A 72,089-nucleotide genomic window follows, 5' to 3' on the forward strand; every position below is an offset into this window, starting at 1 on the left:
TCCGGACATCTTCAAGTTGCCAAGGTTGAGAAACACTGCCCTAGGGCATTGCAACCATCATAAATATGAATCAGTTGCCAAGCAAATTTATCATGTGACCAGGGGGATGCTGTAATGGTCGTATGTGTGAAAAACATCCATAGGTCACTTTTTTCAGTGCCATTGTAACATCAAACGGTCATTAATTAAACTATTGTAAGCCAGGGAGTACTTGTGTACAAAATCAAACACATTATAAATAATAATATAATAAAAGCAGGAAAACTGTCAGCAATAAAAAACAATCATGGTGCAAATCTCCTGGCTGCTTAACTAGTATGTCATATCTTCTCCTAGCGAGTACCTGGATTGGATGAGCAGAATTTACTTGCAATAGCCAGTTTCTAAGATATCAGGGACGCGAGTCTTATATTAAACTGGTTGTTCTTTGACAACAGTTTTCCAATCATCTAATCAGAAAAGTAATTTTCAAAAAATTTCTTTTCAGGGAGCATATGCTCATTGCTCCCTGTTTATTCATTCTACTCGGAGCAGTTGTGACATTATTTAAGTGTTGCATTTCCAAAAGTTCATGAATCTTTCCCAGCAAGACTCATCATGCATCACTCATGCCTTCTTTTTAGAGACGAAGGGGATAATTAGCATCTTCCACAATGAGATGAACATTCTTTGCTTTGTTAATTTAATTCTTTCAAAAAGGCAATAGGTTTGCATAAAGTTGTGATGTGCTACTCAAATTAGTGAGCTCCATCACTTGTAGACAGGAATTATATATTTTGTTTTTATGGAACTGGAAGAACAGGGAGCTCCAATTAAAAGAAATTGTATTTTGGAAAGTGATGTTTCTGGGACTAAATGCAGTCAGGGCAAGTCAGGCTGTCTTAGCTGTCATGAATCTTGATTTATGTAATTTTAAATATGAGTCTTACATAATACAAAGTTGATAACCAAGTAGCATTTCAAGAGCTAAATCTGAATACTGAAGGAAAAGGGGCTGTGGTCCATTCTTCTGATGGTAATAACTACCCCTGATATTTAAGTTATGGTTTATGAGCTTGGCCTTCAAGTTGCACAGCTAAACCTGGTGTGTGTATAACAGTGGTGGGTTTCGGAAATTTTTGGAACCTACTCTGTGGGTGTGGCCTCCTTTGTGGGAGTGGCTTGTCGGCCATGTGTTCTCTCTCTCTCTCCCTCTCCCTCTCCCTCTCTCTCTCTCTCTCTCTCTCTCTCTCTCTCTCTCTCTCCTTCCTTTTGTCTCTCTGTCCCTTTTTTCTTTTTTTCTTTCATCTCTCTCACACTTTTTCTTTCTTTTTTCTTTCTTTCTTTCTTTCTTCCTTCCTTTCTTTCTTTCTTTCTCTTTCTCTCTCTCTCTCTGGGTCAGTCTGTGTGTGTGTGTGTGTGTGTGTGTGTGTGTGTGTTTGTGTGTGTTTGTGTTTGTGGCAGTGGTGGGTTCCTCTTCCAACTCTTCTGTAGGTGTGGCCTGCTTTCCAGGTCCACTGGTAGAACCTCTTCTAACCGGTTCGGTAGATTTGATGAACCGGTTCTACCAAATAGGTGCGAACTGGTAGGAACCCACCTCTGGTGTATAATAGGCTGTCTCCCGACAATTATCTATACTCTGTCTTAATCTAAAGGCCTGATTCTTAGAACATACTAAAATAATGTCTGGATTTTCACAATGTATCAAACTTTAGTATTTTATCAAACTTTAGTATTTTATTTCACCTCACCTCACCCTACCTTACTTTACTTTACTTTGCTAAGATGAAGCCTTGCTTACCAAAACCAATTCCAGCTAACAGGTTCAATTGAATTACTAAGCCACATAGCCTTGTGCCTGTGTTTCCTCCCCTGGTCAAGACTGCAGGATAATGTGCAACTTTCATATTTGGCTGCCTACACATGGAGTCCACAATGTGGTGCTGTTGTTTAGCATACATTACTGCAAAGATAGCAAGTTGTTGTTCCCAACAGCATCACCCTGCTATTCCATCAAATAACTTCTCCAGATTTGAGTGCCATTTTTCCTTGTTCAATCAAGTATTTACAGTGTTTCTCAACCCTGGCACATTGAAGATGGGTGGACTTCAACTCCCAGAATTCCACAGCCAGAAATTCCACAGCCGGCAAAGCCAGCAAAGATGGGTGGATTAGCTGGCTGTGGAATTCTAGGAGTTGAAATCCAACCATCTTCAACTTGACAAGGTTGAGAAACACTGAAGCATTAAGTTGGGAGAGGGTTCCATAATGTTAGTTGGGCTGGCCAAGTTGTTAGCCAGCTGGCCCAAAGCAAGCATTCTAAATTTCACACTGAAACAGATGCTGTCTTTAAAAGAGGGGAACCACTTTAAGCAATCAAAAAACGGATTAAGTAGTTCCATTTTATATGAAAATTCCAGACATATTTGAGTAGTAAAGAGAACTGTTTGTTCACTGTGACAAGTCAGATTGTTAAAAAAAAACTACAAGAATTGTGAACGTGAATAATCCAGTCTGTGTGGCAACCAGAAGAAAACTGCAAAGTGGACAAGGTCAGGATGGATAAAAGGGGGCATCTTCACAGGAAACCTCCAATGCTAATTGAAGGTGCAGGATTCTTGGTGCAGTGTGTCATTTTACTCACCTCTGTGGAATGTATCTATATGGCCTGCATTTTCCTGCATTTGAAGATAGCACTTTTAGAATGAAACAACCTAACTTGTTGTCAGGAATGCCTCGGCTATAAGCAGCTGATGAGAAAGAGACTGACATGAAGGCATGCCTTCTAGAACTGTTTAGTTAGCTATTGACACTCTGAGGTAAGATAGTTGTGAGAATGTCCCCTTAGCCTAGCCATATTTAATTTCAGGTGATCTAGAAAGAGAGGATTAATACATTCTTAGAACTTTCTTCCAGCTATATACACGGGGATGGGAATTTGTGGGAGAATGGGATGTCTTCAACCACTCCAATTCTTTGTTTGTCCCATCCATAGGGGTTCAACAGTGAGTAAATGGGTCATGAGTTTCAGAGGCAGTGTGGCGGCAGCAGAGCCAGCGGTATAGCTGAACAAATTCAGATCAAGAACAAATAGGCTTTATTTATTGAAGACTATGTGAGGTCAGAATGGCATTTTTAGGAACCTCACTTTAAAATGTTAGAAGGCAAAGCAGTGGGTTGTATTGTATTGTATTGTATTTGGTTTATTTGTATGCCGCCCTTCTCCAGGAGGGACTCAGGGCGGCGAACAACTCAAAGGGGAAAGGGAACATAAACAACAGTACACATAATTAAAATACACGAAAATCACACAGCCATACCAGTCGAGAGGGGAGGGGAACTCGTCAACCCCAGGCCTGCTGGCACAGCCAGGTTTTGACGGCTTTCCGGAAGGCCTGGAGAGAGGTGAGGGTCCGTATCTCCGCGGGGAGTTCATTCCAAAGGGCCGGAGCTGCTACAGAGAAGGCCCTCCCCCGGGTAGTAGCCAGATGGCATTGGCTGGTGGACGGAACCCGGAGGAGGCCGACCCTGTGAGATCTGACGGGTCTTTGGGAGGTAATTGGCAGCAGGCGGTCTCTCAAGTACCCAGGTCCAATACCATGAAGGGCTTTATAAGTTACGAGTAGCACTTTGAAGCGTATCCGGAGACCGATCGGTAGCCAGTGCAGCTCGCGGAGGATAGGTGTAACGTGGGTGTACCGAGGTGCACCCACAATCGCTTGCGCGGCTGCATTCTGGACGAGTTGAAGTCTCCGAATACTCTTCAAAGGCTGCCCCATGTAGAGCGCGTTGACCTAGAAGAATATGAAATGTAATTAAATACAAATAAGACAAATATTAACATATTATTTTCCAGGTAAGCCATATTAAACTTTCCAGTTGCACTCAAGGTTTTGCAGGATTTCACACTATGAAGCTGAAATTGAGGAAATGCTGTCTTGCTAAAAGAGAGAGAAATTTTACCTGCGATGAGACTTGAACTGGAAGTTTTATGACATGTAAGGCAGTACCTGAACCACATCACTTTTAATTCTTAACTGTACTCTGTACATAAAGGTAATGTATCCTGAAATGTCTTAACAAAATGAACAGCTCCTTTTACTTCAAGTGCCTGAAAATCAAAGAAAAGCCACCAGATGGCAGCCCATCACTTCTTTTATTTCTCTAGGAAGAAAAGTTAAGAGTTCCACATGGTTTTATAAAGCTGTGAGAAGACCAGAATTTGGATAACTGATCTACATATATTTATGAAGTCATGTTCTCTTTAAGTTAGCCTTTAGTGAATCTGTGAATAATTTTCTAATAAGGTAAATAAAGAGATGTGAGGAGGAGGAGTACTGTAAAAAATGTTGTTTCCAATGGAAGATAATTGGGTGTCTGTGTCAGAACAAATTCCACCTGGTAGTGTCAGCAGGGAATAGATTCCCAAGGATCCATCATTTCCTCCTCAAAAATTACATTTAAAAAGTGCCTATTTGGGAAATACGATTCCCAAAAGGACTATATAAAAAGAGTTTGAAAAAGGTACACGTAAAAAAAGTGGAGATTTACTGTATTTCAGAGCAGGAAACACATTTGGATTTCCTTGAGTGTAGATACAGTGTGTGTGTGTAACATATATATTGTTATTCTCTTTTGAAGTCAGCAACATTTTGCAAAGCAAATACAATAAAAAGTAATAATACAGTCCTTGACTCACAACAATTGAATCCAAAATTTAAGTTGCTAAGCAAGACATTTTTAAGGGAGTTTTGCACCATTTTACAATCTTTCTTGCCACAGTTGTTAAGTGAATCATTGCAGTTGTTAACTTAGTAGCACAGTTGTTAAGTGAATCTGGTTTATCCTTTGACTTTGCTCGTCAGAAGGTCACAAAAGGTGATCACATGATCCCGGGACACTGCAACTGTCATAAATGGGAGAAAGTTGCCAAGAGTCTGAATTTTGAACACGTGACCATGGGGATGCTGCAATGGACATACGTGTGAAAAATGATTATGTCACTTTTTTAGTGATGTTGTAACTTTAAATGGTCACTAAATGAAATGTTGTAAGTTGGGGACTAACAGAAATAGTAAGCAAAAACCATTAAAATCGTGGCATAATAACAAGGAAAGAAAATATAAGTAAATGTAATTGACACCAACAACTTTCACTGTTTCTCCATAGCATTTTATCTGTGTAAGTCAACTCCTAGATCCATGCATAATCCATTTTTACCTTTTCCCAGCTTTCCATCCCTCAATTATCTCAACCCATTTATTTTATATATTCCCTTTGCAATTTGAATCTTAGTCATTCTGTCTATATCGAAATCACTTCAGCATATTTCTTTCATAAAAGTTACTCATTTTTTATTCAATCTACATTTATTCAATATCCATAATTTTTGAGCGTACCCTCCTGCTTTATTACATGTCCTTCTGTGTAGTCAACTTACTTTTGGGTTTCTCATGTCTATATAATAAAGAAGCATATTGCTTGTACATATTGCAGCTATTTGTGCTTCTTTCACAAAAATCCATTCCTTACAAAGGATTATACGCTACCTACTCCTTTCTACTAGCATTTGCATGTCATAAAGTTTCTCTATCCATATCTTTAATAAACATTCTGTCAAAATGTACAATTTTTCTCCCTCCGGAAAAGAGAGTCCCAAAAGAATATAAAGTCTTTCATATACACCTAGCACAACTGACATAACAAGTCGTGTGTGCTTAAAATGTTATTTATTTACTTCATTTATATCCTGCTCCATTTCCCCAGGCTTCCATAGAAGTAACCATATAGAATTAACCATATAAACTCAAAAACAAGACAGCAATGCCATCTATCAGGCGGGTTTCATAGGACCAGACTCCAAATAATCCATTAAAAAGCCATGCTTTAAAAGCCTTGAAAAAAACTCATCAGGGAGGTGGCAATCTGAATGTGTGAAGGCAAACTGTGGGGGCCACCACTGAGAAGGCTCAGTTAAAGAATCTTTGCAGAAAGTCCTCAGGGACTTAAATTTGTCCCTATCTTCCTGGTTTGCAGATTCACTTTGGAGAAGGCAGTTTTGACTATGTTAGTCCTTTCATTTATAGCGAAATCCATACCATTAATCCATTCCAGAGGATTCGTTATAGCTTTTTCTTTAATTTCATAATATATTTTTCTTTACTTTGTCTATATGTCATGCTCTTTACCATTTATTTATCCTATATTCCATTTTCTAAATGCTATGGATATAATTAGTTGACCCATAGAAATTGATCTCCATGACCCATCATGACTTATATCAATCAAGACTTTCACATAGTATAATGTGAAAGAGATATGATGTGTTTATGAGATAGAAAAAGTGTAAACTATCCTTCTGAAGTTGATAAAATGAGGACCCAGGTTGTTGGGGGCAATATGCTAATATTGTAAACTGCTCAGACAGTCCTTAAAGCACTATGGGGTAGTATATAAGTCTACATGTTATTGCAGGTCTTAGTTTTACTCATGTCACCTATAGCATTAATTGATAATCCCAATGATAGTACCTATCAGTTTTGACGAGTTTTATCCAGTAGGTCACAAATGCAACTCAAGCCCAATTTGGCCTCAAGCATGGTCATGTTATTTTATTAGGATTTCTAACTTAGAGCCTGCCTGTGTGATATTTTGGCACATAATTAGAATGCTAATGAATGCACAACTGTGAAAGGGCCCTATGCTAGCATTCAGCAAGATACCAGTTTTGAAAATGTATTGTGATCAGTTTTTGTACAGTACAAGATAGAAATCAGCTCAGAGTTATGCAATATTCTCTGCCATTTGCCATACCTTCCTTGGGAGAACCTCTTTTACTAATATTAATTCCTTGGTTTGTACAATTTCTCCACATTTTATAGTACCTTAAACAGAGAGGGGGAAAGTACTGCCTTAAGCAATTTAATTTTATGTCATGCAAATTGTTAAATTATTCATTTTGAGCATTCAATTCAACTGTGTATAGATACATAATTTATATTCAGTAATCCAGAAAGGAAAAAAAAGACCAGTGCAGCATACAATTGATTTTAAAAGCTTCAGTCAGCTGGAATTGAATACATCCAGGCACAGTCTTGAGAGTAAGACTCTGAGTTCTAGTCCCACCTTGGGTACCAAGCCAGCTGGGTGACCTTGGGCCAGTCACATTTTCTAAGTCCTAAGAAAGATGCAATGGCAAATCAGTCTGAAAAACCTTGCCCCGAAATTGCAGAGATTTCTCCAGATAAGTCTTTGAGAATCAGAGACAATTGAACAGGAGAAACTAAAAAAAAATTCTTCGTGGTTTATGTGGACAGAATAAATCTGCATAAAAAGTATGATTGCATATTTAAAATATTTATTTATCATCATTGGAACCATAGCAAAATAGTCTTTCTCACTATGTGCATGTGGAAATTAATATCTGTATGTGGTGTCTGATTTGATTATAGACTCTATGTGGACCTAAAAATTACCACTAGACTGCTGGCATTCATAGGCAGAGAAAGAGACTTTTTCCATCATATACTGGAGCATGCAAAATACATTTGCTGCTCTGACTTTTACATCATTTTATTTTATTGTTACAGTTCAAAACTGTTAATATTTTTGATAACTTGCTTTTCCAAAAATCCAGCTCTCATTTTCGTAGAACGTCACAGGAAATATCATTACCGGCATGATTGTAACTGTTGATAGTTGATCTGAAAAAGAGAAGCTATTTATCATTCAGTACTTTCAATGCCAATTCTAAGGATAGTTACTGTACCTGTTATCATTAACTTGGTCCTTCTTTATATTTAATCTTAATCCATTGTTATTCTCTGCTCCTTACATTCATTTACAGATCACTTACATTTCCAGTTTCACCATAACACAGGTTGTATAGATGGTTCTTCCTCCAATTTTACAGCCACATTCATCTTCTTCCATCCCTGACTCCCTGAATTTATATTCCACATGTAGGTTGAATAAACAAGAGGACAATTCATAATGAGAAAAATAAAGTGATCCTAAAAAAAATAAGAGATACATGGCCCATGTATCTGGTATTTAATGCCCACGAAATTGTCAAAGATATATTAATGAGTTTCAGATGCATGCTGGAAATGCCAAGAGTAAAGAGGATAAGAAATTTTGGGGTCAGATTTCTATCTTAATTCAGAAGAAAGAATGGATAGTAAAGGTGGTGGAGTTGGCTGAGATCGCAAAATTTACTGTTTTAATTAAAGAGCAGAATTTATCTAGTTTTGCCTCTGCTTGGAACTTTGATTTTAGATTTTTAAGACTAGAATGACTTTATTGTAATAGAAAGGGTTTGAAAATACTCAGAAATGTGAAGCAAAAGGTTGAGGCTAAAACTCATTTTTTTACTGTATTGCTGTATATACTGTATTTTTCTTTTCTATTTTTTCCTCTATAACCTCTTTCCTCTTTAGTGTTTCTAATTTTCATTTTTATTTCTATAACAAACTTTAATAAAATATTAAACAAGAAAAGTACATTTCCCTCCTTGCTGACAATGTATAGTAATTACTCATGTTTTCATTGCCCTGAAATTTTCAAAAACAGTATAAAAAGCTTAAAGGATATAATTTCCTACTTATTCTTCAAATGTTTTGTATCAGAGTACACATAACAGGACATAGTTAATCCTAAGTAGCTTTACATGAACTCTTACATTTATTTAATTTAGAATGGGGAATAAAAGCTCAACTGTAAATCTGGCATGAACTCAACCTTGGAAACAGGATATGAATCCAAATTAGATTGAAGCCTTGCATTTTCAGACCCCTTGATGGATCAAGGGGAAAGACCTTGTGCCCACCTGCTGCAGCTCTTAAACATCACATGGCATCACATTGCCAGATTTTTGGGAATCTTTATTGTGAGAAAACAGGGAAGTTCACTTTCAGCTTCTCCTTTTCATCTCATTTTGTTAATTTTGACTAAACACTAAAATATTAATTCACAAAATGATAATGTCACAGTAACAAGGTCATGCTCAGTTTTGAGAGATAACCCTAGACCTCAAGTAAAAGCAATTAAGAAAGATTCATACCACTATTGTCTGCTACAAAGCTAGTTTTGAATTTCTGCAAACCTAGAAATTAAACTAAGAATTAAATATTAAAGGAAATTATGAATTCTAGCATCTTTTATCTTCACTATGGAAGGTAGGAAATAGCTTCAAGAGGAAGTTGAATAGAGACTTTTAGGTAGTCAAAAGAAAGGAAAAGGAGCAGAATAGATATTCAGATGGAATGACACATCCAAAAGAAGCTGATGGTCACAAAAGAACCACATAAGGAAGAAGTCACCAAATGTTTACATCCTAACATGGTACATTTTCAGGCCAAAAGAAGAATTCAGCTTTGATCAATATATCTAAAAGGTAAAAGTTCTCCTCGCACATATGTGCCAGTGGTTCCCAACTCTAGGGGGAAGTGTTCAACTCCATTTCAAACCCAAAGAGCCACACTGTCCAAAAACATTTCCATGGTCATGTGGCCGGCATGACTAAATGCTGGGACAAGTAATGGGAGCTCACTCCATTACATGGCGCTAGGAATTCGAACCACCAAACTATCGACCTTTCTGATAGACAAACTCAGTGTCTTAGCCAAAAGACAGAGGTCTTCTAATCCATCCCCCTGCTCAAGCAGGAGAACTAATACCATTTCAGACAAGTAACTGTCTAGTCTCTTTTTAAAAACCTCCAGTGATGGAGCGCCCATGATTTCTGAAAGCAAGCTGTTCCACTGGTTAATTGTCCTCACTGTTAAGAAATTTACAAGTTTGTCAAGATCTTTTTGGATCCTGAGCTTGTCTTCACAGATGTTGGCTGTTCCTGCCAGTTTAGTGTCACCTGCAAATTTGATGAGATCCCCTTCTAATCCCTCATCTAAGTCATTTATGAAGATATTGAAGAGTACTAGGACTAAGGTGGAGCCTTGTGGTACCCCACTGCTGCCTTCTGTCTATGTGAATGTAGTATCATTAAGTACTCATTGAGTACAGTTTGTCAACCAGCTACAAATACATCTGGTGGTGATGTTGTCCATTCCACATTTTTCATCTGCATTTAATAGCATATAAAGACCATAAATGATCTAGTCACATTTTACTGGTGAATAGAATTCATGTGAAATAAAGTTTTTTTTAACTCTATCACCTTTATCAAATGCATGAAATGTAATCCACAACTGATAGAGATACAATGGATTCAGGCAGGATTATATAGTTATTTAATGCTAATGCCATTTCTATACAAAGCTCAAGTGTACAGAACAGATTCAATGACCCATGAATACTTGGCTATAAAACTGTTTTCTGCTGACAATTAATAATATTTCAACATGAAACAATGATGTAGAAATTTAATAAATTACCCTAACATCATAAACAATTAAATTATTATAGTAAATCTAAGAAGTTCAGTGAATGGTTACTGGATTTCTTTTAGTGTACTTCTGAACTTGAGAAATTTCAGGCCCTATATTTATTGGGTTTATAATGTTTCTCAGCTGTGATAAAGGTTGTTTTGAAACAAACTAGAATCAAATATTAATACAATAATGTAAGATTATGTACATTTTTTCATAAAGCAAACATCAAATGTAAATATTAATTTATGATTAAGGGCTACAGATTAATTCAAGAAAAACTTTACTAGAGTGATGGTCTCAGTTCCTGACCAACGACTAGGAAAATACTAATCTATGCAATTCACTATTTTCCTCTAAGATGGGAGCAATACACTTTGTCTAAAATTTAAAACTGAATTGATTTAACCCAGCGCTGTTATGCTACATCTATTCAATTCTTTTGAATGATTTTCTAAGCAAGTGTTGAACATAATGCAATATTTACTTCATATTAGAGCTGATGTTTTGCTATTCAGATTGATGCACACATACACACACACACATGCTTATGACTTAAGGTGCCGAGGTGGCGCAGTGGTTAGGGTGTAGTACTGAAGGCCACTACAGCTGACTGTTATCTGCAGTTCAGCGGTTCTAATCTCACCGGCTCAAGGTTAACTCAGACTTCCATCCTTCCGAGGTGGGTAAAATGAGGACCCGGATTGTTGGGGGCGATATGCTGACTCTGTAAACCGCTTAGAGAGGGCTGAAAGCCCTATGAAGCGGTATATAAGTCTAACTGCTATTGCTATTGCTAAGGTGTAAAGAACTGTAGGTCAATATAAATTCGATCAGCATCACCAATGACATTACTATTAAATATTTTCTTCACACCTTATGAGAGGAATTTCTTTAAAAGACAGCTTTGTAAAAAAATTAAACTTTTTAAATGTTATCAGATTGAAGACTGAGTAATGTTTTCTAAATAATAGATCTATACTTTTAAATAGAGGAGGAGAACCAATTTTGGCACAAGATGTTTGGGTAGTTACCATATATATAAAAGAGATTTAAAAAATAAAAAATAAAAGGTGGAATGGGTGCACATATCTTTCAAGATGGTCTTTTTAGTCTTATAAGTTCTTGAAGAAAAGAAAAGAAAAGAAAAGAAAAGAAAAAAAAAGAAAAGAAAAGAAAAGAAGAAATCCCTTCATTGCTTAAAAAAGATTTCCATTGACACTATATATTTCTGAAGATCAAAAATAATCAACTTTTTTGTATTGAAATTTGCTAACATTCCGGTATGTCCTTTAATACATCCACAGATACTTTACAGCAGGGTTTTCCAATGTGGTCAATACAGACCAAGGATTGATGGTATTATCTTATTGTTATTACTGTTGTTATTTGTTGTACTGTTAGCTGAAATAATATTAAATTATGTCCATTTAATAACTGTTTTGGGCTCAATGAATAACCTGTAACTTCATGAAAGAGTTGAGGAGCTGAATATTTGTGTATTCCATATTTTGAAGGTTCCTACTCAGGTTTCGGGTAATTATGACACTGGGTATCTCTCCCATGTTAATGAGACATCTGACAAAATTTTGGTTAGTGAGACATCTGACAAAATCCTAGAAATAGGGACTCAGGCCTTTTTATGGTGAGATCTTGAAATAAATTTTTCCAGGTTTTTACATAATAAGAGTGAAAAAAGACAATAAGAGCAACATTGATAAACAAGCATTCTCATTTTTCTCTTATAACCAGAACACCACTAATTTGAGTTGCATTATAAAACTAACAAGAAGACTAATAAACCTCACTGAAGGGTAGCAATGACTTTTGTCATAATATCATTAAATTGCACACCTCTTAAAATGTCTATTTTAATAGGACGGTAATATGTCACCCATTAAACTTGAAATTTCAGCCATGGGACTGTTTTGCACCTAAACAGCATGAATATTAACTGATAATCCCCAGCTTTTCTCTGTTTGCTGTGGGAGGACAGAGATACATTAAATGCTATTACAGGTAGCCCTCGACTTACAACAGTTCATTTAGCGACCCTTCAGTTACAACTGCACTGAAAAAAGTGAGTTATGACCGTTTTTTCACAGTTACAACCTTTGCAGAATTCCCATGGTCAGGTGATCAAAATTCAGACCCTTGGCAACTAACTCATATTTATGACAGTTACAATGTCCCTGGGTCATGTCATCCCCTTTTGCAAACTTCTGACAAGCAAACTCAATGGGGAAGCCAGATTCACTTAACAACTAGGTGACTAACTTAACAACTGCAGTGATTCACTTAACAACTGAGGCAAGGAAAGTTGTAAAATGGGGTAAAACTCACCTAATAACAGAAATTTTGACTCAGTTGTGGTTGTAAATCAAGGACAACCTGTACTGCAAATCAGTTTTAACCATAGTTGCTTCTAACAGGTTCTCAGCCAATGACAATTGCCCCAGCTTATACTTTTCTATGAATCTAGGATCTGGGTTAAATCATGTCAGCCTCCTGAATAGATCTGAGGGAACCAGATTGATTTGTGTACTGGGCTTTTCTTGAACTATATTAATAAATAATAATGTTTGAGATGGATAGGATAGGGTAGGGTAGGGTAGGGTAGGGTAGGATAGGATAGGATAGGATAGGACAGGACTGGACTGGACTGGACAGGACAGACTTATTTAAAAGGGACCCCCTACAGGGCAAGGCTGAGGACTATGCCCAGTTCTTAGCGGACAAAGTTGCTCGGTTTCGGTCGGACTTGGACTCCACCTCTGCAGATCCAGCCGAGACACAGGGTGATAGCTTGGCAGACCATCTCTGGGTTGAGTTTCAGGATGTTACCTCTGGGGATGTGGACAAGGCCATACGAGCTGTGAGCACCTCCACCTGTATACTGGACCCGTGTCCCTCCTGGCTGGTTGCCAACAGCAGTGAGGTGACACTCGGCTGGATCCAGGCGGTCGTGACCGCCTCCCTTCGGGAGGGGCACTTCCCCGCCATACTTAAAACGGCGGTGGTGAGACCCCTCCTGAAGAAACCATCCTTGGATCCAGCCGTTTTAAACAATTATCGTCCTGTCTCCAACCTCCCCTTTGTTGGGAAGGTTGTTGAGAAGGTGGTGGCCTTCCAGCTCCAACGGTCCTTGGAGGAAGCTAGTTACCTTGACCCCTTCCAGTCCGGCTTCAGACCTGGTTACAGCACAGAAACCGCTTTGGTCGCATTGACCGATGATCTCTGGAGAGCCAGAGATGGAGGCCATGCGTCCATCCTGGTTCTCCTTGACCTCTCGGCAGCTTTCGATACCATCGACCATGGTATCCTTCTGCGACGACTGCGGGAGGTGGGGGTGGGAGGCACTGTTTTGCAGTGGTTCTCCTCCTACCTCTCGGACAGGTCGCAGTCGGTGTTGGTCGGGGGGCAGAGATCGTCCCTGAGGCCCCTAACATATGGGGTGCCACAGGGTTCGGTCTTATCCCCCCTACTATTTAACATATACATGAAACCGCTGGGCGAGATCATTCGGAGGCACAGGATAAGATACCACCAATATGCGGACGATACTCAATTGTATCTGTCCGCCCCGTGCCAACTCAATGAAGCGGTGGACGTGATGAACCGGGGTCTTGAGGCCGTTAAGAACTGGATGAGTGTTAACAAGCTGGTACTCAACCCAGACAAGACCGAGTGGCTGTTGTGTTTTCCTCCCAACAATTTGGCCAGTGTTCCACCGCTCAGGCTGGGGGGTCAAATTTTATACCCCTCAGATAGGGTTCATAACTTAGGAGTCCTCCTGGACCCACAGCTGACTTTCGACCATCATTTGTCAGCTGTGACCAGGGGGGCATTTGCCCAGGTTCGCCTGGTCCGCCAGTTACGACCCTACCTGAACCGGGAGGCCCTCGCAACAGTCACTCGAGCCCTTGTGATCTCTAGGCTGGAATACTGCAATGTGCTCTACATGGGGCTGCCCTTGAAGTGCATCCGGCGACTGCAGTTAGTTCAGAATGCAGCTGCGCGAGTGATAGTGGGCGCACCGCGGTTCGCCCACATAACACCCATCCTCCGCGAACTGCACTGGCTACCTGTTGATCTCCGGGTGCGCTTCAGGGTACTAATGACCACCTATAAAGCTCTCCATGGTAGTGGATCTGAGTACTTGAGAGACCGCCTCCTGCCGATTACCTCCCTCAGACCAATTAGATCGCACAGATTGGGCCTCCTCCGAATTCCATCCGCCAGTCAATGCCGACTGGCGACTACGCGGAGGAGAGCCTTTTCTGTAGCAGCTCCGACCCTGTGGAACGACCTCCCCGTCGAGATTCGCACCCTCACCACCGTACAGACCTTCCGCACAGCCCTCAAGATCTGGCTATCCCGTCAGGCCTGGGGATAAGTTCCTAATTCGCCCCACCCGAGTGTTGAATGTTGAATGCAAGTTGTGTTTTTATTGTCTTATTTTATTCACCTACTGTTTTTGTTTTTGTGTTTGCACCCCCCCCCTTTTTTTGATTGTAAGCCGCCCTGAGTCCCCTCAGGGAAAAGGGAGGCCTATAAATTCCAATAAAATACTAAAAAAAATACTAAAAGTTACTTTAAAAGTTTCACATATGTATGCCATTCTCACTAACATAGATGGTGAAGTAGCAGCATTTACACAGAGAGAAGAGCACACCATTGATTTTTATTTATTTATTTGTATCCCACCTTTGTTATTTTTACAAATAACTCAAGGCAACATACATATCCAATACACCTTTCTCCTCCTATTATCCCCATGACAGCAACCATGTGAAATGAGTTGGGATGAGAGACTGACTGGCCTAAGGTCACCTAGCCAGCTTTCATAGCTAAAGCAGGACTAGAACTCGCAGTCTCTTACAAAAGAACCTTGAGCAGAAAATGGCAGATCTGCTTGTAGGCTTCTCTGCCTCAGAGGTTAAAATTGCTTCACTGCTCATGACCCTAATGTGTGGAGGAAACAAAATACTTTGACCCAATCCAACTGCACTTGTTTTTCATTTGACTTCTAACAATAAAGAAGTAGCTGGAGGCAGTTCTTCATTTCAACCATTAGCTTGGACTTTGAGAAATTTGCCCTTACATCAAGAATCTGGATGAAGATCACTACAAAACCCTGGGTACCCTTCAAGCTAACAATTTCAAGCATGCTGAATTAAAGAAGAAGGTCATTAGTCAATACATCATGAGAGTGCAGGCGATCTTAAAGTCCAAACTCAATGGATGAAATACCATCAAAGTAATTAACACCTTGGCAATTCTAGTCATTAGATACATAGCTAGAGTAATGAACTAGACTCAAGCTGAACTAGAAGCGCTGGATAGGAAAACTAGAGAAACAATGAAAATGAATATAGGCCTTTCATTCACACAGTGATGTTGACGGACTTTACTTACCAAGGAGTATAGGTCGGCGTGAAATTTTGCAAGTCCATCTTGAAGAGGAAAAAAGGGCATTAGAAGAATATCTGAAGGACACTGAAGAAGATTCACTGAAGCTAGAGCACTAAAGGGTTAATGAATACTGGAGAGACCGAACTGGCCTACAAGAATGACCAAATGAAAAATAGAAAAGAGTGATGGCAAAGGAAACTATTACATAGCCAGTATAGTCAAGACTATGGTTTTTCCAGTTGCAATGTGTGGATGTGAAGGTTGGAGCATAAGAAAGGCTGAGCACCAAAGAATTGATGCCTTTGAACTATGGTGCTGGAAAAGACTCCTGCGAGTCCCTTGGACTGCAAGGCGATCAAACCAGTCAGTCCTAGAGGAGATCAACCCTGGCTGCTCTTTAGAAGGCCAGATCCTGAAGATGAAACTCAAATACTTTGGCCACCTAATGAGAAGGAAGGACTCAGAGCCTAATGCTGAGAAAGATTGAGGGCAAAAGAAGAAGGGGACAACAGAGAATGAGGTGGCTGGATGGAGTCACCGAATTAGTAGGCATGCACTTAAATGGACTCCAGAGGATGGTAGAGGACAGGAAGGCCTGGAGGACTGTTGTCCATGGGGTTGCGATGGGTCAGACATGACTTCGCAACTAACAACAACAAAAGCATTTTTTTAAAAAACAAAACTAGCAAGCAAAGCAGATAACATCATGAATACAAAGCCAGAATTGAGAAGGAAGCAATAGAGACCATACAGCCTTCTTCTCTGCAAAGAAGCAAAGAAATAGTGGGCCACCTGCTTAGCTACTGCAAGAAAATCACCCAGGCTGATTACAAGCAATGACATGGCAAACTGGAAACAATGGTGTATTGAAAGATCTGCGATTTGCCTGAAAATGAGAACTGCTGGGAGGAGAACTGAAAACAGACAAAATAATAGAAAATGGAGACGCTAAAGTGCTCTGGGACTTCAGAATTCAAATAGATAAGCATCTGCCACAACAGCCAGACTTAACAATTGTCTGTAAGAAAGAAGTAAAAGTCTAGATGATGGATTCTGCTGTACTTGGAGACAGCAAAATAGAAGAAAAATAACTGAAGAAAAAACATGCAAATGGAGAGAAAACTCAGACAAGGCAGAAAAACAATGATTGCACTGAAAACAAACAGGATGGGGGGGGATAAAAAGGAAGAAAGGGGCATAAATCTTCCATGTCAAAGGCTTGGGCAAAGAACTAGGTCTTTAGGGCTCTTTAAAACACCAGTAGGGAGATAGTCCTTTCAATTTCGAGGGAGGGATTTCTTTCCAGAGGGAAAGTATTGCTACAGAGAAGGTGGGTTTTCAGGGTTTCAAAAGACGGCATTGTTTAATCAATGAAACCAACCAAAGTATGCCAATTTTGCTAAACTGAACCAGCTGTACAGATACTATGGGGAACAAGCATATTTACTTTATCTAGTGCTTTTGGTATTTAAAGTATATTTTATTGTTTATTTTTGCTTTCCTCATTGTCTACCTCCATTCTTGGATAAAAGGTTGAGTTACTTTTGTTCTTGTTTGAGCAAGAGATCCATTTTCACAGGGAAGTGAAATTCTCATATAAATTTTTGCCATTACTAATAGTTGGCAATCCTCAGACTCAGTCGTATCTTCCTTGATCTACACAAGAGATATGGCCCTCTTAACTTCCTCTTGTATTGACCATTATTCCCTTTATTTGAATGAAATCAAATATAACTGTTCTTTTGTAACATAAAAGCGTTGTTTGTCATCTTTTAAGAAATATATCTTTCCTTGGCTCTGAAAATCAGCCCTGAATAAACTATAGAGAGTAAAGTTTGTGTGAGTTAAAGAACAAATACAGTAATCCTTGTCCAAAGAACTGAATATAATATGGCATACAGACTTTAATTGATAAAACATTTCTAACATGAAAATGTATGGTTTGGGATACTGTATTTTTTCTTTGCTGTTTTAATACAGACCACCTATTTTTTTCATTGTGCTATAATATCCAGCATAGCAAAAAAAACAAAAACATTTTCATCAATGGCACCTTTCAGAAAACAGATTTTTAATATAAGTGAAGTATGTTCACATCATACATTAGAATTCTTTATTTCAGTATACAATTATTTATAAGGCCTTTCAGCATATAGATCTCTTAAGATCAAGGCAATAACCAATAACCAAGTTGATAGGAAGACACAGTACAAGTTATATAAGCATCATTATTTCACTGAGCTGGCTTCATGCAGAATAAAAGAGTTGAAAGGGACTTTGGAGGTCTTCTAGTCCAATTCCCTGCTCAAGCAGGAAAAAACCCATAACCTGCTATATTTAGCAAATGGTTATCCGATCTCTTCTTAAAACCTCCAATTTTGGAGCACCCACAACTTCTGGAAGCAAGTCGTCCCACTGATTAATTTTTCTAACTATCAGGAAATTTCTCCTTAGCTCTAGTTTGGTTCTCGCCTTGATTTCTTTCCATCCAACGCTTCTTGCCCTGCCTTCAGATCCTTTGGAAAATAGGTTGACTTCATCTCTCTGGCAACACCTTAGATAATGGAACATTGCATCATGTCACCCCTAGGCCTTTTCATTAAACTAGACATAGCCAATTCCTGCAACCCTTCTGGGAAAATGAAGGGGTTCAGGTAGGAGGTGAGTTGTGCCAGGAAGATACTAACTAGAAATCTTGGCAGAATGTTAGAAAAGAGCAAAGAATAAGAATTTGACCTATTTGAAAACCAAAAGGACGCCTTATGTACTACTGTATAGATATTTCCAGCTGAGAGATTGCCAACTGCCAAGTCAGGAGAACTTGAACATTTAAAAACTGAAATAAATGCCATAGAGGAACATTTACCTAAGAAAGGTCTCCTGTGAAGATCAAAAATCCTGGCATCTATGGAGATAAGTAAACTGAGACATATTAAAGAATATATTTCAGATAAGTCTACACAGAGTACAATGGTCCCATTCAGCCTAAGATCTGTAGAAGAATCTTTTTTCTTTTTCATTGCTCAAGTGATATTACCATTTGTAACCCAATAGGACTAAATTACAATGCTTATTTTATTAAGGCACTGCATTTTAAAGATTAAGGGATTTGTGTGTGTTTGAATTTGAGTTCAGCTTTTTTTTATAGAAGGCATGGAGAGGCCAGGATATATTTATAATTACAACTTCACAAATGAAAAAGGATTAATATGATTATTTCCATAGTAATTAATAACTTCCTCTACCATATTAAAAATATTAAGTGTTTGGCAAGGTTTGAGAGGACCCATGGGACTTTAATTTATTGCATCTTTTCATTATGAAAAAAGTTTGTATCAGGTTGTAAACTCCTGCAATATCTATTACAGTGTGTAAAAATTATAATAGGTTCTACAGTACAGAAGGCATTCTTTTTTTTAAAAAATATTTGTTTTGTTTATATAACATGTAAAAATTCAATTTCAATCAAACAATGTGTTGTCTGGGTACAATTAATTTTAGGAAATCATAATCATAATCAAAGTATTTACAATAGTATTCATCACAATGATATTAATTCTATAATAATAAGAATATTTATTTGTCTACTTTAACAAACTCTCCATTATGACATTAATCCTTTTTGTATCCCCATATTTCTAAACTTCTGTTTTTATTATCTAACCATTGGTAAAATAAGTCCCATGTCAAAAAATATTCAGTTCCTTCTTTTTCCTTAATTGTAAGTGTTAATCTGTCAATTTCTGTCATTTTTTTAATTACACTGTTATCTGTCGGGATCTCTTCGCTTTTCTATTGTTGTGCAAATACAATTCTGGCTGCAGTTAGTACATGTAATATATATATATATATATATATATATATATATATATATATATATATATATATATATATATATATATATATATATATATATGTATATGTGTGTATATATATATATACACACAACACACACACACACACACATACACACACATATATATATATATATATATATATATATATACATACATATATACATGTGTGTGTATGTATGTGTGTGTGTGTATGTATGTATGTATGTGTGTGTGTGTGTGTGTATATATATATACACACATATACATATACATATACATATACATATACATATACATATACATATACATATACATATACATATACATATACATATACATATACATATATATATATTACATATACATATACATATATACATATATACATATATACATATATACATATATACATATATACATATATACATATATACATATATACATATATACATATATACATATATACATATATACATATATACATATATACATATATACATATATACATATATACATATATACATATATACATATATACATATATACATATATACATATATATATATATATATATATATATATATATATATATATATATATATATATTATATATATATATATTCTGAGGTTTTTGCGGGTGTTAGTATGTAGGTCTCTAGTTGTTCGGGTTTTCTCCCGCATAGAATTGGAGATGTCTTGGCGACGTTTCGACGAAGTCTCATTCGTCATCTTCAGGCTGCTTCAGACTACTTCAGGTTTGGTGTTTCCAGGAGTAGTTCCAGGACTACTCCTGGAAACACCAAACCTGAAGTAGTCTGAAGCAGCCTGAAGATGACGAATGAGACTTCGTCGAAACGTCGCCAAGACATCTCCAATTCTACGCGGGAGAAAACCCGAACAACTAGAGACATACATACATACATACATACATACATACATACATACATACATACTATATATATATTCCTTTTGTCATGCTTTTCTGATAGGATGTCCAAGAAAAATATTTCTGGTTTCAAATGTATATGCTGCTTTATCATTTTTTCCAACCAAGTATGGATTTTCGTTCAATATTCTTTTGCTTGTCCACCACATATGATAATATGAACTAGGTATCTGGAGTACAGAAGGCATTCAATGGTTCCATTCTTATTTAGCTGAAAAACAATTGTTGGGCTTGCCAAAAGCAAATATAATTAAGCAGCCTATATTAATTAGCAAAATTGCAGAACATCACATATTATGACAAAAAATTACATTGATGCAGAACAGTCAGTTCTTTAGGAGTAAGACCCACTAACTCATCAACCCATCAAACTATGAAGTTTTATAAGGATAATGAGCACCTGGAATTGCACCTAATTCAAGGTTATGGTTCAGATTCTTCTGAAATGGGTATAGTAAAATCTCTATCATGTACACAGTGATTGTACCTATGTAGATATGAATAGTGTTTGTAATTATATTATTACAAAACAGTTTCTTTCTGCATAAAGAGTATCAGTTGAAAATTCCAGCTTAAGAAATACCAAATGTCCTGGAAGCAATTTTACTATTTACATTACTAGAAAGGAAATAATGTTAATTGTAAACCAGCATCAATCTTGTTTCAGCCCATCAAATCTAAATGAGTTGTGAAAGGAATGTTGTAACAATGGTGATGACAAAAAAATTGCCAACATTTTATTTATATATTAAGATAGTTAATGTATTTTCGACTAGCAATGGAGCTTTAAGAGACTGAATTAACCAAGCCTTCAGCCCTTAAGACATTTTGTGAGGTTTTCAGCAAAGATCAAGCCAGCCAGCATGGACATGTATGCGTATTCACAGAACCTGCAGAACCCCAGGGGGTGGGGAGGAGTGACAAAAACATTATTGAACTGAAATGCAACTTTCACCCCTTTTGTATGCATGCCATGATATTGCACACACATGCAAAGGGGTGGAATTTACAGCACAACACCACTTTTGTTATTTAGATTCTGTGGACAACTCTGAGAGAGAATTCTTCAGCTAGGTCACAATGAAGCTAAAGTGATGATCATGATCTCACACCACAAGCTTTACCCTTTGTGAACTTGCAGAAAACATAACACAAGTGCAAAAGGAATGGAGTTTGCATTATATTGTGGCAAAGCACATTTCATCACTGGTCCCCTTCTGCGTAAGTCTGATGCGGAGGAAGGGAGAGGTAATGATGACAATTAGATCACACAAATTCCACATCTTGAGTATTAGTCTCAGATTCTAGATGTAAGTTTTTATGGTACCATTTGCACAATGAAGACATTGCTTATGTGCCATTATTTGGGCATCCCTGTGGATTGCGGTACACTCTCTTTCATTTTTGTATTCTGTACCTATCATTTGCTTTGTTCTTTCTTAATCATAATATTGCCTGGATAATAATGCCATTGATATTTCTATTAGCTTTCAGAAAGCATCTTTTAGTTTTGAGGATAATATTGACTGACAGTTCCACTAACCTTCATTAGTTATTTTGATGGTCAACAATTCCTTTTATGTTGGCCTGCATTAGTAGTCATCAAACCAGCAAGAGAAGCAGGAAGCTTCAAAAAATTGACATACATTTCAAATTATAATAGTAAGATGGTTCTGGTAAATTTGCATAGGCATATATAGGCAACAATAAAGTGATCCTGGAAGATACTGAGCCTGATCTCCAGTATACATGCACGCACACATCATTACTAAGGGAAGTAATTAAAACCTATATGGAAGAATTAGATTTAATAGACCTTTAAAACATTCAACTAAAAATGAATATACATTTTATTCAAATGTGCACCGGAATTTTTTTAGGCATAATTTTTTAAAATATCTGACTATATTCAAGAATGTAATACAGGTAGTCCTCAACTTACGACCACAATTAAGTCAAAAATCTATATTGCTAAATGATAAATTTGTTAAGTGAGTTTTGCCCCATTTTACGACTTTTCTTGCCACATTTGTTAAGTGAATCATTGCAGTTGTTAAATTAGTAACATGGTTTCCCCATTGACTGCTTGTCAGAAGGTTATAAAAGATTATTACATGACCCCAAGATACTGCAACTGCCATAAATATGCCAAGCATCTGAATTTTGATCACATGACCATGGGGATGCTACAATAGTCATAAGTGTGAAAAATGGTCATGTCACTTATTTTCAGTGCCATTGTAAAATTATGAACAGTCGCTAAATTAACTGTTGTAAATTGAGGACTACCTGTATTGATGTTTGTTATTTATCCAATCATAGTGCAGTTAACTTGAAAGTTGTGCTTCAGAAACTGGTTAAAGTATAAAGCAATTGCTATTTCAATGTTTCCCTATGGAATGATAAAGACTTCGTACAACAAATGCTGAAGGATAACTTACAATATTCTGATTTGAATTTAGAAAAATCATGCCCAAATTTCTGAATGGGAATCTTATAAAACATATATTTGAAGTCAAATTATTCATTATGCATCATACAAAGATAAGATTAAAAATAAAAGAGAAAATAATTTGGAAGATGAACTGAAATATTTATGGACACAGATAAACGCCTATGTTTTATACAGAAAAATAATTATGATTAACTGTTATAATATAAAAGCAGACAGAATTCATGCTGATATGTTTATGGCAGAAATACTTGCAGAACAGTGAAAGACCTGGCAAGATCTTAGCTAACTGTTTAAAGCAAGAGAAAGAAATGGCAATGATTCCAAATATTACAGGTCGAAAACATGAAATATATAAAACTTCAATGGGTGTAAAAAAAAGCATTCATGGAATGATATCACACATTACACAATATTTACTGGGTTTACTTCTTGGAAACATTCATATACAACCACAACTTCCTGTATATCATGAACCATTTTTACATTTTTGTTAAAGGTTGCTAAATAACTGGAAATGTGACCATGAGGTAGTTATCCATCCCTTGGCAATCATTATGTCTGATAAACACAGTTTTGCTTAAACCAATTTCCCATATATGTCCCGTTTTATACAAGCTTACAAATGCCTCATCTTGCCATCAGATTGAGGCAATGCGCACCTAGGCACACAAAGAAGCTGAGCCAAGATCATTGCTATCTTTTTTTAATAAAAGAAAGATCCTTAGCCATCATGCACTGACTATTATAATTAAAATTTAATGTTATATCATTAAAGTGCTTATCTTATTTGGCAATGTATTAGCCCTGCTGCCTGGTATTCATTTCTAAATAATAACCACTTGTAGCAAATATTTTGCTAATTATCATAATTATTTTTTTAACTTGAGAGATAATAGGCATAAAGGCAACTCTACGAAACAAGTCTCTTATCTGTATGCCAGTAAAGTGAAACCTGACACGTTGATGCGCCCTGCACTACAAGTACTCCTTAGTCCTTAACCGTAAACATTGCTAATGAACAGCTTCTTTTTCCTCCATTATACCTGTTGCCTGTTTCCTATCTTTGAGAAGGCTGGATTTGCCACAGGCTAGAGATAGAGTAGACAGTCAAATAAGGTTTTCCTGCAAACAATAACTTTGTTACGTTGCTATATCATTTCTAAATAAGAAGCACTTGTAGCAAATATTTTGCTGATTATCATAATTTTTTAAACCATCTTATTTGCCAAAACAAGACAGGTGACAAAAAAGAATATGTTACTATGGAGATAAAAGGATATGTTAAAACATCTCAACAATGTCCATTAGCACTAGAAGGTTACACATTCTATTAAACAAGTAGAAACAATATAATATGGAAAATGTGTAATGGTTCAAATCCACTCTCTGTTTTCTCCATCAAAATGTGATATTCTCTCAATTCCTGTAGACAATTAGAATAATGTTCATATTGAGACCTGGAAATTCAAATCAGAGTCCACATTAGAAAAGGGCAAGGATCATACATTCAGACAAACCCGAATCTCTCCAGAGAAGTATTGCTTGAATTTTTAGTCTGGTTTCTTCATGGGCTAACCTATCCTTTCTGGGAACCCTGGGAACAATCCTCTTGCCATTTTGTCCATGCAGGGAACATTCCAGGAACCCTACATGACCTGTGTTCCATCATAATTACTAAATTCACCCTAGCCACTGCATCAGGAAAAGGTGGCCTGTGTAAGCAGATAGTGCATGCTGGCCCTCAAGACTTAACACCTATAATAAGAAGTCTGCCATCTCCTGCACTTTGTCCGTGCCCTCTGTCAGCTCATTCTTATTACTGCTATTCTCTTCTGAGTGGATTCCCAAAGTGGAGCAAAGAAACTGGTCTCTCACACTCCAGATCAGCAATTTTCCTTCTGCTGGGCAAGAAATAAATATGTTAGTGTCCACTTTACTTTGGTAACTGCACAAAGAAATAAATAATGTTAATTCAACAATAGCAAGAGTCAAAAGATGGAAAAATGGAGCAAGAAGAATGGAAGCAAAAGAAATTGTGCCTTCTGAAGAGAGATCTAAGAAGTATGTTGCACCAGATGCTATTTTTGTTGTGAATATGAAGCCATCAAGTGTGTGCAGCAGGAATACAATCTTTTTAACATGCTATATCTTTCAGGCTTGATTGGAACGTAATTGTTGTTGACATATTACATTGTTCACAATTTGTTCTTCAAGTGTACCATTGTAATCAAACACCAGCACAATGACCTCCCCCAAAAGAGGAACTGTAACTTTGGAGTAGTGTTTTCATTCATAATTTGCACAGAAGGAGATGATAAGCACATGCCTGTAAATTCTATCTTCTCCATTTTTTTCCATGTAACATAGCATATACAGATATTGCAAAGCAAAGGTGAGCAAAGCTTTTTAAAAAAATGTTTTTAATGAATAGTTTTTTTAAAGGCACCTATCCAGATTGAGCTTTGCTGTGGTGCAATTTTAAGGCTACATTTAGAATATTTTAGCATAACCTCAATAGTTATTTTTATTATTTTCTTTAATAGTAATAAAAAAAGAACAAAACACAAAGAAAATAATGCAAATACATAAATTCACAAAGAAAAATAACAATGCATCAAAAGAGCTTTTAAAAAAAGTTAGAAAGAAAGAAAGAAGGTATAATCAACAACTATAGAATAAGATGTCATGGGCAGGTTAGGGAGATGCAGCCTCCAATCTGAAATTAAAGAGAAACCTTTGAAATACCAATAAAACTGTCCCCAAAAGCTTTGTAACCTCCAGTCCTTCCGCGCCGCTTTAAAGATCTGGCTGGCCTGGGGTTAAGATTCTAACCCCACCCGAATTGTGTGACTGTTGTGCTTTCTTTTTAATATGTTGTATTGTCTTCATGTTGGAAAATTGTTTGTCCTTCCCCCCCCCCCTTTTTTGAACTGTGAGCCGCCCTGAGTCCCCCCAGGGAAAAGGGCGGCATACAAATAAAGAGAAACTAATGAGCATAAAGGCAACTCTACAAAACAAGTCTCTTATCTGTATGCCAGTAAAGTGAAACTTGACACGTTGATGCGCCCTGCACTACAAGTATTCCTTAGTCCTTAACCATAAACATTGCTAATGAACAGCTTCTTTTTCCTCCATTATACCTGTTGTCTGTTTCCTATCTTTGAGAAGGCTGGATTAGAAGCTAGACATAGAATAGACAGTCAAACAAGGTAACAATAACTTTGTTACCTTGCTATAATTAGCATGTCTCTGTATATAAGGCCATAGAGTCTCTATGGTGTCACCATTTATAAACATATTTGTTGCTTTTGTTGGGATTAATTAATAACTCATATCACTATCTTATTGCTCATAGGTGTCATGAAAAATAATATCTTCGTGGTTGACTACGGATGTATTTGCTTTTCAGCTCTACATTTTGAACTGGTTTTGTGAAAAGCCAGGCTTCTTTCCACGTTCCAGGAAGTAGATAATTGTTTAATGAGTTACCTGTTCTGATTTTGACAGAGTTTTTAAACTATAACCTGCAGCAGCAACTCCTTAGCCTCGTAACTCAAATCTCAGTGATGGTGAACTTGATGGAATGCAACGTTTCATCTTGTTCATTAAAACACAGTAGAGTCTGAATAAAGATACAGAATTTCTATCACGCCTTCTTTAAAAAAGCTATGTTGCTTATTTTTACTAAAGATATGTATGTTCAAAAAAATGTATAAAGTAATGCATTTCAGAGTTGAATTATATGGCATCATATTCTGTCTGAAGAAAAAAGCTAATATAACTTGGGTTTGAACTGAATTCTTGGACTATTTAAATTTTAAACTTTTTAAATGTATGAAATAGCCAACGTTTCTGAACAATGACCAACAAAATTATGAATGTTGATGACAAGTTCTACTTGCTTTTCTTGCTTGAAACTGTTATTCATATTTTTCCTGTTCTTGCATCGCTGCACTCTTAGTCATATTGACATTCTTCTCTATCCACATTAATATCACACTATATGTCTTTCTTCTACAAATGTATATTAATATAGTAGTAAAATGAACAAATAACAAATTGATCACTCTATGAATCAATTGTCATGAAACTAACAAGACAAGAAAACAATTTTAGTGTACATGTGTTTACTTACTGAAGTAGATTTTTTTCCCTGTCGATGTGCACTGCCAGTCATTCCCATGTCATCATGTGTTTGCTTTCTATTTCTTCCCTTTTCATACATAACATCTGTAATGACAATATTGACTGAAAATTAGATTTTCAAAATCATGTTCAAAAATATAATCGTGAGTGCAAAGTGGGTAAGAAACAATGCAAACCTGAACATTTTCACTATTTGAAAGCCAACAGTCCTGATTATGATGTATTTCTAATAAAGATCTACAAAACAACGTGGGGTTAGTTCAGTAATAGAAAGCTAGAAAAGGTAGGGAAAGAGCATTAAATACTTAAATAGCATTTAATATCAATACAGTATTTTGATTGTGATATGAGTTGCCTCAAACATTTCCAAGTTTCTTTATTGAAAATAAAGAATTTGCCTTTTGAAAATAGACAAAGAAAATTACATTTCCTACAACTTTAAAAAAAATCAGAAACAAAATCCAAATTTATTTATGCTGCATAGTTAATAGCAATAGCACTAAGACTTATATACTGCTTCATAGTGCTTTTACAGCCCTCTCTAAGCGGTTTACAGAGTCAGCATATTGCCCCTAACAATCTTGGTTCTCATTTTACCCACCTGGAAGGCTGAGTCAACCTTGAGCAGGTGAGTTTTGAACTGCCGAACTGCAGCTAGCAATCAGCTGAAGTAACCTGCAGTACTACATTCTAACCACTGTGCCACCTCGGCTCTTCTAATAGATATGGCATCATAATAACAGCATTTTGACTCCATGAAGGGTAATGGCTAATGAATTACAAGGTGTGTCTGAAGGACTTCTGAGTCTGGCATGATTCTTCAAAGGCATCTCATGTTGTAATTGCTTCTTTATTTTTGCTTTTATTTCCTGTTCCTGGACACTATTTTCATACTGTCCCAATGTTCCAGTAAATATTAGTAAGTAATTACCGGTACAGTTGCCTCTCAGAAGCTTCCAGCACATCCACATCAATACCTCACAGAGGACATGCTTGAGACATTTTAAAATTGCTCAATGTGAATTGCAGGCATCATCCTTTATTTCTAAACAAATGTACACCATCTAGTATAGAAACCTTTATGAAACATTTTTGAAGGAGACTCAGTAACACAATATTACATGGTTCTAAATTGCAACAAAAGATCTTTTCGCTACAGGTGACATAAAGTTTCACTGTGTAGGATCATCTAATTTGCCAAAGGGAAGCACCTCCCTGAAAATATTTTATCAATAAGTCTTTCCTGTCAAGTCCAAGTTCTTCTCAGCATACTGAAAAGCAGACTAAAGTATGTATGTTTAATATTGTAAAAGGACAAATAATTCAAAACATCTGAAAATAGCTGTTTATTTGTTCTTAAATAGTGCTTCAGAAAACAAAATAAATAAAAACTAAAGACACTTAATTCTAACGAAGAAAATTTCATGTAAAGGCAGACCAGTTATAAGGTAGCAAAAGATTTGGTGAGTTACAAAGTGAAAAAAAGGTGAATTACCTAGGATTTCAGTTGATTGAAAGTAGCAAAAGTATATTTCAAACAAATTAAAACAAATTATGGAAAGAAAGAAAAGAAGATATTGAAATGTGAGGTCCTTGCTGCTTTCTGACCTACAACCCTGAGCTACAAATACTCTCCCCTAAGGTATTAAAAGACAGAGAAAACTGAAACCCTCTTAGCTTGTGATAATAAAAATGAATATATTATTAGAATGAGCAGATCCAGATAATGGACTTCATAGGTATCTATGGTATAAAGAAATAAGAGAAGATACGTGTTGACTGTAGCAAGAATATTGGAAAAGAGACATATTTCCCATGATATCAAATTGGGTGACTAAATATGTTCCATATTGATACCACTTGTTTATCTAAATTTCCGGGACACTCTGGTAAATTTACTTCCATTATTTGTTGGGCAACTAGGATAAATCCATTGTGCTGCATTATGTGCAAGCTTTGCCAGCAATAATTAAAGTTCAGGATTAACTTTGCTTTGTTTGCTTTACTGAATGTATTTTTATTGGTCAATGACTGAAATAAAGTATCTGTCACTTGTTTTCTTTATTGCTTTTTCCTTTTCTATGTTTTTCTTTATTTCAGTACCTTCTGACATTATATTTTATGTATTTAAGTATTTAAATATTTATTTTTTAAAAATATATTCAAAACAATGCAATACCGCAAAGTCGAAGTGACCATACATTCACATTATACACAATTAGTCTCAACCATTAACTATTAGCCTACTTAGTGCATTAGCTATCCTTCTGTCCAATCACAATATATACAGTTTGTTCCAGTCTTGTCACCTTGTCTTATACCAATCATAAAATCTGTTCCAGACTTCTAAATATTTGTGATTCCCCTTTATTTTTAAGTTCAAGAGTGAGCCTATCTGCTTCCACACAGGCCAACACTTTTCTAATTATATCCTTTATTTATGTATATTACACCAGGCTAAAACAGAGTTTTACAATTAGGCCAGACATAACTCTTTGCAGAAAGGACTAAAAAGGGTTAACAAATCTCATTAGGGCCCTCTCCTCACAACATTCTTCTTTAGACATAAATGAACCATTCATACCTTTTGGAGTTTCTTTGTTCAGGTTGGACTGGTAGTTGCATCTGAGGTGAATGAAAAGCAGACATCAAATATATATATAACACCCAACATTTCTGGCAATCTGGTTAAAAAAAAGAGGTACCTGTTGATAGAACAATGACTAACACTTTTAAAATTGGTTTGTGGGTCAGTGGGTGGGTGGATGCATTTGATGTCCTTTGTACTCAAAATTGTTATGCAGAAAGTTTTTAAAAACTGAATGAGGACATTTTATTTCATCTAGCTACTAAAACAATGTCCAATTGTACTTTGAGTAATGGCAACAGGTTGACTCTCTAGATCAGCACAGCTGGCTGGTGGATTCTGGGAGTTGAAGTCCACAGGACTTAAAGTCGCCAAGGTTGAGAAACACTGCTCTAGATTATATATGCATTTGTATTTTATAATTATTTCTGGTATAGTGCAGAGTTCAGATTTAGACATTACAAATCAGAATACTTGTAAATTTGATATTTTAAAATATGTTGTTGTTCTTATTATACTGAAAGCACATTTACCATGCACAAAAGTATCTGGATGTTAATGGATGTATGCTCCATGTCTCAAAGACTTGAACGGCTTATTTTGATAATAATGCTACATTTAATACACTCTTAAATGAACAATAAACAGCAGCATAACTAGTTCTACAGTCTGAATATATTATTATCTAAACCCAGACTCAGAAGCATATGGCTAGTTTCTGTAACTTTGAACCAAACTCCATATTAAATAATTATATTTCTAAATCCATATTAATTAGTTGAATTTTCCAACCGAAGGGGGAAAATGATGAGCCTTATTTAGAACCCTTCTGTGAAAACAACCTAATTTAAACTAACAAATGTAGAGTTACATCTGCTGAAAATGTCACAATACCAGCAGAGAATTTAATTTGTATATAAGCCCTTAAAATACATTAAATATAATTTGCACAATCTTAATCCTTCTTAATGTGTGCATTAAGTAATGACTTACTACATAACTTTCCCCGCTGTTTTCACTTCCTGATACAAAGTACTTTTTTTTAAAGCAGGGTTTACATATGGATTGGACTTGATCTCAATATAATTTTCCATTGCAACACTCATTAGTTTATTAAATTAAATTATGATAAAGCCTAAAGATGGAAAAAGTTATTACAATCTATGACTAGGTCAGTATTGATATTTTCTTCAACCAATAATTCTGATAATTTGATTTTAGATTGGTAACATTTTAAAAAATATCTGTAGTCTTACAACATATGGTTGATCCTAGTTACCTAGTATTTTGTTCTTCATAATAAATTCCTGCCATCTAATGAATCTCTCATCTATCAAAGTTGATAGAAGTAATAATTCAACACAAATAATTCCAGAAATTACATTTCCATTCTCATACTAATTATGGGATGCTAGGAAGATTTCAGTATTAAAATTATAAGGGGGTTTTAAAAAAACATTATTACTTATAAAATAAAACTGATACATTTAGATTTCTCAAATGTGATACAGAATAAATTATGGTGTACTATTGGTCACACTATTTAATGGCCTCTAGTGGGGGAGGGATGAGGGTAGTGTATCCACCCTTGTTCTAGTAGACTCTCAGCAGCCTTCGATACCATTGGTATCCTTCTGGAGCAGTTTAAGGGGTTGGGAAGGGAGGGGGACTCTGTATTGTCCTGTTTCACTTCCTCCCTCTGTGGTCACTTGCAGTCAATGTTGATAAGAAGCATGAGGTATGTCCCTCATTCCCTGCTCTGTGGAGTCCCATAGGGCTTGGTACTTTCTCAGCTTCTATTTAACATCTACAGGAAGCCACCAGATAAGATCATCCACCATCATGGGCTGAAATATCATCAATACCCTGATAACATCCAGCTATATATCTTAGCCCATTATGAGTTAAGCAATGCTTTGGCTTCCTTCTTGTAGTGCTTGGAGTGCTTACAGTTGAAACTGAACCCTGTCTAATTGGAATGGTTCTGGGTTTGAGGTCCTCTGGTCCATGGAGAATTGCCATATCTGGCCTTGAATGGGATACCACTCCCCCAGGTAGACCCAATGTTTAGTCTAGACTCATGACTCCTGAACTTACAACTCCTGCTCCAGGAACGGGTAGCAGGCATGGCTAGGGGAGTCTTTGTACAACTGTGGGTTGTATGTCAATTATGCCCTTTCCTGCACCAACAATAACACCTCTTCACAGTCATTCATGACCTAATCACCTCACGTCTTGACTCTTGCAATGTGTTCTACATCAGGCTGCCCTTGAAAATTATATAGAAGCTTTAATTAGTTCAAAATGTAGCTGCTGACATGGTTTTTTGTAGGCATAGATGTGCATATGTGTTATCTCTATTGCAGAAGCTGCATTGCCTGCCAAGTTCCTTACGGGTTCAATTCATGGTGCTAGTTGTCACTTTTAGAGCCCTACAGGACTTGGGATTAGGTTATTTGAAGAACCATCCTTTCCCAGACACACTTACTTGACCCGCCAGAATGGCAAGGCAGGGAATGTTATGGATCCCCTCTCCAAAGAGGTATATATATTTAGCAGGATCAAGACAAATGGCCTTCGCCATGGTGGTTCCCTCCCTTGGAACATCATCCCCACAGAGTTAAGATTGATCCCCATTTTGATACGCTCTCACAAAACCCTGAAGATCTGATTTTGCCAGCTGACTGGGAAACCCAGAGTGGGATGAAGCCCACCAAATGGCTTATTTGATTGACTGATTGTTGTCATCAGAGAGTGGGAGTTATTATTTTTTATAGTTTTTATATTTTGTTTTTATCTTTGTAAGGCATCTGAAGTCACTGAGAGTTAGTTGGTGGCCATATACATTTTCTTAAATATTTAATTAAAAAATTATTGGAAGAGGTTTATCTATGAATATTAATTAAAAATATTTTTCATAATTTCACAAAGACCTTGAGAAACAGGAATACATTTTTCTACCTTGGACTCACATGTAAATTTGTGTAAACACATTGTACAATCAATGTAGCACTAAAAAATAATAATAGTTCAATGGAACATTTTATCTCAACTTCTAAGAACAATCAACTGTGAAACAGAAACGTGTCTGCAGTTGTAAACACATTTTAGGTAGATTCCATTGACACAATTGGAACTTACTTCCAGGTGCATTCAGACAGTTCACATAAATATCTACTAATTTCTTTATATAAGTTACTAGGTAGCTTTTAATAGATTCAAGAGCAGATTTTTACATGAGAAGTCATGAACCTGAGGAAGAAAAGAAAGAAAGAAAGAATGAACTTGAGACAAATCCAAACTTCTGTCTTACAAGGCTTAACGGATATAATTTACTGTTGAGCACTGAGTCATTATGAAATAGAGGAAGCAGGGAAGGTATATAAACCTGGTACTGTCTATCTGACTTCCACGGTTTTTTGAAAGCAACAAAGGAGTTACACTGGGGCTCATTCAAAACAATAGGTAAGATTTATTATTAACTGCAGTTTGTTTAAAGCCATTGTTTGCAATTATGCAAGTTGAGATCCTTTTAAAAATAGTAATTTAGGATCAGTCACATTTCACACAATTCTACCAAGTTGTGTTTTGTTTTGTTTTTGAGAATATATTACATCTATTACCATAATATATTAGGTTTTATGTTAGCTTAAATAGCATGACTTTTTTAAAAAAAATCAGACACTACTGTTTTTTGAGTTTGCCTGTGATCCAATCAGGCATTCCTGGGATCTTCCCTTACTAAACTAACATTTCTAAGATTCCCTGGAAAGAGGAAATTAGAATTAAAAATGTTTCAAGGCTACAGATCTTTTTGTGTATTTATGTGAATGAAATGCAGATTGAACTCAATGGGACTGACTTCCAAATAAACATTTGTACCACTTGTCTGTAAATGTATACTGCAATACATAAGACCTCAAATGATTAAACTTAATCCTAACCATTTTGCTTTTTAACTTAATGTTTTTTCCTAACAGAAACTGAGCTCATAAAATATACTATTTTTTTCTATTTCCTCCTCTGTTATTATGGATTTTGGAAGTCGGGTTAAGTGCCCCCCAATATTTATGCATGGTGTTAGAATTCCTACCAATTTTAATTTTGTTTTAATTTGTTATTAAATTGATATGCTGCCCATTCCGCTATCTGTTTTAAAGTTCATCTCAGCTTCTGCTGCCTGTAGTTTTTCATTAGATGCTATAGTCATGGAAAAGGGCCACAGAAAAGCCAACTCCACATACAGTGGTGTCACACCACTTCCTAGAATACCTGAGATGCTAGGAAGTCAATTAAGTATCATGTTAATCCAATCTGTTTACGTGCTCTTAAGATAAAGGCCGCCAGACACCAGGCCAAATTCTTGCAATCAGGAACAAATTCTGATTGCCTTGCGTCAGGAGCAATCTCCATTGCCAAATGTGTTAGCCCTGTAGCCTTTGCGTCTGCAGATATAGTTGATTATATCTGATATAAGACAAAAGACTGAGAAGCAATATATTCTAAATTAGCTATTTTCAACTGTGGGGGTCCTTCAGACATGTTGAATTTTAGATTCAATAATCTCTGATCAGTGTGATTTTTTTGATTGGCTTTTATGGAAATAGCTGGGGTTATCTTTTACTGCAGCAAATCCATATGGAAAACTTTTGGAACTATTTTAGATTTATAGATTTACCTATAGATGATACAGTAGGTATAAAAAGTCTGCACACCCTGTTAAAATGCCAGGTTTTTGTGATATATAAAAAAATCATACCAAGATAAATCACTTCAGGTTTTTCCCCACTTTTAGTATAATTTGTAAACTGTACAATTCAGTTGAAAAATAAACTGTGATTTCTTAGAAGGAAAAATAAAAATAAAAAATCTTACAATAACATGGTTGCATATGATTACACACCCTTAAACTAATATTTTGTTGAAGTACCCTTTTATTTCATGGCAGCATTCAGTCTTTTGGAGCAGGAGCCTATCAGCATTTTGCCTTGTGATATTTACCAACTCTTCCTTGCAAAAGCATTCCAAATCTGTCAGATTGCGAGATCATCTCCTGTTGTACAGCCCTCTTCAGGTCACCCTACAGATTTTCAATTGGATTCAGCTTTTGGTTCTGGCTGCGCCTTCCAAAAATTTGAAAATTCTTCTGGTGAAGCCATTATTTTGTTGATTTGAACATAGGCTTTGGATCGCCACGTTGAAAGGTGGCATTCCTCTTCATCTTTAGCATTTCAGCACAGATCTGAAAGTTTTATGTCAAAATTGACCAATATTTGGAATTGTTCATCTTTTCCTACACCTTGACTAAAATCCAGCTTTAAAAAAAAGCAGCCCCAAAGCATAAATGCCGTTACTGTGCTTCACTGTGGGTACGGTGTATTTCGGGTGATGTGCAATGTTTTTTGCACCAAACATATTTTTTGGAATCATGGCCAAAAAAGTTCAACCTTAATCTCATCAGAACATGTATTTCACGCATGGTTTTGTTAGATTTGATGTAGCATGTGGTTTTTTTTTTAATGTTGATAGATTTGGATGTTTTTCTTTTTAAGAAAATGTTTCTATCTTGCCACCTTACTCCACAGCACAGTCATATGAAGAATACAGGAGATTGTTGTCACATGTAATACACAACCAATACTTGCCATAAATTCCTGCAGTATCTTTAATGTTGCTGTAGGCATCATGGCATCTTCTCAGACCAATTTTCTTATTCTTTTTCATCAATTTTGGAGGGATGTCAAGTTCTTGGTAATGTCACTATTGTACCATATTTTCTCTATTTGTTGATGTCTGTCTTCACTGTGTTCCACGGTATAGCCAAGCAATAGCAATAGCAATAGCAGTTAGACTTATATACCGCTTCATAGGGCTTTCAGCCCTCTCTAAGCGGTTCACAGAGTCAGCATATTGCCCCCAACAATCCGGGTCCTCATTTTACCCATCTCGGAAGGATGAAAGGCTGAGTCAACCTTGAGCCGGTGAGATTTGAACAGCCGAACTGCAGAACTGAAGTCAGCTGAAGTAGCCTGCAGTGCTGCATTTAACCACTGTGCCACCTTGGCTCCGCCTTGGCCTGGAAATTTTTTATATCCTTGTCCTAACTGATACCTTCCAACAATAAGATCCCCTTGATACTTTCTAAGCTCTTTCAGACCATGTATTTTGCTGTAAGAAACAACTGAGTACATGTCAGAAAAATCCTACTAGAAAAACTCAACTTTATATGGGCTTGATCTGTCATTAATTAATGACAGATATATACTGACTACTACTTAACGTTGGTTTGAATATGATTGGTTAATTCTGTACACAGCCACACCTAAGAGAGTTTCATACTCTAGGAGATAAATATCTTCAGAGAGGCCACTTGCAAACATTCTGAACTACTTAAGAAAGTGCCACAAATTCCATTAAGCAGATTAAGCACAGATATGTCTCAATGTTCTTTTGTTTTTAGAAATGATTGCCTTCATTGTCTTGCTAAGCATTGCTGCAGTGCTGCAACAGTCTTCTGGAGATGTAAGTGTCATAATTTTGTATCACGTATAACAGATATATACAGTACATAACTTTCTCCTCTTACAATTATTCATTAAACTACCTAATATGTGTTAGATTGTTTCATATGTATGATGAGTGGTAGAAATAACCTTGAGGAGCAAGAAGAAGAGATGCAGCCAAGACAACAGTCAGATAAATCTGAATCCAATGCAAAAATGTAATTTGAGAAAGTAAATTGAGGCTCAGACAAGACCACTCTTAGCACATTCAGACTTTTGAGATTCTATGGCTGTGATACTATAACCTTGTAATAAAATAGTATTATCATTCATTGCTCTGGTTTCTTGGTCTGATCAGTAAAGCTTGGTCAGCCTAACTCTTCATTTTAATTCATAAATATATTCCGGGGCTAAACACACAAAGGAAAACAAAATCCTGCTGAATGGGACAGTCAAATATAATTAAAACTGGCACATTTAATGAAAAGAATCTTACTAAATTTAATGTCCATGGTCTGTAACAGAACTTAAGCCCCAGCCCTCTAGAATAGCCCCCCCCCCCCGCCACCTGAGATCTGTGGGATCCCTACCCTTTTAAGCTTTCTGGAGGGCAGTGAAGACCTGGCTCTGCCGTCCCACCCCAAATGTTGGGCAAGGATAGGGGTTCAATGAGGCTGATTGGTCTGACAATTGGTGGGTAGGGTGGCTCTCTTTTTATTCTTGTTGTGGGCCACTTATGATTATTGTATAATAGCTAAGACAGTCATATAAGCTCCTTATGTAAATACATAAATATCACTGCAGTATTCCCTTGAAATAGACGAGGAAAAATTATTAATTTATTTTAAGTTTGTGCTGTGATTATCTGTTTCTTATGTTGCAACTAGTCTCTTTCCAAATGCACAAACAAATGGGGCCACCGTTTCATAGCTGGGGGTCACACTTCCCATTTGGCAGAAGTGAAGAAAGTTGCAGGAGTAGAATGGCGATAGGAGATAAGGCAAAGTCCATTTACAAGGAATGAGCCAGTATTTCTGATTGATTGATTGATAAAATTTATATTTCTGCCTACTCACACATGGCGACTCAAGGTGGCTTACAAGTATAAACTTTTTAAACTTATATTAGGGCTATTTTAGGGAATATGTGAGAGTTGTGTGTTTCCTGCCTCAAAATGATGAGGAATCATGCCACCAGTTTTCAACAGGAGTTGTAAGAGACGTCCTCCTGGACCTGGAGAAAAGAAGTTTGGGCTTCCATTCAGCTCTGAGGCTACTAGTTACCTTTTCCATTTAAAGTTGTGTGTGTGTGTGTGTGTGTGTGTGTGTGTGTGTGTGTGTGTGTGTGTGTAGGTCTTTGGTTATTCAGGTTTTCTCCCGCGTAAAATTGGAAGTGTGTGTGTGGCACCAAGCTGAGCAAACAAGCCTGAAGATGACAAATGAGACTTCGTCGAAACGTCGCCAAGACACATCCAATTTTATATGGGAGAAAACCCGAATAACCAAAGACCTACATTCTAACACCCACGAAAACCTCATAAAACATACATATATACAACACAAATATTATAATATATATATATATATATATATATATATATATATATATATATATATATATATATAAAATATAATATAATATAATATAATATAATATAATATAATATAATATAATATAATATAATATAATATAATATAATATAATATAATATAATATAATATAATATAATATAATATAATATAATATAATATAATATAATATAATATAATATTTGTGTTGTATTTGTGCTGATAAATAAATAAATAAATAAAGGGAGACTAGTATAGATCTATTTCAAGCTATTTAGCTCTCATCAGCTAGCCATACCCTTACTGGGATTCGAACATGTATTTATCCTGTATATTCGAACCTTTATTTATTTATTAACCTTTATTTATCATTTAACCTTTATATTCGAACCTTTATTTATCAGCACAAATACAACACAAAATGTAACAAAGGCAACAGTAAAATATTGGGCTTTCTGTCTGGATGGTCTCTTGTGACGAGCCGATGGATAGAGAATGGAAGCAATTAGCTTCCTCCCATAATTGGGGCATACTGGTATGCCCCAATTATGGGATATATACGATATATATCCCATATATCCGATATATATATATATATATATATATATATATATATATATATATATATATATATATATATATATATATATATATATATATATATATATATATTGTTATGTTATGTTATGTTATGTTATGTTATGTTATGTTATGTTATGTTATGTTATGTTATGTTATGTTATGTTATGTTATGTTATGTTATGTATATATATATGTTTGTTTTGTTTTGCTCTCTGTCTTAAGGTTGATTTTGATCTTGATCCTGAGTCAAGTAACAAAAGACAAAGCCAAAGGGAGATTGTTGAAAAGCACAATGCTTTAAGAAGATCAGTGAGACCAACTGCTAGCAACATGTTACAAATGGTAAGCTAAATGTAATTACATTTGTGTCCTTGTCCGAGAATTTGCAAGTTTGACTTTCTTACTAGTATAAATATTATACTATAAATATGATATTATGCTTAATATAAATATTATGCTTTACTAGCTAGGATAAGAGAAGATACTTACTATTTATTTATTGAGCAGTTCAGCTTCTTTGCCAACATGGATTTAGGTGCATCTGTATTTATGTTTGAATGTGAAAAGCCCAAATGGAATGATTTATGTGACTAAACAAATATGATGACAACTATGAAAAAATGGAGGGAGGTGGGGTAGTCAGACTAACATAAATAACAATGTCATGATATATCCCTCAGCCCTTTCTACATGCATCACCAGATCCTGTGGATGCTACTGTGTAAATTATCAGAGAAGTGTCACACATGAATTCAGCATGCAGGAACTTTGATATGATTGGTGATTGGGGAGGAGAAAATCTGCCCTGGGCTCCTAATGTGTGGGGTCCAACAGAGGTTGGTACTTCTCCTCTCCCATTGATTTCTAAAAGAGATTGCTAGGTGAGCTTATCCATCACCATGGAATGAGGTATCATCAATATGCTGATGATATTCAATTACATATGTCTGGCCTTGGCAAATTAAGTGACGTTGCAAATGTTTTCTTGTGGTGTCTGGAGACTGTGAAAGTTTGGATGAGGAACAACAAGCCTTGGGTTTTGGGATGCTCCAGTTCTGGGAGAATGACATCTTTGCTGCTAGATGGTGTTATATTGCCCTAAACAGACTCTGTGCTCAATCTGGGGGTTCTCCTGAATTCACAGCTCCTGTTTGAGGACAGGTGATAGTTGTGGCTAAGAGGGGCTTCATAAACTTCATATTATATACCAGTTGTGCCCATTCCTAGATTGAGGGGCCCTGTTCACAGTTTCTCATGTCCCATCCCAGTCACTTCCTGGCTGGACTTTTTAAATCTGCTTTACACAGGGCTTCCTTTGAAGAATACCCAGAAACTTCAACTGGTGCAAAATGCAGCAGAATTGGTGTGTTCCTTGTAGAACAAATAATATACTTCTGCTCAGCAAGTTGCCTTGGCTACAAGTTTGTCTTCAGGCCCAAATCAAATACTTATTTTGATTTTTAAAGTCCTACATCAGCAGTCCCCAAACTTCCCAGCTTGGTGGCCTAGCGCAGGTGGGGTAGAGGGGAGGGTTGTGTGTGAGGGGCAGAATGGAGCTTTGTATGTGAACACAAATGCCTGCCGCTCGTATGAATGGAGTTGTGTGTGCAAGTGTTCACTGGTTGCCCAAGTGGAGTTGTGTGCTCATTCTCCCACCCGCCTCTCGTTTGAGTGGAGTTCACTTGCGTGGCCAGGTTCCCAAACGGGCCATGACCCAGGTGTTGGGGACCCTTGTCCTACATGGCATAGGGCCAGGTTATTGGAGAAACCACCTCTCCCAATTACATTTTCCTGTCCCAGTTCCATTTCATTTTAGCTATATTTTATAGTTTTTGATGTTTTTAGTAATAATTTTTGCTGTTATTGTGAATTGATGTTTTTTAACATATGTGCCACCCAGAGTTTTGTGAGAAGGGCAGCTATATATAAGGGATGGGGAGGGAGCACCAACTATTCAAAGCACGTTTTAGAGAATATTGGTGTAACTTCTGAACTTTTGAGCCGAGGTGGCGCAGTGGTTAGGGTGCAGTACTGCAGGCCACTTCAGCTGACTGTTATCTGCAGTTCAGCGGTTCTAATCTCACCGGCTCAAGGTTGACTCAGCCTTCCATCCTTCCGAGGTGGGCGAAATGAGGACCCAGACTGTGGGGGCGATATGCTGGCTCTGTAAACCGCTTAGAGAGGGCTGAAAGCCCTATGAAGCGGTATAAAAGTCTAACTGCTATTGCTATTGCTATTGCTACTTTTAACTACAAGATTTGAAGGAATCCAAAAGATAGTAAAACATTACCAGACATATTTTCTGCAAATTCAACGTATGCTTTTTTCAATAACTGATTGTTGCTGTCAATTTCTATTCAGGAATGGAATTCTAATGCTGCTCAAAATGCAAAACGTTGGGCAGATAGATGTACTTTCGCTCACAGTCCAGGACACTTAAGAACTGTTGGTACGTCAGTCCAAAACGATAGTATGGTTTTAACTGATTAGTGGATTAATAGTATATTTCACATGTAATAGCACTTACAATCAATCTTGCTCCTCAATATTAGCAGGAAGAGTAATGCTTACGAATTACTCTGTAGTTACCACTTTCATGTAGATGATTCAGTTCGATCAAGATGTTAATAATTTTCTTAATTCCCCCCAATGGGTTTGCAGGAGAAATAGTATTTGAACAATGTTTTATTATTTCTTTTTTATATTATATATTACTACATTTATAGCCCATCATTCCCCAAAGATGCTAAAGTTACTGTCCTCACCACAGCTGTTTTTGATGGTAGATGCTGAGCCCAAAGATGTTTAGCGATTTCCATGGTCAATTGGAAAATTAAATCTAAATCTTCCTAATCTCACTATGTATTAACATACAGATGTCCCCATAAATTAGGGTATCTGGGCTCTAATTTACTTCCAAATAAAGTATATTAATGTTTTCATATTTTCATCAGAAAACAAGGATTGTCAGTATGTACAGTCAAAGATTCTAAAAAAGCACCATAATAAGAAATCTGGGTGCAAAATGTTCATTTCCTATCCAATGATTTAGCATTAGTATTTCTGAAGAGATAGGAAATGCTCAGGTGTTGTGGCCCAGCAGGATCCAGTTGACCTGCTGATGGACTCGGATAGCGAGGAACCATATGAGTCTGCCAGGAAAGATGTGGAGGACCCTGGGCAGGGTTCAGACTCAGAGCAAGGGCCAGAGAGGCTGGTTGGCCACCAGGAGGCGCCTGAGGCATGGAGCAGTGGGGAGGATTCAAGGCAGTTTGTCCCTGACGCAAGATTAAGAAGGGTGGAGAAACAGAAGCAGCAGCTCCAGAGGCAGACTCAGAGACAATAATTAAGCTCAGGTGATTGTGACTTGGGCCCTCCAAAGAGAGTATATAAGTGAAGTAGTTGGGAGGGGTCATTTTCAGTACACCATTTGAAACAGTATTGGAATATTCTGTCTGACTTGTATCTGTGCCTGTTGGATTTGGGATCTTGCCAACTATTCTTGTATGTGAGTCTTGTCTGGGCCTTCAGCCAAAGGAGTCAATAAATCCGTAATTAAAGAGTGGCAAACAGCCAAGTCTGTGTCTGGGTGATTTGCAGGTTGGAGGGGGGGGGGTCAGAACACTCAGGTATCTCCTCTCTGCTGTCCTTTTGCTTCTTTCAAAAGATGTGTTCACCTGTGTTTTCTTGCTGTTGCTTTCTTTTTTAACCTTTCCCACTTTTAGGAAGATTAGGATGTGGTGAAAATCTATTCATGTCAAGTCATCCTTATTCATGGACTAGAGTAATTCAGTCTTGGTATGATGAATACAAAAATTTCAGATATGGCGTTGGAGCAACCCCACCAGGTTCTGTTATTGGCCATTTTACTCAGGTAGGATTTTTTCATATCTTTGCCATTTCTATGTTCACTAAATATAAATCCACAAAAATGAGTGAGATAAAAAAAAAGGTAGATTCCCTTAAATTACACTTAAGTCCATGACTGATCCTGAATCACTAAGCTAGGCCATGCCTGGTTGTTACATAGTAAAATCATGGCTTGAAGCTAGACAGGAAAATTGAGAAAACACCCCACAAAAATAGCTTCTTGGATGAGAAGCAAAATGTCTTCAAAGAGAAACCAGAAAGTCCAGTTGCCTCTTGGGAAAAAACATATTTGGTATAACCATGACCTGGATGACTGAGAATCTCCATAGACACTCCGCAAAAAGATAATAGCCAAGAAAACAAAGCAACTATGACCTTAAAATCCATAAACATGAGCAGAGGAGCATCCTGGTTAAGAGTCATAGTCCCAATGTATGTTAAGGAAAGGAAAAACTAGACTAGGTCAAAGTGTTGCAATGTTTCTGTTGTTGTTAAGTTCTGATAAGGTGCAAATAAAGGATGGCAAACATACTAAACATGTTATTTGTTATTCACAATTAGCTCTCCATTCAGATCTTGTCTTTCATACATCTGGTAAGGAGGAACTAGCTTGCTGGTCATAGCACTTGAGACATTGGCTGCTTTGGATATGGTAGGGCACTTTAGAAAGAGATGGTATATAAAGTTCAGGATGAAACAGTTTCATGTTTTTCATTTTAAACATATACATTTAAAGCACAGAGGATGAAGCCTTATTTTCCTAACATTTCTTTGCTTTGGCAAACTTTCATATGAAATGATTGGAGAAGTTCTTTGTATTGTGGTATACTGTATATATTGCAGCATGCTCGCATCTGGGTTTATTTTCTTATACGCTCCTCTAAAGTCCACATATCAATATTAAGCTGGTGTCGGCTGGTGACTCCCCGGGGGAGAGCCTTCTCTGTTGCAGCTCCGGCCCTCTGGAACAAGCTTCCTGTTGAGATCTGGATCCTTACTACCCTCCCGGCCTTCCGCAAAGCCACCAAGTCCTGGCTGTTCCAGCAGGTTGGGGGGAGCTGAGAAGCATCTACCTCCATATAAATTGTGAATGTTGGTTTTGTTTTTAATATGTTGTCTTTGTCTTGTTCCCGCCTTTCCCTTGTCTTTTGTAAGCCGCCCGGAGTCCTCTGGGAGTGGGCGGCATACAAGACAAATTAATAATAATAATAATAATAATAATAATAATAATAATAATAATAATAATTTATAAGATACCCAGCTGGCATAGTTAACTGGACACAAGCTGATTTGGACCTTTTGGACCGAAAAACCAGGAAACTAATGACAATGCACTACAGTTTACATCCACGTGGTGATACTGATAGACTATATCTGCCCCGAAAATCAGGTGGCAGAGGATTATTACAAGTGAAGCAAACAGTTGAAGAAGAAAAACATGCACTGGCTGATTATTTAAAAGAAAGTCAAGAACATCTATTAATCGAAGTAAAGAACAAAAATCTACTGAAGGCCCAACAGACAAAACAAGAATACAGAAAAGATGTGATAAAATCAAGAATGGAGAGTTGGCAGAACAAAGCACTGCATGGCCAATTTCTGGAAAAAATAAAAGATAAAGTGGACAGTGAACAAACTTGGTTATGGTTAACAACAGGTACATTAAAGAAAGAAACAGAGTCACTAATCCTGGCTGCGCAAGAACAAGCTATCCGCACAAATGCCATTAAGGCCAAAATTGAAAAATCCTCTGATGATGCCAAATGCAGACTTTGCAAAGAAGCTGATGAAACTGTTGATCACATCCTCAGCTGCTGTAAAAAAATTGCGCAGACTGATTATAAATTGCGGCACAATTCAGTAGCGCAAATGATCCATTGGAATTTGTGCAAAAATTATAATATTAAAACAGCAACAAACTGGTGGGAACATCAGCCTGAAAAAGTGACCGAAAATCAGATGGTCAAGATCTTGTGGGATTTCCGTATACAAACCGACAAAATACTGGCGCATAATACACCAGACATCACACTGGTTGAGAAAAATAAGGTCACAATCATAGACATCGCAATACCAGGTGATAGCAGGGTCGCCGAGAAGGAACATGAAAAAATCGCAAGATACCAGGACTTAAAAATCGAAATTCAACGACTATGGCACAAACCAGCAGTGATAATTCCAGTGGTAATTGGCACACTGGGTGCTATTCCAAAAGCACTGAAATTACATTTAAAACAGTTAAAAATTGACAAAATCACCATCAGTCAAATGCAAAAAGCCGCACTGCTTGGATCTGCACGCATATTACGAAAATACGTTACGACGTCCTAGGCCCCTGGGTGGGGCCCGACTAGTAACCAATGCCAAATCCGGCGAAACAACTGGCCGCTGTGATACAATTGTACAATAATAATAATAATAATAATAATAATAATAATAATAATAATAATAATAATAATAATAATAATATTTGTGCAAAAATTATAATATTAAAACAGCAACAAACTGGTGGGAACATCAGCCTGAAAAAGTCACCGAAAATCAGATGGTCAAGATCTTGTGGGATTTCTGTATACAAACCGACAAAATACTGGCGCATAATACACCAGACATCACACTGGTTGAGAAAAATAAGGTCACAATCATAGACATCGCAATACCAGGTGATAGCAGGGTCGCCGAGAAGGAACATGAAAAAATCACAAGATACCAGGACTTAAAAATCGAAATTCAACGACTATGGCACAAACCAGCAGTGGTAATTCCAGTGGTAATTGGCACACTGGGTGCTATTCCAAAAGCACTGGAATTACATTTAAAACAGTTAAAAATTGACAAAATCACCATCAGTCAAATGCAAAAAGCCGCACTGCTTGGATCTGCACGCATATTACAAAAATATGTTACGACGTCCTAGGCCCCTGGGTGGGGCCCGACTAGTAACCAATGCCAAATCCGGCGAAACAACTGGCCGCTGTGATACAATTGTACAACAACAATAATAATAATAATAATAATAATTATAATTATAATAATTATAATTATAAATAAATTTTATAAATTTATAAATTTTGGCCGCTGTGATACAATTGTATAATAATAATAATAATAATAATAATAAGCTCTAGCATATTAACCTGTGTGTATATTTTTGTATCTACAGATAGTTTGGTACAATAGTTACCTTGTTGGTTGTGCAGCTGCCAGATGTTCTTCATCCAGATTTAAATACTTCTATGTTTGTCAATACTGCCCAGCGTATGTATCAGCTATGATTTGTCTCATCAAGACAGGGAGATAGCAAAAGGAGAATGTTACAAAGAAAGAGGGAAAATGAAAGAGGGGAAGAAAACAGACATGAGGAGGAAATCAACATTTCCCTCAATTCTTTCTCTCTCCAATAAACCAGGAAAATCCTTTTTTGCTCTCTCACAAAACTTGACAGGGTTTACTGTCTTTTGGAGAAGACTTCGGAAGTCAGATCTTCCCCTCCGATGGTGGTGCTGTCTGCTCTCTTAAAACTGGAGACCCAAACCAGAGAGACCAAGACAATGCAACCAAAGTCAATTATCTATAAGGCATGGGGATGGATCAGCAATCCCAAATGTAACTATAATAACATATAGCATCTATTACATATATTTCTATTCATCTTTTTCATTCTAGAGGGAACATCAGAGGTTCATTTGCTACTCCATATAAATCAGGGCCACCTTGTGGGGACTGTCCTTCAGCTTGTGTCAACGGACTATGCAGTAAGTTTTTTTAAAATCAATTATTAAATTAACATTTATAAAGATCATGTCATGTCACCAAAGAACAGGTTTTATTTGAAGAGCTAACCGTCTCTGGGTAGAATAACAGCCATAATGGAAGATGTCCAGCTATCCACCAAGACAACTGGATCATTACATATATGAAGCATGCTATTGTGGGATAACCAGACATCTAGAGTTGCCTTGATGGTGCTTCTATATGCTCCCTCACTAGTGGTTGATGAGCCCATGCAATTGAATCAGGAAATGTGAGGATTATATCAATCCATTTTAGCTTATTAAGAACTTAAAATCCATAGCAGCTTTCTCTGAATTTTGTTCATGGCTATTTTTGAAACTAATTCAGCAGCTACATATAATTACTCTAATACCATAGTGGTGAACCTACAGCACACGTGCCAGAGATGGAACACAGAGCCGTCTCTCTGGGCATGCATGCCATTGCCAGTTGCTCTTCCACACATGCATGCCGGCCAGCTGGTCTTCATGCATGCAGGAGCGCTGGACCCCAGAAGAGCAGCTGCCCAGCGTGCATATATCCAGGAAGCTGCTCTTCTGGTTTCCGGCACACCCATGTGTGTGAAGACCAGCTGGCTGGCATGCAAGTGCACATGAAAACCAGCTGGCCAGTGCACACATGCTCCCTAGGTGGCTGCTCTTCTGGTTTCTGGCACATGTGCGCGTGTGCGCCGCATTCTGGTTTCGGCATTCGGTGCCGAAAAGTTTCACCAACATTGCTCTAATATATACTCTAAAATAATTACTATTTTCATTTTAAAGATCTTCAGATTTAAAGCACCCTATTAAAAAATACATACATTTGATTCTGAGCTCTAAAATTTTGCATACAATTGTAAAAGAGTCTGTAGCAGTTACGCTTTTGGTGATGTCTCACTTTTATTCATGTTTCCTCTTTTTAAAATTTTCAGCAAATCCTTGCAAACATAGAAACAAGTTCTCCAACTGCAAATCTTTAGCAGCACAAAATGGATGCCAGAGTAATTGGATGAAGTCGAACTGTGCTGCTTCTTGCTTCTGCCGCACTGAAATAATATAGCGGATCTCCCATTCAATATTTGTTATATCTGCCCGAAAAATCTGGCATCTTTTTGGTATCAGCAAATTCTTATGTGACTTTTGATTTCATATACTTTGCATGAGTGTCCTATGAATGCCTAAGGGAAACATAAGCAGGAATAGAGGCTAGGGATGAAAACTGTAGGTTCAAAGGGTCATAGGAAAAAAATCACAGGCCTGGGTGACCTCAAAAAAGGGCCACATTATAAACTTGATTAAAAGAAAATACTGAAGGCCTGAAAATAAAATCACCAAAGTTCTTTTCACTACAACTATACCACACGGATTTCTTAAATGCTTATGTTAAATCTAACTTAGAACTGATTGATGTCATTCATGCAAAGTATATGCCAGGTTTTGGTGTTTTTAATGTATAAATTGGTTGTGGTTTACAGTTTAATATGATTTTATGGTTTTTGATTTTTGATTGGGAGCCACCCAGAGTTGGTTGAAAGGAGGGCAGCTTTATAAATGTTTTAAATAAAAATAAATAAATTCTATGTAAAAGCAAAATGACCAATTGACTGGTCAATGTAGTGTGCGTGTGTATGTATGTATATATGTGTGTGTGTTTGTGTATGTATGTATATATATTTGTGTTTGTGTTTGTGTGTGTTAACAATTTGGTGTAACAATCTACCAAAATATTGTGATCTTGGTCTGAGGGGTAGTGAGATCATACCCCTGTCGTGGTCAGACCACTACCTACTGAGGCTTGACTTTCGGAGACCAAACCCCCACTGTAGGGAGGAGGAACCGACCAGGTGGTTCCACCCCAGGCGACTTATGGACCCCTTGGGGTTCCAGACGGAGCTTGGGGTTATTCCTGATACCCTCGCCTGCAGTCCGGCGGAGACTCTGGTTGCTGCTTGGAACTCGGCAGCGACGGAGTCTCTTAACCGGATTGCGCCTCTACGGCCGCTCCGAGGCAGTGCATCCAGGAGGGACCCTTGGTTTACTGAGGAACTCCGGGAGATGAAGTGCCGAAAGAGACGCCTAGAGCACCAGTGGAGATCCAGTAAATCCAAATCGAACCGAGCACTTTTAACATCCTGCATCAGAGAGTACATCAGGGCAATTAGGACGTCTAAAAGAACTTACATTTCCTCTCTGATTGCTTCCGCTGAGTCGCGCCCAGCCGCCCTGTTCAGGATAACCCGTTCCCTCCTAAATAGGAGGGATACGGGTGATCCTTTGCAGGGCAGGGCTGAGGATTACGTCCAATTTCTCGCGGATAAAGTTGCTCGGTTTCGGGCGGACCTGGATTCCAATTCTGCAGAACCAGCCGAGGCACTAAGGGATAATCTGGTAGGCCATCGCTGGATTCCTGATACTCTCGCCCACAGTTTGGCAGAGACTCTTGCTGCTGCCTGGCACTCGGCAGCGTCAGAGTCTCTGGACCGAATTGCGCCACTACGGCCCCTCCGGGTCAGCGGCTCCCGGAGGCCTCCTTGGTTCACTGAGGAGCTCCGGGAGATAAAGCGCCGGAGGAGACGCCTAGAGCACCAGTGGAGATCCGATAGGTCCGAACCAAACCGAGCACTTTTGACAGCATGCACCAAGGAGTACATCCGGGCATTAAGAACAGCTAAGAGAACATTGCCACCTTGGTAGCGTCCGCCGAGTCCCGCCCAGCCGCCCTGTTTAGGATAACCCGCTCCCTCCTAAATAGGAGGGAGACGGGGGACCCCTTACAGGGTAGGGCTGAGGAGTATGTTCAGTTCTTGGCGGACAAAGTTGCTCGGTTTCGGTCGGACCTGGACTCCACCCCCGCAGATCCAGCCGAGACACAGGGGAATGACTTGGCAGACCATCTCTGGGTTGAGTTTCAGGATGTTGCCTCCGGGGATGTGGACAAGGCTATGCGAAATGTGAGTGCCTCCACCTGTATACTGGACCTGTGTCCCTCCTAGCTGGTTGCCAACAGCAGTGAGGTGACACGAGGCTGGATCCAGGCGGTTGTTACCGCCTCTCTTTGGGAGGGGTACTTCCCCACCGCGCTTAAGACGGCGGTGGTGAGACCCCTCCTGAAGAAACCGTCCTTGGATCCAGCTGTTCTTAATAACTACCGTCCAGTCTCCAACCTCCCCTTTGTGGGGAAGGTTGTTGAGAAGGTGGTGGCCTTCCAGCTTCAGCGTACCTTGGAGGAAGCTAACTATCTTGACCCCTTCCAGTCAGGCTTCAGGCCCGGTTACAGCACAGAAACCGCTTTGGTCGCATTGACCGATGATCTCTGGAGAGCCAGAGATGGAGGCCACGCGTCCATCCTGGTTCTCCTTGACCTCTCAGCGGCTTTCGATACCATCGACCATGGTATCCTTCTGCGACGACTGCGGGAGGTGGGGGTGGGCGGCACTGTTCTGCAGTGGTTCTCCTCCTACCTCTCGGACAGGTCGCAGTCGGTGTTGGTGGGGGGGCAGAGATCGTCCCTGAGGCCCCTAACTTATAGGGTGCCGCAGGGTTCGGTCTTATCCCCCCTGCTGTTTAACATATACATGAAACCGCTGGGCGAGATCATTCGGAGGCACGGGATAAAATACCATCAATACGCGGACGATACACAGTTGTATCTGTCCATCCCGTGCCAACTCAATGAAGTGGTTGACGTGATGAACCGGGGTCTTGAGGCTGTTAAAGACTGGATGAGAGCTAAAAAACTGGTACTCAACCCGGACAAGACCGAGTGGCTGTTGTGTTTTCCTCCCAACAATTTGGCTGACGTTCCATCGCTCAGGCTGGGGGGTCAAAATTTATACCCCTCAGACAGGGTCCGCAACTTGGGAGTCCTCCTGGATCCACCGCTGAGTTTCGACCACCACTTATCAGCTGTGACCAGGGGGGCATTTGCCCAGGTTCGCCTGGTGCGCCAGTTGCAGCCCTACCTGAACTGGGAGGCCCTCACAACAGTCACTCGAGCCCTTGTGATCTCTAGGCTGGAATACTGCAATGTGCTCTACATGGGGCTGCCCTTGAAGAGCATCCGGCGACTTCAGCTAGTCCAAAATGCAGCCGCGCAAGTGTTTGTGGGCGCACCACGGTTCGCCCACATAACACCGATCCTCCGTGAGCTGCGCTGGCTACATGTTGGTCTCCGGGTGCACTTCAAGATCCTTCTTACCATCTATAAAGCGCTCCATGGTAGTGGATCTGGCTATTTGAGAGACCGCCTTCTGCCGATTACCTCCCTCCGTCCCATCAGATCGCATAGAGTAGGCCTCCTCCGAATTCCATCCGCCAGTCAGTGCCGACTGGCGACTACGCGGAGGAGAGCCTTCTCAGTTGCAGCTCCAACGCTATGGAACAATCTCCCCGTGGAGATCCGCACCCTCACCACCGTCCAGGCCTTTCGCACAGCCCTCAAGATCTGGCTATCCCGTCAGGCCTGGGGATAAGACTTTACTCTTGCCCCTCCCGAATGTTGAATGAATGTTGGTTTTTTTTTATTGCTAATTATTTCTATTCACATTTTCTTTTTGCGTTTTGTCCCGCACTCCCCTCCCCTATTGTTGTAAGCCGCCCTGAGTCCCCTCAGGGAAAAGGGCGGCCTATAAATGCTTAATAAAATGGAAAAAAAATGATTGATTTTCAAGCTGTTACCCCTGAGGACGTGGACAAGGCCATGAGAGCTGTAGGTGCCTCCACATGCGTGCTGGACCCGTGCCCCTCCTGGCTGGTTGTTAACAGCAGGGAGGTGACACGGGGCTGGATCCAGGCGGTTGTTGCCGCCTCCCTTTGGGAGGGGGTCTTTCCCCCTGCTTTAAAGGCGGCGGTGGTGAGACCCCTCCTGAAGAAACCATCTCTGGATCCAGCCATTCTAAACAACTATCGTCCAGTCTCTGGGCGTCTCTCTTTGTGGGGAAGGTTGTTGAGAAGGTGGTGGCCTTTCAGCTCCAGCGGTCCTTGGAGGAAGCCAGTTATCTTGATCCATTCCAGTCTGGCTTCAGGCCTGGCTACAGCACAGAAACCGCTTTGGTCGCATTGACCGATGATCTCTGGAGAGCCAGGGATGGAGGCCATGCCTCCATCCTGGTACTCCTTGACCTCTCTGCAGCTTTACCATCGACCATGGTATCCTTCTGCGACAACTGGGGGAGGTGGGGGTGGGAGGCACTGTGTTACGGTGGTTCTCCTCTTACCTCTCGGACAGGTCGCAGTCGGTGTTAGTCGGAGGGCAGAGATCGACCCCTAGGCCCTTAACATATGGGGTGCCACAGGGTTCAGTCCTGTCCCCCCTACTTTTTAATATCTACATGAAACCGCTGGGTGAGATCATTCGACGGCACGGGATAAAATACCATCAGTATGCGGACGATACACAGTTGTATCTGTCCGCCCCGTGCCAACTCAATGAAGCGATGGACGTGATGAGCCAGGGCCTTGAGCCTGTTAGAGATTGGATGGGGGTTAACAAGCTTGTACTCAATCCAGATAAGACCGAGTGGTTGCTGTGCTTCCCTCCCACTAATTGGCCAAGTGTTCCATCTCTCAGGCTGGGGGGCCAAATACTACGCCCCTCAGATAGGGTCCGCAACTTGGGAGTCCTCCTGGACCCACAGCTGACTTTTGATCATCATTTGTCAGCTGTGACCAGGGGGGCATTTGCCCAGGTCCGCCTGGTGCACCAGTTGCGTCCCTACCTGAACCGGGAGGCTCTCACAACAGTCACTCGTGCCCTTGTGACCTCTAGGCTGGAGTACTGCAATGTGCTCTACATGGGGCTGCCCTTGAAGAGTATTCGGCGACTTCAGCTGGTCCAGAATGCAGCCGCGTGAGCGATCATGGGTGCACCTCGTTTCACCCACGTAACACCTATCCTCCGCGAGCTGCACTGGCTGCCAGTTGATCTCCGGGTGCGCTTCAAGGTGCTAGTTGTCACCTACAAAGCCCTTCATGGTATTGGATCTGGGTACTTGAGAGACCGCCTACTGCCAATTACCTCCACTAGGCCAATAAGATCCCATAGATTAGGCCTCCTCCGAATCCTATCAGCCGGTCAATGTCGACTGGCAACTACCCGGAGGAGAGCCTTCTCGGTGGCTGCTCCGACCCTCTGGAACGAACTCTCTGTGGAGATTCGTACCCTCACCACCCTCCAGACCTTCCGCGTAGCCCTTAAAATCTGGCTGTCCCGACAGGCCTGGGGCTAAAGACTTCAACCCCACCCGAATAGTATGTCTGTTGCGCTTTTTAATGACGTATTGTCTTCATGTATGTAACTTGTTTTGTCCTTCCCTCCCTCTGAATTGTGAGCCGCCTTGAGTCCCCTCAGGGAAAAGGGCGGCATACAAATAAAGTATTCTATTCTATTCTATATTATTAAAAACATAACCTTCATAAAGTGGTTAATATCCCTGATGAGGGATATTAAATCCTTCTTAAACCAGACATTCAATCAAAGTCCTACCTTAGTGCAACAAATGTTTCCTTCTGCATAACTTTTTTTTAGTGTTTTCCTATTTAAAACAAGAATTTTTAGATTAAAAAACCACTTTGTAGCGTGCTCCCCACTGGAAAAATGGCTTATTGTGTTAATGCAGAGCATAAACAACACAAATTCAATATCATTGGAAACAAACATAAAGGTTAAAATCACCCTGTTGTCAGACTCAGCACCTAGTGACAGTGGAGATACACCTGTATTATTTGTTTAGCAAATAAGCAAATGGAAATATATCTTTTATTAAAGGTGGCTCAGTAGCTAAGACATAGCTTGTTGATCAGAAAGTTTGGCAGTTTGGTGGTTTGAGTCCCTAGCGCCGCATAACGGAACGCCCTATTACTTGTCCCAGCTTCTGCCAACCTAGCAGTTCGAAAGCACATAAAAATGCAAGTAGAAAAATAGGAACCACCTCTGGTGGGAAGGTAACAGCATTCTGTGTGCCTTTGGCATTTAGTCATGCCAGCCACATGTCCATGGAGATGTCTTCGGGGAGTGCTGGCTCTTTGGTATTGAAACAGAGATGAGCTCTGCCCCCCTAGAGTTGGGAACAACTAGCACATATGTGTGAAGGCAGTGGTGGGTTCCTACCTGTTCGGACCGGTTAAGCTGAACTTGTAGTGGATTGATGATCTGAGTTGCTGGAACTGGCAGTGAACCAGATCTGCCATGCTCCCGAACTGGTTTTCTTATCCATCTTATTTTTTGCTTCTGTGCATGCGCAGAACAATTTCTATTGTACTGCACATGCGCGCACAGCATTCATCAAGCACGTGCACACGTGCTGCACACCCACGAGTGAACCAGCAGTAGTGACTGCCGTAACCCACCCCCGTGTGAGGGGAACCTTTACCTTTAGCTATCTATTATTAACTTCCCAGTCATGTCCAGCTCAGCCCTAAAAGTTTTGATGGTTTCCCATTCTTCTGCTAATCTAGTCTGACTGCTTAGCCAGCTCAGGAACGACCTCATTTATGACTGAACTCTTTCTTCACTGAAAACATCACTGCCAATATGAAATTGCTGTTATACGAATCTATGGTGAAGGAAGGGAAGGGATCGTTTATTCTTCCTTCATTTATTGAGATGTTTACTCTGATGGTACTTTAGTAATACCTTATTAAAATTATTATGCTTGCACAAAAAAGAGGGAAATGGATTAGAGCTGTGAAACTAAAGCTAGGGTTCCCACCAAAGTTGCCAAATGTATCCCTCCATGAATGTGGGGGGTAGCCGTCAATTGTAGCGAACTCCACACTAGAAAAATGGCTTATTGTGTTAAAGGCCTCTGCAGAACTGAAGGATTGGCTTTCACAAGGTGGAACATTGGAATCCTGAAAGACATCATCACATCATCTTGTTTTTTGATATCTTTCCCTGATAAATCACTGCCTCTTTACCTCAAGAAATAGGTTGCTTTAATTTTGTTATTGTGCTTGGGTCCACTAGTAGATTAGATCCCACAAGTTAGGCTTTTTCTCCCTCTCCTCTTCAGAGTTAAGAGTACATGGGGCAAATGTATCTTGAGAAGAGACGGGCCTGGCTCCCCTTCCCTCTCCTGCTAATAGCAGCTGCTGTTCTGTATGCAGCAGGGGTGGGTTGCTAATCCCGTTCCAACCGGTTCGGTTGTAATGGGGCCGGCGGCGTCCTCGTGCATGCGCGCAGTTCACGCATGCGTCTTAGCACCTGCACGATGCTCCAGCTGCTCGCGGAGACTCACGCAGGCGCTGTATGTGCCATGCGCCTGCGTGGAAGCGCAGAAGCCTTCAAAGACCGGTAAGGAGCGCGGGCGGGCAGATGGGCCCTTCTCCGTTCCCGGAAGTTACTTACTTCCGGGTTCGCTGACCAACCGGTTCGCGGGGACCGCCGCGAACCGGTTGAAACCCACCCCTGGTATGCAGGCACTGCAGCTATTATTTAGTAATGACGCAAGAAACCTTGTCAGAAGAGCAATCTCTTAGCAAACTATGGTTCATGGAGTCTGTTATGTACTTGTGCGTCAGAAATGTGTTCAATAAAGCAAAGAAGAAAGGGTGTATGATGAACTGTGCCTGGCAATTTTTCAAAAGTTTTCCTACCTTATGAAAGAAGCTTCTGTTTTTCTGACTTATTCTCCAGGTGCTTGAGCATTTCTTTCAAATTTCTCTGGGACATTCGTGAGCTTATTATAATACTGGAGGTGGTAATAAGAAAGTTCATGTTTTCTGTTATATACTTTGCATCATTCTGTCATTCGGTCTGGAAAAGCTCAAGTCTAGCATTCCCTTCCTTGCCTTCTAAATATTGATCATGCAGTAAAAAATCATACAGACCAACAACCCTTGGCTACCTCATAACTTTAAAAAGTGGGGAATGCCCAAGTCCATCTTCGGGAATGTATTTATTGTGGTCTTTGTAAACTGCTTACTCCACATGGGACACTCAGCAGTTAAAATACACATAAACATAAAACATTTTAAAAGCCCATAGCCACAATCACAGTAACTAGAAATATCTCAACAGCAAGGATCCCATACTTTAAAAAAAACATTTCAATAATTACATAAAAATAACATAAAAATTATTCAGTAAAACTTTCCCAGTTTGTTTTGGCTACCTTTCTAATTACCAAAGGGAGTTGGTACAATCTATATGTTCATAGAGATGTACGGCATCTCTCCACAGAGAAGGAATTTATACAAAAAACACATGGTGCCTTCATCGTCACTTGATGACAAGGATTTCAAACTATAGTTCATGATGAATCCATGGGATGGGTCAAGACAGGTCACCTTGAAGGAGGTAGTCCCATATATGTCATTGAGACCTTTCAAAATGAGAGCAGTTTGATTGTACTTTAATTCTTGGTCATTACCAAGCCATTACCCCAATACATTTGGAAAGAAAATAATTGATCCAAATGAATACAACCAGGTAGAAAAATAGAAGTTATCAGTTTGAGGAAATTATTATACATGCCTTTGTTTTTCTTCATGGCTGGATTATTTTAACTTTGGTTATTCTTTTTATATTGTTTTTAGGGTTAGGGCTTGTGTTGCCTAGTTTGCTTATAAATTGGTTGGTTAGCCACCCAAAGTGTAATGGCTTCTCTCCTAAGTTAAGAAAGGAAACAGATTATTTCAAAAGGAACCTTTAATTAAGCAGAATGGAAACCATTAAAGGCAAAGCAACATCTGAAACCCTTTAGGCAATGCAAGTGGGATTAAACTGATAATGACCCTTCCCCTTTGTCAGAATGCAGATTCTGGCCAATACACAAGTGTGAAGATGTTTCCTTAACTCTTCTGCCCTAAGAGTCGAATAAAAGACATGTTCCCAGGGCTATCTCTAGTTTGACATTAAAGTAAGTTATCCCACATGACCACCATAAACATCCCTCCAGAGTGCTGGGACCTCCAGCCTTCTGGCGACAGGAAACCAGTTGTAAATTTCAGTTGTTACAGGTACTGCTAGTAATTTAACTCCAAGGCCCCGCTCCTCCCAATTGAATGGCAGTATCACATAAGGGATCTGACAAAGTTATCTGTTTCAATACAGGAGAATATTTGTAGCTCAAGGTTGAAATGAGTGGTCAATGGTGCTTTCTAAGTTTGGTTGTTCATATGTTCATACATATGTTGCTTTGAGTTTCTGAATGAAAGAGATAAATCTAATATATGAATTCTTTTAGTAATTGAAATCTCCATAGATATTGTATTATATCACTTGCAACCTGATCCTGTTATTGCAATAAATGTATTTAGAAGAATATGGATTTAAAAAAATCAAGATGGTCTCCACATACAATACACTTTTAAGGGGATTTTTTTAATACTACCATCCCCTTACTGATGCCCCAAAGTAGCACATATTTTACATGTAGCAGGCTACCAGTTTACCTATTTCCTTATTATATTGGGTTGTTGTTACAACATCAACAAAGAAAGATTCCCCTTCAAATACTGACATTTTCTTGCTACTTAAATTATATTGCATGAGCAGTGTCTCACTCATCTGGGCTCTAGTAATAAACATAAATTAATTATGATCATTTTGGGTGAGAGAAAAATGGGGAAATTGTTGTATCCATGCCTCTCCTGGCACAAAAGTTGGCTTTCCTTGACTGGCTAGACTAGGTAGTGGCCACATTCTTCTCAGTTCAATATCCATTATGGAGGGAGTATGGATGTATTTGGGTCAGGATGTACTAGTTTCATAAGCAGTTTTACATAAGATAGATGGGGAAGATAGTGTAGAAGATGACAAGGAAGGGAGAGGTCAAGCATGTCAACAGGCTTGACTCCCTACATGTCCACAAGAGATCTAATCCAGTACATCTTGAATTCAATTTACTTTCACTGTTAGTAGCTTAGATTCTTGCAGAGTGTTAACATGAAATAAACCTGTAGTGATTTGAACCAACTTGTTTTCTAATTTCTTGTGCCTGACTAGAGACAGAGACAGGCAGACATGTCAACTGATACACTACATCCAGAAGCTATGTAGTTTGGCTTACAGGTTGTCCCTGTCAGGCCTGCATTTATATTCCTTTTCAATCTCAGGTGGAAAACATTGTAGACTCTAGGTTGAATAGGGTCACTTGCAGCATTTAGTGCAATGGAAAAGTTAGTAGAACAATTCCATGAGAAGTTTCCTGATAAGCCAAAGGGCCCCCTAGGGAGGGAAGTAGGTGGTTAATTTTTTTAATGTTAACTTTTATGTTATTCTCTTTTCAAAAAGCGTTTTTCTTCTGAGGAGAGGCCGCCTGTCAGGCCTGCATTTATATTCCTTTTAGAATTTTGGCCTGCCACACTTTCTCTTATTTCATTATGCTGTTTCTTTAAGTATAGTCGATGGGAGGGGGAATAGAAGGAGTAGGATTGTGGAATGTATTGTTTTTCATTCTTACTAGAAGCCAAGGTCATCCTTTGACTCCGCACTTTTACACCTGACCGGAAGCAGCTGGGTGAAGACGCCAGCGTGGAAGAAGAAGATTGGACCATGTGATGGACTGTGGGTGTGGGGACAAGATCATGAACTTTTAACTGGGTGGGATTCTGATGTAACTTCCAGAGTTGGAATCCCACAGCACGATGCCAACATGCCTGCCTTATTAAATTGGAACTTTAAGCATAGTTTTGCCTTCGACTCTGATTTAATTCTGCATGGTATTTGGAATGCTGACACTCCCTTTATGGCCTAATATATTGCAACGAACAAATGTCACTAAACTCTCTTCTTAATTAGGAAGTGAGGCAGCATACTTTACCCATATGACTTTCAGTCTACCCACCCCTGCACCAACACATTACTTCTACTATATTCTTTCTCCCCTCTGAAGCTTGCCTATTTTGCACAACAGATGTGCAAAGATGTCTGAATCTATCTGCACATATGAACAAACAATTCAATTCTCTTGTGTCAGTTCTGTGTATGGGTAGGTCTGGTATTCTTTCACAGAACCATTTTCAATAAAAAGAACATGACATGAATGAAAAGGGAGGAATTGATGTCTTTCTACTAGATCTTGTATTCCTCCTACAGCTGGTACATATTGAAGATCAGACACAATGCAGGAGGGAAACCATTAGCCATTAAAGGTCTGTTGTAAACAGCTTTCTGAAAAGTCTCTAGGACCATCAAAAAGCCAAAGGAATTTGAACTGGAAAGAAAACCAGTTAATTCAACTTACAGCTCTGAAAGATGTAGGCTTATACAGAAAAGCTTCCTCTGAAGGAAATAAGATGCTCCACCTCATAAAGGGTTGAGCAGCAGTTAATCTTCCTCAATCCATAACCACATCATAAAGGATGTGACCTCTGGGCATCCATTGCACATTTGCAGAAGCTACTTTGGTTGATTTCCCTGTATAGAGCTGTTGAGCACATGCTTTTCCTTCAAGGAACTGCTACACTTGAAATATACTAAAACAGCCTATCAGACTCACCCCAGTCCTAGACTGGGTTGGCAGTCTAACCACTTGATTCATTCTCATTCTCATTTTCTCTCTCTCTTTCCCCTCTCCCCCTCTCCCCTCAGGAAAAGATACACCTCATTTTGTCCTATTCACTTCTAATCTAGATGCCCCTTTCAGATCAAAGGGGCAGAAAACAAGCCTACCTCAACAGAACAGTCCATCATAGATTTTAACAGCTGTGGAAAAGGTCAGAGGACCAGGGACCATAGCATTTACCTCAAGCCTTGTCTGAATGCTGTGAATCTTTTACACCATGCCTCAGTTTGATAGACATGGTTCCTGTAAATGCAGAATTGGACAGACTGTGAGCTGACATCTCTAAGCATCAGACAGAACAAAAGAAAGACAGATTTATAGGCAAGGGCCTTGCAGAATAAGATTGCTGATCCATAACCTGAAATTTAAAAATGTGTGACAAGAAATCTATTTGAGAAATAAGCTGCCAGAGAGAAGTAGTCAAACACCTTTTGGAAATTCAGCTCCCTCTTTAGGAGCAGTTTTCTTGTTCTTTCAGACAGTCTTAAATTCAATCAGTTAAGAGCTAAAATGTGGCTTAATTTTGAAATGCTAAAATGAGGGTGCCATCTCCTGGACACATGTTAAGTGCAAACCCAACAGCCTTACACTGTTCATGTAACAAAAGTAGGATTCGGGAAGTGGACATTTAGAGTGGAGGATCTGTAGGTCTATTTAATTGGTTTTATGAATGAGGAGCTGTAAGCCTGAATTTAAAGCTGTAGATGAGGAAAAGGTGTCATATTGTACATTTTTCTTTTCAAATCATGCAATACTCAGTCCTGTCATTTGTGCTAATAACTGCTGTGAATGCTTTTGTTTTTTATATCAGTCATCATTGGAATAAATTGATTCCAAAGGGATTTAAATGTACCTAACTCTGTAGCAAAAGAGTTTCAGCACTGGTGCCTTAACTAGTACACCAAACTGGCTCTACTAAAAAACAGGAAATATGAAAAACAGAAAATGAAAGAGTATCACGGGATAGAAATTCAATAAGAATTTTGTAATAACAAAAGTCCATAATTCACTTTAATTTTCAATCTGACTTTTCAATTTAATCAAGAAATATTTGCTAAAATTTACTAATTAAGTATCAATAGCACTTAAGGCTTATATAATGCCCCCATAGTACTTTACAACACACTCTGGGTGGTTTACAATGTCAGCATATTGCCACCAACAATTTGGATTCTCATTTTACTGACCTCAGAAGGATGGGACGGCTCTTTGAGTCCTATCCTGGTCAAACTCTAGGCTGTGGACAGAAGTTGCCTGCAATACTGTATGTTAACCATTACACCACCTGGGCTCAGTGCTGATTGAAATTGCAATCTTATTGATTTCAGTTGAATTCTCTACTTAAATCTATTAAGAATGGTAGTCTTTCAATTTATGGTAAATGGCTAACTTAACCAGGACTTTTTCTGAGGGATACTCAAATTAAGAATGGAATAACTTTTCCTCAGAAGTCCAGAAAATGGCCAGCTAAATTCAAGTGGAGCAGATTATATACATACATACATACATACATACATACATACATACATACATACATACATACACATACACACATACACACACACACACATACATACATATATATGCACGCGCACACACACACACGTGTGTGTGTGTGTGTGTGTGTGTGTGTGTGTGTGTGTGTGTGTATACTGGGCTGAGAGTCGAAGCATCAGTAAATGCAGACCAAGCCGGTTTCACTACAAAGGCCACGTTTTTCAACAGCAGAATAGAACAATGAAACTCTGAAATGGTAGGAACAGTACTTTCTTTAAAATCGTTCATGAGATGTTTCACTTAGAACATTCACAATGACAATTCTGAAGTTTGAACATCCTTGAAGTGAAAACATTTTTCATACTTTCTAAAACAAGTATTTTCAATATCTGCATGCTTTTTACTTACTATAAAGAACTTGGGTTTAATTTCACAGCATGTTAATGACTTACCTTATGGCTTCTAACTGTCTAGATTCTGTAAATCTTTGACTGTACACCAGGAGGGTCAAACTCACAGCCGGCGAGCCAGATACATCACACACTGGCCATGCCCACCCTGGTTTAGCGATGTCATGTGATGTGATGTGAGTTTGACACCCCTGCTGTACACAGCCTAGTGCGTTCATTTGCAGTCAAAGACTTCATTTGAGTGTGAGATTGTGCAGACATAAGAGCAACTTGTTTCTTTCAATGTTGCTTCATCCATTTCAATATCAAGAACTTTCTTTCTTGGATAGAATATTTGGTGTATGCACATTGAAAGGCTCACTGATTATACTTTTCACTTTCTTATATATTTGAAGCTGCTTCTGGATTTTTATTTTTGTAATGTTTCAAAATCAGGGACTTTAATGTTAGTATTTGGCTTGCATTTGGATTCTTCACTTTGTTTAAAACAGTTTTGCTGTCTGGCCTAATGGCACCTTTATTTCCTAATCTGCTATTAGAAAGCAATAAATTACGTAGATAATGTTCAGATCTAACTTAAATTTTAATAGTTTTTAATTTTAATCTCTACAAAGTTCTTCCTTTAATTTCTCTCTCATTTCTGAACTGGGAAACATTTATTCCCTAAATCAAGGATCCATCTCACTATAAATCACAAGAATGCAATTCTGGATGGTATAGTTTTAAAAACTGTTTCACAATTAATGACACATTAAAGCAAACACTGGTTCTTACAAGCAAAGCAGAACAGAACCTAAATTTAGAAAAAATAATGATCTATTACCGGTATTAAAAAGAAAAACCAAGAAAAACATTTTCAATCTTCTGGGAGTTCTTTCCTGTACCTGGATATAACACAGATTAAGGCCATTATCTACAAGAACGAAGATGTTGAGAGACCAGAAGTACCACGATGGGAACAGCTGGAAAATAGCAGAACTCTGATGGTCTCCACGAACATCCAGCTGGACACTCGCTGTGAGGGACCCTTGGGTCGGAGCCTGTTCTGGAGGAACAGGTGGAAAAAAAGACACATCTTGCAGACCAAAGAGGAACCAGCAAGTTCCTTGAAAGGTCCAAGATAAAGCTCTTCAAACCAGCAGGGACAGCAGCTTTAATGGCCGCTTTAAAGTCAGGGCATCCGGACCAAGTCATATGAGCAGGAAAGGTGCTGGAACAAAGAGCTGGGTGAAAGAGCAATCAACCCAAGGTAAAGAAACTTTTAATTTGGATTAAAGAGAGACCCAGAATGGAATTTAGCAGCTATTTTGACAGACGGGGGATTTAAGCAGGGGGGGGGGGAGTGACAAAAACAGAAAGCCTTAGATTTTCATCCTAAAAATTTGGCCCTGGAAACATTAACAATAAAAGCACGGGGGGGGGGGGGATCATCAATAAAACGGATTTTTGACAGCTAGAACACATTGCCTTAAACGGAGAGGGAGACATCTAGTGGAGAAAAGAAAATACTACAAGAACTAACAGAATTTGTCAGAAGAAACCACATCTATTTGACCTTGAATGTAACAAAAAAGATACTTTTAAGCTGTGAGAATCAACAAGGATTTGTTTTTGCAACCGTGTTTTGGACTGGACTTAGTGTTTTGGTGGAAGATAAAAAACAAATAAAAAGTGGAAGTGGACTTAGAAATTTGAACTAAGAAAAAAGAATTCTAAGCCTTAAGTGATATAATAAAAGTTTTAAAAACGTGTTAAATTAAACAGATAATATGGAAGTGTGGATGTATAACGAAATACTTGATGTTAAAAAGTGCATGTGAAATGCTAAATGGGAAACAGTGGAAACTCAGGAAAAAAATGGTTTAATAATCACTAATATAAATTTTCAAGGTAACACCAAGTTAATCATTCCAAGCAAAAATATTTTTTTGCTAATGATGGGATTTGGCTAGTCAGTCAATTAATTTCATTCACATTGATTATGTCAGTGAAAATTATAAGCTTTCTTTCTATCCAGATGTCAGAACATAAGTCGTGGCACTTGGGTCATATCACATGTGTTAACTTAGATTGACAGAACATGAACACAACCGCAAGCTAAGTAAGTGTCAGCGTTCCAAATATCATCCAGAATTAAATCAGAGTCCAAGGCATAGCTTTCATCAAAATTCCAATTTAATAAGAGAGACATGTTGGTACATTTGTGGGAAACCCGAATTTGAAAGCTTCCTGGGGTTCCCACCCAGTTGAAAGTTCATGATCTTGTCCCCACACCCACAAGTCCATCACATGGTTCAATCTTCCTCTGGCACACTGGCATTTCCATCCATCTAGTTCGGGTCAGGTGCAGAGGTGCGGAGACAAAGAATGACCTTGGGTTTCTAGAAAGGAATGTTTTATTTTGACAACACATTCTACAATTCTACTCCTTACTAGTCCCCTTCTCAATTACGCCACTAATGAAACAGCATAGTAAAGAAAATGTGTTTGTGGCAAGCCAAAATCCTAAACGGAATATGAATGCAGGCCTGACAATAAGTGTCTAACGCAGTGATTCTATAAAGGAGCCAAGTTCCAAACTTAGGGTAGTGTACTAGTTAAGAGTACTGCCTCTTCCTTTAGTCATTTCTTTGAGTGTTCACCTGTAAAAAAAAATGAGGACAGAACATATTAGGTAGAATGATATCAGTGTATAATTTGTCAGCTTCATTCTCCATATAATATGCTAAATTTTCACAATTATATTTACAAAATACATTTTCACTTACATTCAATTACCGTATTTATCGGCGTATAACACGCACCGGCGTATAACACGCATCCCCCATTTTAACACAAAAATTTGAGTAAAAATTTTTTTCATTAAAAATAAATGACTTGGAAGCTCGGAACTTAATGTTGGATTAAAATTTATAACATTAGAACATGAATTATAACATTAACTCCTCTTAAAAGGCAAATATGAAATGAAAAAACACCTCTTTGAGCAAAAAGTTATTTCCATTTTCTTCCTTATATAATATTTTCTGTTTCAACATAAAGTGCCTTCCTTCCTTCCCTCCCTCCCATCCCTTTCTTTATGTTTTCTTCATGCTTTCTTTTCTTTTTCCTCTGCTCTTTTTAAATCCCCCCCCTTCTTCTCCTCCTCTACATTTAGGTTGGATTAGTTTGTACAACGGTCATCAAACTTCTGAAGTAAAAATAAATAAATAAATCATATTTAAGAAGAAGAAGAAAAAGGAAGACGTTTTTAGTTAAGTCAAACGTTTTAATAAAAGTTTCATCTTTTAAGATTTGTCCAACACATCCAATTGTAACCTTAACAGTAAAGAATATCACCCCAGCTGCTAAAGGTTCAACCAGTCTGAGAACCATTGAAAAGACAACAGTGCAAAATCCAAGACACAACTTCCTCACCGCCATTGCTTTGGTACCAAATCTTTGAGGAAGGGGCTCCAGAAAGAAGGAGGAGGAGGAGGAGGAGGAGGAGGAGGAGGAGGAGGAGGAGGAGGAGGAGGGAACCAAAGAGAGGCTTTTACCGAGTCTGCGCCCCACAGCCAGGACCGTCCTTGCGCCTCCAGCCGCGTTTCTTCCCCGCAAAGCCCTTCGGGCAACCCGAGAGTTCCGCTTGACGCCAGAAGGGCTTTGCAGGAAGAAACGCCGCGTTTCTTCCTGCAAAGCCTTTCTGGCGTCAAGCGGAACTCTCGGGTTGCCCGAAGGGCTTTGCAGGAAGAAACGCCGCGTTTCTTCCTGCAAAGCCCTTCGGGCAACCCGAGAGTTCCGCTTGACGCCAGAAGGGCTTTGCAGGAAGAAACGCCGCGTTTCTTCCTGCAAAGCCCTTCTGGCGTCAAGCGGAACTCTCGGGTTGCCCGAAGGGCTTTGCAGGAAGAAACGCCGCGTTTCTTCCTGCAAAGCCCTTCTGGCGTCAAGCGGAACTCTCGGGTTGCCCGAAGGGCTTTGCGGGGAAGAAACGCGGCTGGAGGGGCGCAAGGACAGTCCTGGCTGTGGGGCGCAGACTCGGTAAAAGCTCTCTTTAGTTCCCTCCTCCTCCCCCTCCTTCCACAGTCTGAGTGACGCTGCCGCCAGGCTGAGAGCTGCTGCTGAAACAAGTTTGGGAAGGTCCTTTGCGGGCGGCCAGTTCTAGCCGCCTGCAAAGGACTCCCCCACGTTTGCTTTGAAAGAAACCTCTGCGCGGGAGTTAGAAACCTCTGCGCGGGGGTTTCTTGCCATGTGCGCGGCCACGCGGCCGCGCACCTTAGAGGGAACAGTTGACCCGGCGTATAACGCGCAGTATCGGCGTATAACACGCAGGCAGGGTTTAAGCTTCCAATTTTAGTTTTAAAACTGCGTGTTATACGCCGATAAATACGGTATATTATGGAAGAAACTCTCATTTTGATTTTACAAATTTACAATTGGAAGAATGTTAAACACCTTTTCAAATGTCTATGCTAAAATATAATCATGCAGTTTCTAATTTTCTCATCACATGCTGTACCTATCAGCCAATATTTTGTGTGTATGTATGTAATTTCTCAACATAAGAAGCTCATTTTAATTCTGCTTAGAACTGCAAACCAAAACAAGTATTTAATACTTGGGGAGTGACTTCTTTTTAAAGAGAGATCACTGAGCTTAAGGGTCATTGTTAGGTGTTTCAACTAAAGGAATTTTTAAAATTAAAAAAATAAATGCTTTGACAAGTATTTCCCATATTTAGAATATAGTTTTGGAAGTAACAAAATTATATTAACTTTAATTGCAGAAATGGTTAGGGATTCTGTTTATATAGACAAATATAAAGAAAAAGTACAGCCCAAGTAGGTTTAGCCTAGCTTTCCCCCGAGCCTTTTTACAGGAGATAAAAGCTTATTAAACCTGTTTTATTACCAACAAGAGGATGGAGAATCACACCCCTTTATTAAATTATGCAAATGTGGGGGCTATAGAAAAGATCAATGGGCTAGATCATAGGTGTCAAACTTGCGGCATCACGTTGCCATCATGTGACATATCATGACATTTTTCCCTTCGTGAAGCTGAGACGGGTGTGGCCTGCTCGTGATGCATCCGGCCCATGGGTCACCAGTTTGATACCCGTGGGCTAGATAGAGGTCAAAACTTGCTCACTTTTGTTTATTAAAATAATTTAGAAATAACATTCTAAATAACATTCAGGGTGGACATACCAATTACTGTCTCTAGCTATGTGACTGCCATGTTCACTGACATATCTAAAACCCAAAGAAGGAATTATTTCAGCAGGAAGAAGCTCTCAGCCAGCTTTATCTATGCTCAGAAGCTTTGTCCCTTCTGCCGGTGTGGGTGGGGTAGGCCAATCGCTTTGGGGTGAGCAGTTCCTGACCCATGCCATGAGAGGTTTTAATGTGATAACCAACACCTTGAATAAAACCCAGAAGCAAACATACTTAGTAATGCTATATATTTTAATTAGTTCACTAGGGAAAGGACTACTGAAGGGGCTAATGTTCAAAAAATCCCCTCCCCCGTTTTCCATTCCCATTAAATTATGCATAATTCAATATTTCTTTTCTAATGAAATATCCCTTCTCAAAATAAGGCCACTTTAATGAAGAGCATTTTAATTCAAAAGGAATTAGTGTGGCTGTACCAATATATGGTGTACTGCACACACTTGACTAGCTATTGGAGAGTGACTAAGCCTCAGTCTTCCCCTTGCATTATAATTATAAGCAAGCACAACTCCAACTTCTCCCCCATCAAGGTTGATGGCAATGTCAATGATTCCCAGTCAGTGATTCATGTTGGCCAGATAGGATTGATAATCATCAGAAGCAGCTTCAGATGGTCAATAGGTAATGGTGGGATTCAAATTTTTTTACTCCCAGTTCTGTGGGCATGGCATAGCTTTATAGGTGTGGCTTTGTGGGCATCGTAGGGGAAGGATAGTGAAAAATCCCCAATCCCTCCCTACCGCACTAACCTGCTTTCCAGCTCCATTTCCCTGTTCAGGGCAACAAAAGATCATCAGCTGGGAGGCAGCAGGGGCTGAGCCAGCCTATTTGCCAGTTTTTTGAACTTCTCAAAATTTCCACTACTGGTTCTCCAGAATCTGTCAGAACTGGCTGAAGACCACCGCTGCCAATAGGACAGACATACGAAAATGATGAACAGCAACTATTGTAAAGCAACAGCTGAGTTATATTAAAGTTATATTGAAACATTGCCATCCTGTTCCTTTATGCATTTTATTTTCATATATGAAATGTGCAAATTGCATTACAGGTCAAGCTAGAATGTTCTTGACTTCAACAGAACCATGGGCAAAAAACAGCCTTCTCAGTTGAAATGCCAATTGCAAAAATTGTATGTATATTAGAAAGAAGCATCAGGACAAAAGCCAGAGACATGCATTTAAGTTGCTATTATGCTGCTTATGGGATCTGTTGAAGTGAACTGCTTTTTTGCTCTTCATTTAGACATGCTACAAAAAGCAAATTAAGTCACAATTTCCATTATGGGAATTTTTAAAATATTTCAATTAAATCGCCACTTGCTAAAATGTCCAATATTCTAAGATAATAGCAAAAAAGGGATATTATTTCACTTATGTTTCTAAATTGGATCAGCCTTTGAAAAATAAACAGTATTACAAACGTCTCTGCATCTCTGCAATTTACTACTGTAATTTCAAAAGCAATTCTGAGTTATGCATAATGCAATAAACAACTTGAAACAATAGTACCAGTGAACTCCAAAATGGCAGAATTTTACAAAATTTTACAAAATAATGTGTAATAATGTGATACATCATTTACTTTATTGCACTTTGTAGATTACCTTTCTGACATTAATGCCAACAGTTTTCTCTCCTTGCGCATATCTGTCCCAGCTTTGTAACAGTATCAATCAGATTAAGGCCTGCATTTAAGGCGGGGTGAATGGCATAATTCCCAGAGTCTCTCCATAAGAAGGAACACAAAAAGATTCCATGCCACTTAAACCATGTGACCAAGTGTAATGCCAAGTCTATTTCTGGTGCTCCACCATCTGAAATTAGCTCTCTGAAATTGAAATTAAAATACAGCTTGAAATGTAATTTAAAAGCAGGAACGTTGGAATATTACTTCTGAAAACACATATAAACATTTAACAACTTCATATCGGTTTCCAATGGATCTACACACAGGAGCTCAATTACAATTAAGCCTCTACAAAGTGTTTGAAAGTACACTACTGCAAGTGAGGCCTTGCAAAAAATAATAATAAAAGGTGCACCTTCAAGAAAATTTGACATGGCTGTATCAAAGGATTCCTTTTGAGTGTCTGAACATGCAGAGTTCTTTAGTTTTGGTTCAGCAGAAATGCTGTATATAAATACACCTGAAGATGATTGGTAAAAGCCTCTGAAGTAGTTCATCAAGCCTTCCTGAGAATACAGGTAATCTTCGACTTATGACCACAATTGAGCCCAGAATTTATGTTGCTAAGTGAGAAATCACAGCAGTTGTTAAATTTGTAACACGGTTAAGTGAATCTGGCTTCCCCATTGACTTTGCTTGTCAGAAGATCACAAAAGGGGATCATATGACTCTAGGATTCTGCAACCATCACAAATATGAACAACTTGCCAAGCAAATCATGTGGCTGGGGTTGCTGTAACAGTGATAAGTGTGAAAAATTGTCATGTCTCTTTTTTCAGTGCCGTTGTAACTGAACAATCACTAAATGAACTGTTCTGCAGTCTTATTATAAGCACAAACCACACACACACACCAAACTCAAAACTTAATGCTGCTCGACCCTCTTTTATCTTCAACAAGACTCTGAAAGAGCCTCAGTTCTTTCCAACAAAAGAAGCGGAGGGCCGAGGGGTGTGGTCTGGATGCTTTAGGGACCAGGAGCCCCTGCCCGAGCCCGCCAGATGTTAACGGAGGGTCCATTCATCCTCCCCTCTACCCCCTCCATCCTTCCCCTTATAAAGACAACGGGGTGTCCCATCCATCACCTTTCCCCGCAGAAATGTTGCTGAAGCGGATCTGAGCTGGCTTATCTTTATCCTGGTAAGAACTGCGATTGCCGCCAGAGTTGCGGCTCCCTGTGGCCGCATTCAGAAAGGCCCCTTTTGTGCTTGCGTTCTCCGGCATGTCTGCGGCCGAATGCCCGCTCAGTCCTCCGATGGAGATGGATTCTTTTCTCCCCAGTCCTAGAACCTGCGCCACCAATGCTTCCCAACGGCTACCTGAAGTTTCCAGAACGCGCGCGGCAGCATTTGGGAGAAGAAAGGTCCTTACACGGTTCCTCAGGCCGTCGCTGAGAATGACGCTACATACAGGGCTGTCTTTGTAAGCGCCTGATTTTCAATAAACACAGGAAAGCACGGACGCTTTTTCAAGTAGTGACCTCCGAGAAAGGAAAGAATGAATTTGGCTTGTGTACATAAATGTCTTCCAGAGGCTGAAGCTGAACTATTTTAAGCATACCAAACATAATACCGAACAGCGAATAAGAACAGCGAATAAGGCATCAAAAGCCATAGGCTGATCCTATTGGCTGTTCAGAGAAGCTTCAAGATTTAAGCAGCATACAGGTTGATCAATAAAGACATAATTCTTTTCTTTTTTTTTAAAGGTCACACTTAATTTCCCAACAGTCTCAATGCTGAATTCTCTTTTGGTGCTGAATACAATTGGAAACGTTAATTACCACAAAATGAAAGAGCCTTGCTAAAAGTAAGGAGAATATTCATAAGGAATAGTGGAAACTAAATTATTGAATATATATTTATGAATAAACAGTCATAAATTAAATAGGCAAATTCAAATTAGATTGCAAGGCACAAAATAAATAAGGATAAATAAAATCCATACCTTTATTCTGCAATTCTATTTTCTTTTTCTTGAAAATAATACTAGTACAAAATGAGTAGAATTTTAAAGTAAATCTGCATAAAAATACATCCTGGTAGAGCTAAATCATATTTAAGAACCTATTTTTTAAAGAAATCAGTCTTAACTTTTCAAATATGGAGAATACCTTTAAAAGTAACAAATGTTGCATAAATATGGCAAGTAAATTATTACTACTGGAAGATTTCTGTATGCCAAAAATTCTTAACTGTAAAACATCTTTATCAAATTTATATTTTACTGGGCTGAAAAATGACTTGTTTCAGTATTGATAACATCTTTACAACATTAGATGCTGTGTAAACACTGAAAATGGCAACACTGACTTTTCTTTTGCAATTAATGTAAGGCAGGGTTGTGTCCTATGCCCATTTTTATTTCTGATTATCATGGACTCTACCATAAAAAAGGCAATGAATAAGTTGGTCCAAAGATGCTCTTTTCAAGAGGCAACTGGATTTTCTGGTTTTTCTTTGAAAACATTTCACTTCTCATCCAAGAAGTTTCTTCAGCCTTTTGAAAAAAGCACTTTTGGGACAACCATGACCTGGATGACTGAGAATCAAAGAATCATAAACAATGAATAAGTTGGGTTTTTTGCATTCCGTGGAATAAACAAGGCAAATTGTCTGACCTATATTTTGCTGATGACATAGCTTTACTTGCAAATGAGTCACAGCTGAAAGTTATGACACTGGCACTTGAAGCATGGCAAGTAAAGTGGGCTTAGAATTAGTGAAGACAAGACCAAACTGATGCAAGTTGGCAATGTTCAAGACAATGCTCTGGTAACTTTAGGAGATCAGGAATGGTCTTGTGGAATTTGTGGAACAATTCAACTATCTTGGTAGTATTGTGGATATAGATGGGGAAACAGAAGGAGATATGAATGCCAGACAAGTAAAGCAAATGTTGTTTTCCAAAAAATGGTTTCAATATGGACCAGGACCACTATAAACACACCAACAAATACCAGATTATTTAATGCCATTGTCATACTGACTACCATCTATGCCAGTGAGATCTGGAAATCCACAACAAGAATTATTCATAAGATCAATGTCTTCTAATAATGTTGCCTCAGAAGGATTCTTTGTATCTCATATCAGGACTATGTAACAAACAAGGATATTATACAATGAAGTAATTCCTAAAGACTCAGATAGTGACAGAATGAAGAATGAACTTTGCTGGACATGTTCTCCTCATGGGTGAACAAAAAATGCAATCAACTGGATACCACCAGATGGCTGGAGAAAAAGAGGAAAGCCAAAGACAGCCTGGCACCAAACATTTCAGGAACATCTGAAAAATTTCAACCTTAAATGGAAGGATGCAAAGATTGTAGTTGAGTACTGCAAATTGTGGAGTACACTTGTAGTCCAATATACTTAGCACAGGATATGATGATAGGAAGACATGATGATGGTGAGTAAAATGAGGCTCATGGGTTTCAATAGTAGTCACAGTGGAGGCAGCAGAACTGCTGGGTGCAGCATATGTGAAGAAGTACACAAAAGCTCTCGTGGCCCGTCAAAACCGCGGTCCACAAAAGCGCGCTCGACAAAAGCGCGCATTTGACGTCATCACAGCGCGACGAAAAAAATTAAAAATTGAAATAAAAATAAAATTAAAGCAAGCCGATTCATATAAAGGTAAGGGTTAGGGTTAGGGTTAGGTTAAGGGTTAGGGTTAGGTTTAGAGCGTTAGGGTTACGTTTAGCGTTAGGTTAAGGGTTAGCGTTAGGTTTAGCGTTAGGTTAAGGGTTAGGTTTAGGGTTAGATTTAGGGTTAGGTTAAGGGTTAGGTTTAGGGTTAGGTTTGGGGGGGTTAGGGTAAGGTTTTCGCTTTATTTTTACATTTATCGATCACAGCGCGATGTTTTCGTCGTGCTGTGATGACATCACGTACGAGCTTTCGTCGAGCGCGATTTTGTCGTCCGCGGTTTTGTGGTAGAACCAAAGCTCTTGCTGCCTGCTTGTTTTCCTTGTAGAGTGCTGGTTCAGTTCAGAATGTTTATAGCTATATCTACCAATCAGTGCCTTCCTGATACACCTTCCCAAGCACGCCTTTGATAGAGGAAGCAAAGCCCAAATTATTTGTGCATACGGGAGCACATCCAGCCCAGTTTCTAGAGTTGAGGTTACTATCTGCTCTGTTATATATCTCCTGTGCTCTTATAAAGATTTCTGCCTCCAATCAAACTTAATACATTCTCCCAATTGGTATTCCGAAGTGTGCTTTCATTCTTCTCTGCTACTAGACAGAGGTTCTTGTAGAAAAGTGGAAGAGCAGTGAGTCTAACTGAAGAATGGCTGTAGGAAAGAAGAAGGGAAGACCAGTTCAGATGTGTCTGATATGTTCTTTCCTATCACATAACATTCACACATCTATAAAGAGTCATATGAGAAGAAAGGAAAGGGAATGTGACAGATGCTTGATCTCATCCTTGCTGCTGCTGTTATTAGATAAATAGATCAACTATAATGTCACTGTAGCATTTTTCACTTTTTCCCCAGATGTCTTTCATGAACTTCAGTTACCATAGAAGAGAAAGATAGGAAACATTTTATATGAAAGAAGAAACAACTACTATTGGCTGATTTCAGAAACACTAAGCAGGGATTCATTTAGTTTGTAATTTGGTAAAAAAATTACAAAGTTATATAATAGGCTGAGAATTTTTTTAAAATGGAAAAAGGCAATAGAAAAAACTTGTGTATTGCTTCTACTTTTCT

General features: G+C 38.7%; 1 protein-coding gene and 1 long non-coding RNA gene across 3 annotated transcripts; one reads left to right on the forward strand and one right to left on the reverse strand.

Moving 5' to 3' along the window:
- Nucleotides 1–33,170: 33,170 nt before the first annotated feature.
- On the forward strand, nucleotides 33,171–47,638 carry LOC106540976 (cysteine-rich venom protein kaouthin-2). The gene is made up of 8 exons (XM_087716795.1): nucleotides 33,171–33,214; nucleotides 36,210–36,271; nucleotides 38,625–38,744; nucleotides 40,764–40,851; nucleotides 42,128–42,276; nucleotides 45,436–45,530; nucleotides 45,939–46,027; nucleotides 46,978–47,638. The coding sequence occupies exons 2-8, from the start codon at nucleotides 36,212–36,214 to the stop codon at nucleotides 47,103–47,105; spliced, it is 729 nt and encodes a 242-aa protein (XP_087572921.1). The 5' UTR covers nucleotides 33,171–33,214; nucleotides 36,210–36,211; the 3' UTR covers nucleotides 47,106–47,638.
- A 14,980-nt stretch (nucleotides 47,639–62,618) lies between these two features.
- LOC106540969 (uncharacterized) lies at nucleotides 62,619–68,722 on the reverse strand. 2 transcript variants are annotated; one of them, XR_015696798.1, is made up of 4 exons: nucleotides 68,452–68,722; nucleotides 67,284–67,507; nucleotides 66,427–66,620; nucleotides 62,619–63,103 (listed from the first exon to the last, which is right to left on the reverse strand). It is a non-coding gene; the product is annotated as an uncharacterized LOC106540969 (long non-coding RNA). The 2 variants fall into 2 exon arrangements; XR_015696797.1 differs by having other exon boundaries at nucleotides 66,427–66,581; nucleotides 68,452–68,721.
- Nucleotides 68,723–72,089: the final 3,367 nt, after the last annotated feature.

This window comes from Thamnophis sirtalis, unplaced genomic scaffold (genome assembly GCF_051295495.1).
Source record: "Thamnophis sirtalis isolate CommonGarterSnake01/CBP01778 unplaced genomic scaffold, rThaSir2_p1.2 scaffold_5, whole genome shotgun sequence".
NCBI lineage: Eukaryota > Metazoa > Chordata > Lepidosauria > Squamata > Natricidae > Thamnophis > Thamnophis sirtalis.

Coding starts and splice junctions, on each gene's coding strand:
- LOC106540976 (XM_087716795.1), top strand. CDS start 36,212: ATGATTGCCTTCATTGTCTTGCTAAGCATTGCTGCAGTGCTGCAACAG. Junction 38,745..40,763: donor CTAGCAACATGTTACAAATG/GTAAGCTAAATG, acceptor ATTTCTATTCAG/GAATGGAATTCTAATGCTGC. Junction 45,531..45,938: donor GTTTGTCAATACTGCCCAGC/GTATGTATCAGC, acceptor TTTTCATTCTAG/AGGGAACATCAGAGGTTCAT.